The sequence below is a fragment of the Mustela putorius genome, unplaced genomic scaffold (assembly GCF_011764305.1).
Source record: "Mustela putorius furo isolate JIRA1106 unplaced genomic scaffold, ASM1176430v1.1 tig00000095_pilon_pilon_pilon, whole genome shotgun sequence".
Lineage (NCBI taxonomy): Eukaryota > Metazoa > Chordata > Mammalia > Carnivora > Mustelidae > Mustela > Mustela putorius.
In genome coordinates this window covers 6,622,728-6,694,816 of record NW_025421280.1, presented here as the reverse complement: position 1 = coordinate 6,694,816, position 72,089 = coordinate 6,622,728, and the positions used below count along the sequence as shown (strand labels likewise).

Here is a 72,089-nt window from a genome sequence, read left to right as displayed (position 1 = left end):
TCCATAACTCCGTAAGAGTTTTCTGTTTCAGTCAGATACTTATAGCCAGGCCAAATCCATTGTGCTGTGGGGTAAGAACAGGCACTACAGTATCTCAAGGAGTTTACCTGAAGTTGACATAGGAAAATGAGTTGAATGTTCCAAAGATGCCTTTAAAAAAAATCTATTATAAATGCAAGCTTGTGGGTAGAATGGTTAATTACAACAGTAAGTAATTGTGCCACTCGAAAATGATTGAAAAAATGCATTCAAAAGATAAGGATTTATATTGTGTTCTTAAGGCACAGACTTTCTAATTAAATATAAATATATAACAATAATCATCACAGCAATTATATAGACATAAACCCTTCTTTGCAAAGCTCAGAAGTCAAGGAAACAAACCTCCAGAGACTTGAATCTCTCTCTGTCTCTCTTTCTCTCTCTCTCTCTCTCTCACACCCTCAGGAGACCAAGAAACTCCAGTAAGGGGAAAATGGAAATTCAGGGGCTTTTCTGTATCTCTAAAAGGGAACAATGGCTATATTCTCGTTATTTCCCCCAAGGAAGTACTCAAGTACAGAACCTCATCTTTTCCCTGAAAATGCTCCTAAAACTGGGCATCTAAAACTGAAGGCCAAAGTTCAAAAACTGCCCTGGAGCTTCCTGACTTCATTTGTGTCCAGCCTCATACTTACTGTAAATAAAGGACCGATTTCTGAAAAGCCAGATGACAGACACCACAGGTAAAATTCTGCTCAAGGAGCCTACACTGATTCCAAGAAGCTCATATTCATCAAATATATCTGAAAGCCATCTCGGTTTAGCTTTATTTCTCCATGCACTGGAGTATATCAAAACCCATTTTCCGAAAGACCAAGATGTAGCCACATCTGGAAAGTCGTGAAAAACGCCTGGAGATGACAAACGTTTACTCTAACACAAAGAACACACCTTGCAAAAGACAACCAGATTCCTAGGGCGCAGAGAGAGACTGTGGGGAGCCTTCAAAGGAGCGTGACCTTGAACTCCAAACAGCGCTAGGTGGCAGAAGAGAGTCAGTGAGACTTATAGGCTCTCCAGACTCCCCTTGCTGGAGCGGCTCTCACCATCACCTTCCCTTTGCTTTCAAAGAGAAGACTTCAGGCCAACCTGAGCTCCAACAGCGGCCTCTTCATTAGGGGAAAACTGCTGTGAGCTGAATACAACGCTTTGGAACGTTCGCTGCAGCTTATGTGACTGGTGGGACGAAGCCCGCCTTGAAGGGACCTAACTGGAGAGCCGTGGTCTCCAGTCTAGCCCATGACCTGTCACGATGCAGCCCCACATCTGTGAGAGGGAGTGGGTAGGGAGCCGCTGGGGTCCCCTCTGCCCCGCAGGAAAAAGAAAAAAAGAAAAAACCTGAATTACTTACAAATGCCGAATCTTGAACCCAGAGAGGAAGTTCTGAGATGGTGCCTGCTTCCCGGCATGCTGCGGACTGAAATTGGTTGCAGCTGAAACGGCCCTGAAAGGCTTTATGGGAAGGTCCACGTGGGGGAGGCAGGCAGAACAGGCGTGTGTGGGCACGCAGTTGCTCTGATGGTCTTTTGGTGGTGTTCACCAAACTGGAAAAAGAAGTTCTAGGAATCATGCTTTGGTAGCCACCCAACCATCATTTTCTTAGTTTCAAAAGGAGAATGATTAACAGGACCTATTTAAAAGTTGTTGTGAGGAGTCAGGGAGATAGGTGGTCCCTGAAAAGTGCTCTGTAGGGTGCTTGATCAATCAATAAAGCCCTCAGTAAATGTTGCCTAGCTCTGTTACCACCATCAAACTAGACAGGCAACGGGAAGGGTGTGTAAGTCCAAGAACAGCCATCATCATCATCATCATCATCATCAATGTTACAGCTCTCCTTATGCCCTCTATGCTTCATCCAAACCAGGTGACTTGTATTACTGCAAGGACATCCCATAATTTGTCTTCTCTCTAGTATTCAGAGTATAATCTCCATGGCTTTTGTTCTGAAATCACCTAGAGGTGAGTCTGAAATCTGCCTCTGCCATTAGCCAGCCTTGTAACTTTGGGCAAAGGGTCTCATCTTTCTGAGCCTCAGTTTCACCACCGGAAAAACAAGGCTAGTAAATAGGATTTTCCTCCAGAGGTTATCTGTGAGAATGAGAGGCCGTGCTATCTGGTGCAGAGTGGGTATTTACCAGACGTTAGCTCCTTTTAGTAGTATTAATATTACTATTAACTTGGCTTGGCATAATCTCCGCATATAAAACTGAATTTCTTTACCACTCATTTTTAATATCTCCTCCATTCGTCCACATATTCTCTCATGTAACATATATTCTGTCTCTTTCATACTCTGGGGATTTAAGTAACAAATAGATTTAGCTCCTGGTATCAAGGCGGTTCTGGCATAGGAAACAAGTCAGGTGTATGATGTTCTTAGTGTAATGAAGAATGTTAAGTGGACAAAGAAGCCTTTATTTTAAAGACAGTGTTAATTTCATCTAGGAAGATTCTAGGAAAAGAGACTAAGTGTACCGCCGTGATTAGAAATTTGGAGCTTTGTGTGACGGTGATCTGGGCTTCAGTTTCAGTTCTGCCCTTTGTTAGCGAGGAAACTTTGGATAAGTTATAATATTGTCACTGAGCCTCAGTTTATTCTTCTGTAAAATAGGGATAATTTTAGGATCTATATAATTGAGGGTAAATGAAAATAAATGGAAATGCCCTTAAAATTCTACAGAAGTTTCAATAAATGTTAGTTCATGTTAGCAGTACTGGAATCAACATAGGTAATACCATCATCAAGCCTTGGTGATGGGGATACTAATCTTTTTTTTTTAAATTCAAAGTAGGATATGAATATAAGGCTGGGGAAAAGGTGATGAGGCAAGAAGAAAAAGTCAGAACTGAGAAAGAAGGGGACGTTTGGAAGAACCAGGAAGTGGTTCAACTTGGCCTCCTTAAGCACTAACTGTGTACTTAGGGTAATGGTCTGTTCTGGTTTGCCTGGGGCTGATGGGCTCTCTGAGAAAGCAGCACTTTCAGTACTAAAACCAGTTAAGTTCTGGGAAAATCAGGGTAAGTTTATCACACTACACCCTGAGGATTGCAGCCCAGCAAACAAGGTCTTGACATGTCAAGGACTTTTTAGGCTGTATTTGTAGGAAATAGGGAGCTTTTGAAAGTTCTTGAGTAAGGGAGTAACTAATCAGATGTCTATCTCAGGGAGTCTCCAGAAGGAAGATCTTACCTCTCTTTCCTGCCGAATCAGTGTGCTTTTTCCTACTCTTCTCACAGGCCTTTATTGGTCTGTCCTCTGGCATTTATCCCATGGTATCTTTGTTACAGATTTGTGTGTGTCTTCATAATTTTACACTGTAACCTATTTGCTATCAGGACTGGGTCTTTACTATTTTCTCTTCATGTTATCTTACATATAATATAAGTTCTAATTAAGTTGATTACAACCTATGATTCTTTGTAATAGAGTATTAATTGACGTCGACTGTTCATCTCAGCTCAAACTCAAACATCAGTTTTCTGTCTCTTAGTCATTATTCTTCAGGGGACACCAAAGTCAATCTATTAAAATACTCACTGGTAAATATACACACAAAATAATTTTCTTTCTCTCCACTAAAATTTTACATTCATGACATTTTTCGTGTCCATTTTTCATTCCCTCAACCACCAAATGTAGCTTTAATAGTACAATGTGTGTGTTCCTATCCTGGAACCCAAGATATAGGTTAAAAAAAAAAAAAATTGAGGTCCCTCACCTTATTTGGTGGCCCAATTCCTGTAAGGCAGAGCACCAGAGTAGGGTTTCCATGCAAAGTTCAAGTTAAATCAAGGTCATTTTCAAATGCTTAACTACCCTAATCGAAAGGTATTTTAAGTACTATCAAATCAATAAATCAACTAAAAAGCATTTATTTCTATAAAAAAGTGACCTTGGAGAAAACTAAGAAATATTAGTAAGTGGGAAAATATGGCATGGTAGGGATTCTAGGGTTAGAAAGACCCTCAGCTGTGCATCTCACTTGCTTACCTGGACAAAATATTTACCACTCCTGCCCTCAGTCTCTTTATAGTCAAAATGGGAATAAAACCGTATCTGTCTCACAGGGTTGTTATAAGAATAAAATGAGACAATGCATGTGAGACACTTAGCATCATGAACACATTTTACACAAGGAATATGTTCCTGAAACCCTCAAATAATGTAAAACTGAGCCAGGCAAAGGATGGATTATGTTCACTGCATAAACAGGGACGTCTTTGTAACCAGGTCATTCATCCATTCATTTAGTCACATAGTTTATAATCATTTGCTGACCAAGCTTTGAAGTTATGTGATTCTTTTTTTTTTTTTCTACTATTTTATGTATCCATTAGAGAGAGCAAATGAGAGAGAGCAAAGGCGAGGGCCTAGGGTGGTAGAGGGAGAAGCAGGTCCCCACTGAACAGGGGAAGCCCAACTAGGGCCTCGATGCCAAGACTTGGGATCATGACCTGAACCAAAGGCAGACGTCCAAACAGCTGAGCCACTGAGGCACCCCAAATTATGTGATCCTTGACAAATTTTGGGTTCCTGTGTTGGTTTGGGTTGGGCTCAGTACCTACAGGAGAGGGCAAAGATGCAGGCCTAGCAAAGGTCCCAGTCAATCCCACAGGATGCTCCGTTAGGACATCCAACATTAGGGCTTTCCTATTCCTGTTTTAACCAGTCCTTGGAAGGAAGGCCTCTGGCCTTGAGCAGAGGCAGCTCTCTTCAGATGAGCCAGTCTCTTGAGAGACACTGACCTGAAGGCCTATCAGCCCATTTCACAGCTAGCAAATGGGTGAATAACTCCCACATAGGGAGGATCTCAGCAGTGGAGCACCCCATTCACTGTAGGAGTGATTGTCAAGATTGCAGATGTTGTGCATAAAGTGAAAGTTTATACTTTTCAGTGACAATTTCAAAATTATAGACATCGTTCCCTTACCGTATATGTTGCCTATTACTACCATTTTGTCACCTTTAGCTAATTCTTAATTTCTCCTTTACTTAATGATACCTATCTTGTAGCATTTTGGTGAAGATTAAAAATCATAGAGTGTATGTAAGGTACTCTGCAAACTTCCTGGCACACAGCAAATGTCTGGTGTGTGTTAGCTGTTTTTATTAAGAGAAAGTCTAGGAATACAGAAGGACTCAGTAATAAGTGAAAAAAAAGGAAACTATGTCAGAATTCTAAAACTTACAGACTGACTTAAAGCACTGAGTCGGTCACTGGCAAAGTTTACATTATGGTATTTGACTAGTGGGTGTCTCAGTCTAGTTTTATGTCAACATTAAATAAAGGTTTGGGTTTTGGCACCTAGTGGGAAGTCTCAGCTAGACTGTTAGTGTTCTTCTGTCCTTCTTATGGGAAGGTAATTTGAGAATGTTAGAATTACACTCTGTCCATTTGGGAAATGAACATGTAAACAATGATGACAAGAGAGGAATAGAGCCAAGATATAATAAAGGATCTGAGTTCAAAATATAGGGTATGTATATCCCAACTAGGTCATTATACCAAGATATTCTTTAGTATTTATAATCTCCCTTGAATCCTTAGAACATGAGTTCTCTTAGGCAGAGATTAAATTTCTGTAATTGCCTTTTAACTTACTGAATGTAGTATCAGCACTAATGGACAGATGAGAATGTTCCTTTTGACTGACTTAGTAAGGGGAATGGTACTTTTTTTTAAAGTATAACTCATGTACCTGTTTATAAAGAGAGATTCAAAACAAAGTCTTCCTACTGTTAACCTACTCCTTTTCCTGCCCCTAAAATTGGGTTCAAATGCTCATTTGGGGATCAGGAATCATGTCTTATTCTAATTTTTTAAAAAAAGATTTTATTTATTTATTTGACAGAGAGAGAGATCACTGTAGGCAGAGAGGCAGGCAGAGAGAGAGGGGGAAGAAGGAAGAAGGCTCCCTGCTGAGCAGAGAGCCTGATGTGAGGCTTGATCCCAGGACCCCGAGATCATGACCTGAGCCAAAAGCAGAGGCTTAACCCACTGAGCCACCCAGGCGCCCCTCCTACTCTCATTTTATTGTTTTGTTTTTGCCTCCAAAGACATCTTGTGGAATACAGTGAGTGCTCAAATAAAATTTGTTGAATGACAGGCACTTGGCTGGCTCAGTCAGTGGAAAATGTGACTTTGATCTCAAGGTTGTGAGTTCAGGCCCCATGTTGGGTATAAAGCCTATTTAAAAAAAAAAAAAAAGTGTTGATTGAATGGATGAATTTCAGAGTTGGAAATGACTAATATTAGAGATAATGTACTCCTCATTTTAGAATAATGTTCAGATAGTCAGAGGCATATGCAGGAGGGTGCAGAGCTGTCTGAGTTAGAGCAAGGACATAGGGCTAAGAAAACCCCAAGCAAGGCTCTTACCATCACAACACACTTTCTGCCTTCTCTACTCTAAAGACCCTTGTAAATCTGCTCAGATCATTGCTTGTCAGCCATTCTTATCCAGGGCATTCATTTCTTGAGATATTTTCTTCTCCAAAGCTAGAAATAAAACAGAACATGCTTTCCTCATTTATTGAGTAATATTAACATGTCCCAGGTAACTTCATACTTTTTTTCCTTCATATCTTTGTGAAATTTCCTTTTATTTGTAGGATGTGTCAGATGCTTTCTTTAGTCAATCCCCATAATTCTAAGGTTCCTTTTATCTAATTCTGCAAATTCAGAATAGGTCAGAAATGAAGATGGGAGCATGTTTTAAAGGCATAAATTTTTAACAGGTATATTATAAAAAATATATATAGTCATCAAAACAGAAAAATATTTTTTGAAAATTATCTATGATCTCACCACCCTAACAACAATGATAATAGCATTTTGGTGAATTTCTTAGCCATATTTTCTCATAGTTATAGTCAGAGCATGCTGATAACTGTAAATTCTACTCTTTCACTCAAAATTATATCGTTAGGGTTTCCATATTTTAACACAGCCTTCATGACTATAATTTTCATTGATTGTACAATGTTCCCTAGAATGCATACCTTACAATTGTTGGGGAGGAATAATTTCCTATATCCCTTAAGGTCCTTCTAGCTAGACTTAGAATCACATTCACGTGAGAAAGATTAACAGGAGAAAATCAAATTTAATAGTGTATGTATGGGAAATCCACATGGACAAGGAAATTCCAAAGACAGTGAGGCAACATAAGGCATGTATGACCAAAGAGAGGGCTATGCATCCTAGGATACAAAAGAGAGAAGGAACATTAGCAGAAATGTGAGAGGAAGTGTTTAGAAAATAAAGGTTGTCCTCTTACAGGGATAAGTTTATTAGGTAAAGAGGAATCTCTGTTAATGGCTCTCTTCTTGGTACAAGCAGGCAGTTGAGTGGGAGGTAAAGAGCTTTTTCTAAATCTGCTGGGTTTTGATTGCTTTCCTTTCAAAACAATGTTCATGCCAAAGTGGCTCATCTTGGGGTGACCTGCCCTTGGCCTCTACACAATGGATTTAACTATTTCCCTAAAGGTGGACCTAAATGCTTTATCTAATCACTTGACATTATACATCAAGTAGGAAAGAATATTTTGGGTCACATAGCTTTTTCCATGTTTTGGATTGTTTCCTTAGGACATGTTCCCAAAGTAGAATTACTGAGTCAAAGAGAATGGACATCTTTATGGCTGTTAAAGCACATATTGCCAAATTCCTGGATGGAGGGATGGAAGTCTGAGTTTAATTAAATTAGGTAAGGGGGCAGCAATGAGGGTTTCCTGTGATCAGTGTTGCCAGGCAACCAACTGAGTCCAATAGTTTGAACAGAGAGTTGTTTTGAGCAAGAGTCAACCTTTTCAGACAGCCTATGGAGACTCATCGAACTGTAGTGCATGAGATAGTTATTAGAAATCTGCATTTGAAATTATAGCTGAACTGTACTGCAGTATTGACTTTTCCTAGTCCTGTTTTTAATCTGTGACAATTATCTAATAAGCATATGGGGGGGGGAAGCTTTTTAGATAAACACATTTTATGTCATTCCTTCTAATGAGGTTAAGCAGATTCCAAAGCTGAGATTTTGAGATGGAATATTATGGCTCTGAGGATTTCTGGACCATTCTGGACCATTCTTCTGGTCAGAAGCCACTGTGGCTTAGGCAGAGGCCCGTGGTCAGGAGGGGTCCTCAGGGGCCCCTGTTTACCATTCAGTGCACATAGCAGTGAGACCGAGCGTTTGTTCTCTGCCCTCAGGTGGTCAGGCTGAGGTGGGACACTTAGAAACACATCTCATTAGTCAGGCAAACACATCTAGACGTCTGAATTAGTGGAAAGGAACCCCCACCTATTCTTCAACTATACACCTAATGACTGAGTAAATAGGGACTTTCTTCCCTGCATGTTTATTCCTCAAGGCAAAGAAGACTTTATGATGTCCCAAAGGGTGACTACAAGTAGAAGAAGAATTAATAACATGTGTAACATTTGTGCATGTTTCATAGTTTTACAAGTGTTTTCACATACTTTATCTTCACAAGAACCTTGAAAGTTTAATGCTTTTATTCTCCTTATTTTACAGATGAAACAGTGACGGCTCCAAAGCATCCGTGATTTTCCTTCAACCACTAGGTCAGCCAAAGGCTGGATCTAAAATTCTAGTCTCTGAGTCTCAATCCTGTATGTGCACTGCCTCCATCACCACAGAGTACCAATCACAGAAATATATTAAAACTTTTCAAAAATCCTGGAGCTATTTTAGAGAAAACTTCTGAACATGGAAAATTACAATGATGGAAGGTGCAAAGAAATCATTAAAATTGGGGTCAGAACATTCACAGAGCCTAAGGCAACAGAGAACTGGGGGAAGAGAATAAACAACTTCCAAATCACAGGTGTAGCAATCACTGAGGCCAAAGGGGACACCATGCTCTGAACGGTCATGCCTTAAAATGCCCATTCCTTTTCCATTCAAACAGTTTTCCCCTGTGCTCAATTTCTAATCATTTAGATGACTGAGATTATACACTTGATCTCACAGCCAAGATTTCATAATTGCATACAATTTGTGCTGTCTTTAAATCATCCATGTGTCCTTTGGAATGTTCTTACTATTTTAAGAGATCTCTAGGGATGATCTGAGCCAGCCCTCATTCTGCCAACAAAACTGGATTATTACCCACCGTTAGGAAACTGAGGTCTGGAAGGTTGTGACTTGCTCAAGATCCCATATTCAGTCAAGGCAGAAGAGAGGAAAGGAGTGGGCTCCCTACAGGTAAGGGGGTTTCTCCACCATAATTGAGGGGAACCAACCTTTTCCTCTTTCTACAGTCCTTTCCAGACAATAAAATAGAAATTCCATGTAATTGGAAAGGTTGAAATTATCCCCTTTTCAACACTTCTCATGAGAAGAGAAATGAATTAATGAGATGATAAAAACTCTGTCATCCATGCATGGTCTGTATTTTTCTGCTAAGAGACACTGATGAGTTCAACCTTGCTCTGTTTCTGTGGTTTCATTCTCTCCATCTCCCTGGACTCCCTGTGCTAATAAGATACAGATCTCTCTTCCTCCAGATTTGAAGGGAAGCATTCAGAATTCCCTTTTTGTATTTGTCCTCCAATCAGGCGTGGCCACATAGAAAGCTAGTACCCTGATCCCTGAGCTTTCTATACCAAATCTCAGTGTGCTTAGAATCCAGAGGGAGGTAAAGTTATGAACTGACTGTCTTCCTTAGGAACTTTAACAATTTCCAAATATTTACTTCCTATATATTTTGACCAACTTAATTCTTACGTACATATCATAGAAGCTCTCTTAGCAACCCTCCCACTTAGCAGCTTGCCAGATAAACTAATGCTCTGTAATCCAGGGTTGCTCAACCTCAGCACAATTGACACTTGGAGCCAGATAATTCTTTGTTATGAAAGGCTATCCTGAGCATGGTAGGATGTTAAACAGCATCCCTGGCCTCCACCAGTTAGATGCTGTACTGCTCTCTTAGTTGGGATAACCAAACATATTTCCAGACATTGTCAAATATCCCCTGAAGGGCAAAAATCACCTCTTGTCAAGAAGCACTGCTTTAAACCATCAGCAATAGAGAATTCTTGATAATCAGGGCCCACTGAAACTTCCAGGTTAGAAGATTCCCCTTCAAGATGCCCATGTCCTCCCTAACCTATTAGTTGAGCTGTAGACTTACCAAGTGTCAGTTATATATTTCAAATATGTTTATGGCAGTTGTACTCCTGTGATTTGTATGTCACATAAATAACACAAAATTCAATAAAATATGAGAGCAAAATAGAGAACTACTATTCCTATCCTAAGTTGATTATAAAAGACTCCATAAGATGGAAACAAATGATATTTCTTTACCGCATCTCTTTTCTCCAGGATATACAAACAAACAAAAACTACCATTTCCAGCCTCCCCTGAAGTTAGGGAGAATCAATATGATTGAGTTTGGGTAAGTAGAATGTTGGCAACAAAACATGAACACATTTCTTTGTCTGACACTTAAAACTCCCCTTGCTCTTTCTTGTTGCACTTGCAAAGAATCCAGAAGAGGTGTCTGATGACCTAAGGTGGAGGCTAGCAAAGTTTTTCTGTAGAGGGCCAGATTGTAAACATTTTCAGGTTCTTATATTCTTTTCTTTTTCTAAACAACAACAACAACACCCATACCCACTCCTTTAAAATTGTAGAAACTGTTCTTAGCTTATAGACAGTACAAAAGAAAACTGTGCACTGGATTTGGCTTACAAGCAGTAATTGGTCAGCTCCTGCTTTAGGACATAATGATGCAACATTTCTATCTATAAAGACACTTAAAAAAAAATCCTGTCAATTAGGTATGCTAAAACAACCCCAAAATATTACAGGGAACCGTAAAAGCCTAGAATAATTCTGCATATAGTTTTTTCAAATCTCTTTAAATTCTCATTCTACTTTAAAGAAATTAAAAATGGAAACCATAGGGGCATCTGGGTGGCTCAGTCGGTTAAGTGTCTGCCTTCGGCTCGGCTCATGGTCCCAGGGTCCTGGGATCAAGCCCCACATTTGGCTTCCCTATTCAGTGGTGAGCCTGCTTGTCCCTCCTGCTCTGTCCCTTGCCCTACTTGTGCTCACGCTCTCTCTCTCAAATAAATAAATAAAATAAAAAAATAAAAATAAAAATGGAAACCATAGACTTCACATTACAGATACTGTGTATGGAAGAAAAATAGTGCAGACTCCAAATGACAGGTTCAGTCCAAGATGAGACTCTGGTTTCACACTAAAAGACTGGTAAAAAGAATGTTTAAGCTTTGAATTCAAATTAAAAGTTTAAACTCTGTATCATGTTTGTATGACTCTCTATTTTAATAGACTTTTATTCAAGTTAGAAGGCTTCTATTTTAACTCTCTTTTGTGTGAAAACCGATTGAGAGGAGATGACAGGAAAGCCTTAAAAGAAATAGGACAGTACCACAATACTGAGTCCTCTGTTCTGGGTCTTGGCTTGGACATCAGCTCTCCCAGGAATTTATGGTAATACAATTGTGGCAATGTTCTACATGCAGAAGTGTTAGAAGCTCTAAGTGTTTGCTATACAAAGGTGTACAGAAAGAGCAGTTAATACAGTTTCTTTAATATAAAGGGACATGGACCAGGAATAAGAATAGGCCAAAGAATGTTAGAAAAAACAACTCAGTCATCATTCATATGACTGTGTCTACCTCGTCTAATATACCTTAAGTTAAAATAGAGCCATTCACCATGTGGAAACCTTATGCAGACTAGCTTTAGTAAACGTTTACAAAATACTAGCTATATAGCTTACAGTATCCTTTTTTTTCTGAAATTCCTATCAATTCTCATAACAAAATGTTTTCAATTATCAGCGTGGGCTGCCATAATGAAAGACCATGAACTGCGTGGCTTGAACAACAGAAATTTATTTTCTTTCAGTTCTGGAGGCTGGTAAGTCCAAGACCAAGGGGGAAAGTATGGATAGTTTTCTTGTGAGAGCTTTCTTCCTGTCTTAGACATAAGGAAACTATCCAAAATGGAAAAACAGAATTATATGAAGGAAAAAAGTATCAAAGAATATGATAAATATGTGGAAATGTAAGCAAACTTTGACCATATAAAGCAATAATAGTAATGTGGGGTTTAAATTATGCCAAATGAAATTCCTGCAATCATGCCATTGATATCAATAAGGAGATACATGGAATTAAAATATTTTTAAGGACCTTACATTTTCTGGAAAAAGGAAACAAGTAAAGATTAACAGTAGGCCTTTATAAGTCAACAATGTATCTTATATGCATTATAATGACTAAGATTATTACTAAAGAAAAAGAAGAGTGTTTATAACTCCAAACAAACGAAAGAAAATGGAATGATTAAAAAAAAAAACAAAAACTTTATCAGGGATGACTGGGTGACTGAGTTGGTTAAACATCTGCCTTTGGCTCAGGTTGTGAACCCCGGGTCCTGGGATAGAGTCCTGCATTGGGCTCCTTGCTCACTGGGGAACCTGCCTTTCCCTACCCCTCCGTCTGCTCATGTGTTTTCTCTCTCTCACTCATTCTGTCTCTCAAATAAATAAATAAAATCTTTAAAAAAATACTTTATCAATTAAAAAAAGAATAGAATCAATAAGGTGGGAAAAAATCTGATGCACATACAGTGATGCTAGTATTTAAATTAAATACACAGTAATCACATTCAATCTAGAAATGATCATTCTATTTCAAAATTTTCATATTTGATTATAAAATATGTGCTATTTATATTAAAAGTACATGCCAACTTAAATGCAAGGATACAGTAAAGTTGAACGTAAAAGGAAAAAAGTTAGACCACATAAGCAGCAATTTAAAAAACTGTTGTGGTTATTATTTTTTTTTAAAGATTTTATTTATTTATTTGACAGAGAGAGATCACAAGTAGGCAGAAAGGCAGGCAGTGAGTGAGGGGGAAGCAGGCTCCCTGCTGAGGAGAGAGCCTGATGTGGGGCTCGATCCCAGGACCCTGAGATCATGACCTGAGCTGAAGGCAGAGGCTTTATCCCACTGAGCCACCCAGGTGCCCCTGTTGTGGTTATATTAATATCAGAAAAAAAAGACTTCAAGATGAAAGGCATTACTAAAATGAGGAGTGTTACTTTTTGATAAAAAACGTAGAATTTTCTAGAAAGAGAAAATAATTCTTAATTAGTATATAACCCAAAATCTGGCCAAAATACATATAAAATTTATTTAAAATGTATTTAAGTCATAAATCTACTAAAGCTTTCATATACATAATATATGCTCACATATGCCATTTATCCATATAACTAACGTATGTGTATTTCTATAGGGCAAAATATGGACAGTATTTGGTGACAAAGTAGGCTAAAATAGGAGAGGATATTTGGTGTTTTATCTCTTTGCTTTAATCTATGACTTAACCTACTGAATCTATTGGATTAGTTTGTGTGGCAAGTAAGAATGTAATAGAAGTTTTATTTTATTTCTTTCCTTAATTTATCCAACCACTCCAGACCATTATTTACTATGTTGGGTCAGAGACAAGCTCAAGACAGCTTCAGAGATGTAAGGAAGGTTGAAATTGGGTTGGAAGCATAGAGGGGAAGGGTAGGCTGCCCCAAGGTGGGTCAGTCTGGCATGCAGATTATGCCAAGCTGAAAACAATCAAGGCCCAAAAGACTCGGGCAGAAACATTGAGCTCCATTCCCTACAACAACTGCTTAAAAGAATTTAGATAGAGGACCTGGTCCAGAAGAAACCCACTGCCATAGATAACTGCATTATAATATAAACTAGGTATGACAGACAGGGAGAAACTCAGCAAGGCTTTTATTATCAAAGTTCTCTCTATGCCCCATTTTCCTGAGTGGCTCTGCAAACACTTGTTTTCCAAACATTTACTCTTTTTGATTTTCTTGTGACTTGCATTCCTTCCCTTTGAAGTCCCAGAACTCTACCCTTTTCTCCTTAGCTCAAGATGCTTATATTTTCTTGACTGTCTGCAATTTCAAGTCTGTGTGGATTCCCAGTGTGTACAAAATTAAATTTGATTTTCTCCTGTTAATCTGTCTCATGTAAAAAATGTGATTCAAATGCCAGCTAGAACAATCTTAAAGGGTAAAGGTAAAAGTTTTCCTCCCCAACAGAAGCTACATTAGTATGTTACATTGTTTAGTGTGATATAAAACACAACATGAAACACACTGGAATCATAAATCGAGAATCTTATAGTTAAGATAATTTACTAAGAAATCATTTAGTTTTACCTGTTATTTTTGAGAAATATTTATTACTATTTCTTTTATACACCACCCCCCACCACCCCAGAACAAGAAATAGGCATCAACTTGGCAATTCTTAAAATAACATGAAGAAATTGAGATTATGAGATTAGCATATGATATTATTCTTTCTATATAACCAGACTGTGTTGTTTTTCTAGAGTAAAGATGTTAAAACATACTGTGGTTTGATGTTAGTTTATATTGTAATTTCATTTATCACTACTCAACTCAATAATACGCAAAAGATTTAAAAGATAAAGCTGTTTCCACCTTCCTATAGTTCATGTACAAAAATATGTGTATATGTGTAAAATTCTATGCAAGTACCTCATTCCAATTAATATGACAGTTTTAACTTTATTATTGGAGCCTATAGAACATTAATTCACACTGGCAACATATATTTGAATAATTATAGCTTTATGTTATTCCTTATACTTTAATAAAAAAATGTATTTGGTTTCTCACTGTGTCTTCACATGGCCAGGAGAGAGAGAGCACGTAAACTCTCTGGGTCTCTACTTAAAGGGTTCCAAGCCCATCATGGGAACCCCCCTACTCAGGACCTCTCCTAAAACTAATTACCTTCCAAAGGCTCTGTCTCCAAATACTTTCATAGTTGGGGGTGTTAAAAAACAGACACTAGGGAGCACCTGGGTGGTTCAGTCCATTAAGCATCTGACTCTTGATTTCAGCTCAGGTCATGATCTCAGGGTTGTGAGATGGAGGCTTGCATCAGGCTCTACACTTAACATGAAGTTTGCTTGTTTCTCTCCTTCCCCCTCTGAGCTTTTTCTTGCTCATACTCTCTCTCTCAAATTAATTAATTAATTAGGTCTTTAAAAAAAAAGAGAGAGATACAACAAGGTGGCACCCAAATGGCTTAGTCAGTAGAGCATGTGACTCTTGATCTCCATGTCAGGAGTTCAAGCCTTACATTGAGGGTAGAGTTTACTTAAAAAAAAAAAGAGGCGGGGGGGAGGACAGGATCAAAATGGAAACACTTATGCATGTCCATGTCTGCAAACTGAAACCATACTTAACCTACTTGTACATTCAACCTTATCCAGGAATATAATCTTTAAAGAAAAAAAGATTTTATTTATTTATTTGACTTGGAGGGAGAGGGAAAGAGAGAGAGCCCAAGAAGGGAGAGCAAGGGGCAGAGGGAGAGGGAGAAGCAGGTTCCTGTTGAGCAGGGAGGGAGACATGGGGCTTGATCCCAGGACACTGGGATCATGACCTGAGCCAAAGGCAGGTGCTTAACCAGCAAAGCTACCCAGGCAGCCCCAGGAATATAATCTCAACTGGTCAATCTGGAATTTCCTGGTTATTGTGAGGAAGGTCATCTCTTGATAGATTCCTTTTGTCTCCCAAAGGAAAGGTGACCTTGTCTGAAATCATCTTTTTATTGTTGTTTATGAGTTTCTTGGTTTTTTTTTTTTAAGATTTTATTTATTTAGTTGACAGAGAGATAGAGAGAGCACAGTAGGAAGAGGGGCAGGCAGAGGGAGAAGGAGAAGCAGATTCTCTGCTGAGAAAGGAATCCGATGCAAGGCTCAATCTCAGAACCCTGGAATCATGACCTGAGCCAAAGGCAGCACTTAAGGACTGAGCCACCTAGTGCCACTATAAGTTCCTTGTCTTGAACACTCTCTGCCTTTAAAAACCTTCTCTTCAAAACAAAACCAACCAACCAACCAACAAAAAACTCTTTTCTCTAGCTCTTTGGAGATCCTTTCTATTTGCTAGATGGGATGCTGATACGTGAATCATCCATTAAAGCCAATTAGATTTAAAATTTACTCAGTTGAATTTTTGTTATTTAACAGGGGTTAGGATTTCAAAATATGAATTTTGGAGGGACACAATTCAGTCCACAGCATCACTCAACAAGGAGGTTGATGAGGTACAAACCACTACAATAAATTGTTAGGTCTTGCAAGCACTGAGTGCCAATTAAGCCCTTTTTCTCTCAACACCATCTGTGGCTAGCTAGCCACGCAGCCCAGAGCCCGGTGCTGATGAGTCAAAGTCATCAGCATCAAAGGATGATGAGTCATCCTTTAAAAAAAAAAAAAAGTGTACCTTTATTTTCATCCTCCTGAATATGCCTTTTTGTTGGTAAGGAAAGGAACAAGTTGACATTGTGTGGCTAAATCTGGAATCACCCACTATCGCTGTTGAAAGCACACCATGGCCGGAGAAACATCATCAGTGTCATTTAACAAAGATTTGAATACTGTGTTCCATCATATCCAAATACTCTTATTTCTTTTTCTTTAATATTTTTAAAAGATTTTATTTATTTATTTATTTATTTATTTATTTATTTATTTCACAGAGAGAGAGAGAGAGAGCGAGAGAGAACACAAGCAGGGGGAGTGGGAGAGGGAGAAGCAGGCCTCCCACTGAGCAGGGAGCCTGATGCAGGACCCTAAGATCATGACCTGAGCCGAAGGCAGACACTTAACAACTGAGCCATCCAGGCGCCTCAAATACTCTTATTTCTACCAAATTTTCTTTAAGGAAGAATTAAGACAATTTTAAATATTTTCCATTTTAAGAGTTTGAGCTTAGATCACAGAACCACCTTCTTTCCACTATCTCAGGAATCTGGGTTGTTTGGTCATTGACTTTTACTTTTTTTATTTGGAAATTTTAAACCTGAAGGATAACATTTTGCCACTTTTGCTATATTCCTGTATCTGTGTATACTTTTATACTTACTATTTGTACCAAATTGTATGAAAATAAGTTGCAGGAATTATGACCCTCACTCCAAAGACCTGAACCTATATTCTCTTTGAACAAAGACATTTACTTAATAAACAGAACCCAGAGAATAAAGAAAAGAAAAAACTTGGTATTCACCAAGGACAGGTGTGAAAGGGGCCATTTCTTTAATGAAGAATTTGCCTAGCAATTAAATTTCCCTTGTGACTGAGGGAACCTAATAAATAAAAGAATTCCAAACTGGGTTTAGGCATGCTCCCTTGACCTGTTGTAGTCTGAGTAATTAAGGAAGTGTTTGGATTGTATTTGCACTACAAGCTTCAACCCCCTGAGGAGCCAGTGAGCTAACACAGGTGGAAAAATTAGCAATTTATTGATTTGGTACATTCCAAACATAGTTTGGAGACCCCAAACTGGGTACATTCTTGTAAATGATTATACTGCCTTCCTCTCAGCCATCAAGATTAACATAGTGCTGGGCCAGAGTTTGCCCTTTTCTTCACAGATTAACAACCCTCAAATATCCCCCTCAAATATCCAGGCATCACATCGTCCCTCTGGAGCCAGTCATTCTGCAAGCCTCAGGCTTGAGGTTCAGACCAGGAAACAAAACTTTCTGTCTGGGAGCTAACTTTAAACCCAAATTCAAACACAAGTTGACGTTGGAAGTTCAAAATTCTCTTGATGTAGTTTACTTACAGCTCCCCCAATCTTCAAGTATAAAGAGTTCATTTCACATGCCTCTCTTGCTTTTGCATTCATTTGTATCTATAAAAAGTTGTCTCACAAATTCGTTTCGAACCCCAGAGCTTTAACACACCCACTTCCCTTGGTCACTGGCGGTCCATCATTTTCTGCCTACTCCTCTCATGGTGGACTGTTCTTAGAGAAAGGTGACCCTGTCAAGATTTTGCCATAGCCCTGATATAAGGCTTATTTTCCATGGTCAGCATCTAATTATCTCATGCCACTTGCTTTTTTTTTTTTTTTTTTTTCCCCCATTGGGACTAAACCCTGTTTCATTAAGTTGGCAGATATATTTATGGTGCTGTTTTGAAAAGCAATGCTTTACATTTGAATTTCAAAGTCTTTTTGAAAAAAGAATTGAAAATGTAGTCAACTCTCTCATGTGGATTTCAAAACAGATGCACCAGATGTGCACTTTTGAATAAAAGCACCATGTTTGAACATGAAATGTGTGATGGTAGAGCACACTTGCGTTTCTGGGCACTGGTGTATATAATCTCGACTACACACATCTGAAAAGCATGATTTTCATTTCAGTGGATTTAGGAGTGTGTATGAGAAAGTTTGAAAATTACATAACCCAGAGTTCTTCAACTTCAGCACTATCTGTATTTGGGGCCAGATAATTCTTTTTGGGGGGAGTTGTGCTATGAATTGTAGGATATTTAACAAACTCCCTGGCTTCTATGCTACACTCTAAAATGTGACAACCAAAAATATCCTCTGGGGCACAAATTCACCCTGGTGGTGAACCCCTATGATAGATGGCTTTGGTTCCATGTGATGGGAGAAAGTAATCTTAGAAACTGCTTGTTTTGAAGTCCTCTGTGTGTACACTACAGATTCCCTTCTTAACTGCCAGGTTCCTGAGAGTGGGTACTAGGCATTATTCATTCTTGTGTCACTAAAATGGTCTAACACAGTTCTTGCATGGTATGTTCTTCATTGATGCTGGTTTCTGGCTTTCTCCTTGTAGAATGGTATAAACTGGACTTCCTATTCTATTTGTAGGAGCAGTTAAGGTGGCCACATAATTTTTTTGTCCAATGAAATGGGAAGGCAAGTGATGCATGTCTTTTCAGATGAAAACTTTAAAACCCAGGGCACAGTTAACCACATGCTCTTGTTAAGGAGAAAGAATTTCCTCTCCCCTTCAAGGTCCTTCTAGCAGGACTAAGAATCAAATTGACATGAAACAGATAACGAGGAGAACATCAAATTTAAGAGCATAAGTATGGAGAATCCACACAGATAGGAAATTCCAAAGATAGTGAGGCAACAGGATACTGATAAGAGCTAAGAGAGGGGTAGATGTTTGAGAATACAAAGGAGACAAAGACCATTAGCAGGAAAAAGAGAGAGAAGGTGTTCGGAAAACAGTTTTCCCTGTTACATTTTCTTTTGGTAAAGAGGAATCTTTGTTAATAATTCCCTTTGTCAATAGCAGGCAATTGGGTGGGAAATAAACAGCTTTTCCTGAATCTGTTGGGTTTCAATTTCTTTTAACTCAAAATAATATCCATACAAGAGTGCCCATTCTTGGGGCACCCTGCTCTTGGCACCTTCATTTTTCTTGCTGGTGTAGTGACCAAGAACTTTTCCATGATGGGTGCTCCATCATTCTGGGTCTCTGAGTGATTGCAATGAACAGAATCCCTGCTTGCCTATGTTGAACATTAGCAAGAGTGAAAAATGGAGTTTTGGTGATTTAAGCGACTTGAAGTATGAGGTTGTTTTTATCACTCCCATACTTTAGTCTACCCTTACATATACATGCTGGTTTTAAAGTCACAGACATTTGCATTCTGTGGGAATCAAACCACTGTGAGAGTGGTTTGATTCCTCTTCTCTGACTGTTAGCAAGGCTGAAGATTACTGACGATGAGTCTATGCCACAATCTTGAAGTGGGAAAATAGCTGTATCCCAGGTTCTGGCTCAGGTTTAACTATGAATAGCCTGCAAATAGGTTAGTAAGTCATGAAAAAAAATTAATTGCAGTTGTTATCTGCAATCATTAAATATATCAATAATATATTAATATATATTTAATGATATATAGTATATATAACACATATAACATTATATATGTTATATTTATATATGATATATAAGATTATATATTAATAATATATTAATAATTATTAATTAATAATATATAATATATCATATAATCATTAAATATACATTACTATATTATCAATATATTTATTCTTTATTATTAATATAGAATATATATTCTGTTCTTATAAAATTTAATTAGAACATTAAATTAAGTGAAATAATATAGGTAACACATAACATGTGTTACCTTTTCTTTGTTCAAGCCCTGAATTAAGCCCTAACGATGTTAAAGTTTGAACAAATTAATGCTTTATCTTGTAGATCAAGACAAGATAGAGCAAATGGGTATATATATATATATATATATATATATATATATATAATGATATAAATGGTATTAATATAAATACATTAATAATATATTTATATATATATACATATGTATGTATGTATATATATTTAACCATTTTATTTAATGATTTAGTGGTTCTCAGCTTGGGACAATTTTCCCTATAGGGGACATTTGAGAATTTGGGGGGATATTTTTGGTTGTCACATCTTTGTGGGAGGTGCTACCGGCATCTGGTGGGTCCAGATTAGGGATGCTGCTAAGTACCTGATGATACACAGGATAGACCCCCTCCCCCAACAAAGAGTAATCTGGCAGCAAATGTCAGTATTGCTGAGATTCAGAAACCCTATGGTACAACAGCCAAAAATAAAAATTAAATATCCCTGCCATTACTGCGGTACACCAACAAATTTGCTTTATAAATATTTGATTATTTTGGGGGATTAAAGTACAATTAACTCCTCATCCTTTGTGCTTTCCCTGCTGTGTTTAATGTACTGCTTTCCTATTTCTGATGCCTAGTCTGCAAGAACTTCATTTCCCGTGTCTACATGTTGAAGCCTACTGCCCACTGATATTCTTTCCCATTAGGCTTTTTAGTGATTCCATGAACTTAAAAAAAAAAAAAAAAAAAAATTCAGATCATGATTCAGGTTAGAGATAATCAACAATCATTCTTTAATTCCATTAATTCAATTTGGATTATAAGCTAATCTTCAAACAGGGAAGGGTGTTGATGTCTCACATTTGACAGTGGCCTTGGCTCTCACAGTGATTCTAAGCTTAAATATTGTCAAATAACTAGACTAAGGGGTGTGTGTGTGTTATAATAGAGTAATTCCATTCAGTCTCTAGTCTTGTACAATAATTCAGTCTTGCTGTAGAATAGTGAAGCATTGTCAACTTAATAAATATTAGTGATTAATCACATATATGTATATATTTAACCATTTTATTTAATTATGTAGTGGAAAGATAAAAATACTACATTACTATACCTCTAAATCTATCAGTTCGGTCTGACAAAGTCAAATTACCTTAACAGTGTGACTATTCCCCTCTGACTTAAATTTTTTTTTTTTTCTCATTTCTTGGGGTATGAAAGTATCTCACACCTATACCAGTAGTATTTCCATTCATGGTAAATACTAGCAGACAATAATTGACCATGGTTTGACACAGAATCAGACCTGTTTAGTGGGGAAAAAAAATTCTACATCTTATTTTCAATCCTCTGTCTTATACCTAGGGACATTTATATATTGTAATCAACAGAGAATTGCTTTTGGAGTCAAAGATCTCTATATGACTGTGGACACGTAATTTAAATTCTTTAGGATTTAGACTTCATTTGTAAAACTGTTCTTATAAAATTTAATTAGAACATGAAATTAAGTGAAATAATGTAGGTAACACATAGTCATGTGTTAGTCATGTGTTACCTTTTCTTTGTTCAAGCCCTGAATTAAGCCCTATCGATGTTAAAGTATGAATGAATTAATGTTTTATCTTGTAGATCAAGACAAGATACAGCAAATGGGTAAGAATATACACTATTCTTTTTGTGAATATTTCTGTGGTGAACCCTCCATTGATGCCCAGCTGAAATCCCACATCAGGTGGACAAAATCTCATATCCCTTCTGAAATCCTTAATTTTTATTTTGTGAAATACTCATTTTATTCAAACTAGAGGCTGCCCTCTGTCCTCATTTTTTAGTTGATTTTTCATGTAAAAATTGATTTTCATGTAAAAATGTGAATTTTCATGTTTTATTTCAACGGATAAATCATAAGGTCTTTGAGGTTAAGAATCATACACATATGATTCCTTTATATATTACACACACACACACACACACACACACCCCTTAGTCTAGTCAGGCTGCTATACAGAATCTGTAGATTAGTTGGCTTACAAGCAATAGAAATTTCTCACCATTCTGGAGTCTGGAAAATTGAAGATCAAGGCTCTGGCCGATTTTGTTTCTAGTGAGGTTCCTATTCTGTTTCACAAATAGCTGTCTTCTCTCTGTGTCCTCACGTGGTGGAGACTCTCTGGGTCTCTTTTGTAAGGGCACTTAACCCATTTATGAAGGCTCTGCCCTCATAACCTAATCACCTCCCAAAGGCTCTTCCATCAAATACCATCCCACTGGGGATCAGGTTTCAACATCAATTTTGAAGGAACATAAACATTTAGTCTTTATCTCTCTTTCTCCATATAATTGATAACTTGTTTTTGATTTCAGGAACATTGTACAGTGTCTGCCCAAAATGCAGATTGGGAGATGGTAATGAATATTTTTGAGGAATTGAATATCCCTGCCACTAGTTTGACAATCTTTTGTTTTTCATATATATGCTAAATTTCAAACACTTAAAAGGCAAATTAATGTGTTTTAATAACCCTTAGTATGATCAACCTCAGTGATTTACAAAAGGCCGTCTTCTAGTTCCTACCACGTTGAAGCCTCACACAACCTCAAGGAAATTAAAATGAACATTCCTGGGACACCTGGCTGGCCCAGGTGAGCATGTGACTTTTGATCTTTTTTTGATTTTGGGGTCATAAGTCTGAGCCCCACATTGGGGGTAGATATTACTTAAAAATAAATTTTCAAAAATTAAAATACAAAGAGACCAGTAATATACAATCAATAAACCCGATGTTACTATCTATTCATTATAGATAGATAGATATAGTTCTGCCATCTACTATCTATTATTTCTTTTAAATACAAAACCCTACAAAATCTTATGAAATATATCAGGTTCTAAACATTACAAAAAGCCCACTTTTTGAGTATGTGATATTATATGAAATTTATAATCAAATAACTTGTTACTTCATTTTAAAGCACTAACTCAGTCAACATAAAAGTCTTTAGAAAGGAAAAATATCACATTTTGCTGTAGCTATAGCCTGAGAAAGAAAAATATAGAAGGATGTCAGTTATTAAAAGGTAACAGTTACAGGTATTCTCTCTTTACTTTCATTTTCTATTGTTCTGGTCAATTTCCCAGATTCAACTGGTACTGAACAGGGAAAATTAGAAATCGATTTGCAGAGTGATGTCCTATTTCATTTATACCTTCCTCATCAGGGTTGCTATCATTTTTGTGTTGTGTGTTATTATTATCAACAGTAGCCTGGGCATAGCTGATAATTGCTAAAATTCATTCTCTTAAAGTGGAAGCATAAAAGAAAGAAAGAAAGAAAGAAACAAGGTGACTATGCGATTTTTTCATTCTCCAAATTTGCTGTTTTCACAATTCTTCATCTCTGCTAGAATTTTAACATAAAGACTTTTCTACTCTCAACCACAAGTATAACAAACTTCTTTCCTTTTGGTTCCTAGGTAATAAATATTAAAATAATAAACCTCCAAGTGTCTAATTTGAACTAAATACAGGTCGTTCAAATATCTGGTTTGCTTTTTCAATTTTCATCCTTATCAAATTTTACTTTAAATTCTAAATATATAAGAAATTGCTTCATAGGACAATATAGTACTTAATGCATTAAGAAAACTGGTTTACTTTTGCTGCTGCCTTTCTAGATTGGCAGTAGGTTTTTATAAAATTACAATTTAGAGCTATTTGAAAACAAAGCTGTAGTCTTTGGCTATTTAGTATCAACCCTGTAACAAAATCTCTTTTGTATTCTTAAAGATCATTGAGAATGAATAGTGTGGGACTATTGGCTCAATTTTTACATCCTCCTCCTTATTCTTTTTTTTAAAATGCATTTCTAATGATGATGAAATCTTTACTATGTAATGCCATCTGCCCAGTAGAATGGAGTCTATTTACAGTGTCATATAAATGGCAACCTTGTAATTATGAATGTTCACTATTTTCCCTATTTATATTTAGATTGGCCTTTGTCCTTTGTATCCTGCCACCCCCAAATTCAGAAATTTTTGTGAGTCAAAGAATCAGAAAACTTCCTTTTAATCAATTAAGCAATATTGTCAAGTCTGTTTGTTCCTTAGATGAGAATTAAATGAAAAAGGAAACTGGCCAAATTTCTTAGGGCTTAGATACATCGTGAGGACAAAAACAAAATGCAAACCAGAAAATCTATATTGTAACAGGTTTGCAAAGGTTGCCAGATAAAATACAGAACACCCAAATATATTTGAATTTTAGATAACAAATATTTTACTTTAATTATGTCCTAAATATTGCAAGTCCTGTATTTTTATTTGCTAAATCCCTAATAATTGATGTCCTTTTTATCAAGATGTTGACATGTTGAAGATGTTAATCTTCAACATGGTGAGTGAAGAAACCTCTACCATTTTCATAACTTAGAAAACAATAACATTGAGATCATAAAAATGGTAATTTAAGGTTCTGAGTAACAGAGGTTAAATCAATTTTATCCATGCAGAGCTGTGCAGACACGGTTTACAGATCGACACAGTGTATATCAATGCTTATATATCCCAAGCCCAAGGAAACACCAATTCGTGTTAACTGGAATGGAATTATAGTGTTCTGAGCTCTAAAGTTTTCAGTGGAGCTAGGAGAGCTGGATTGTTTTTCATTATTCTCTATCTTTTTTTTCAATCACAACTTAAATTCCAATCCTTTATCCAGAAGCTCACCTGTTTGATCTTTTCAGTGTTAGAAAAGCTATGCGTCGAGACTAACTATATCTTTACTAAAAATTCCTTCCCATTCACTGATAATACTTCCATTTCAAAGGTCTGCAAATAGCATTCCCAATGTTAGCTCCTCTGTGCCTTCCATTAATTTTTTAAAATATTAAGTATCTCTAATGTGCCAGACACCCTGTTACATGCTCGAGATACAAAACAAGGAAATCAAAACCTGCCCACAGTAAAAATTTCTGCTTTCCTTCCAAAAGCTGGCAGCCTATGAGGCCGATGGGACAGTGATTCTTATTCACAGGGTCCAGGTGAAGGACCTCAGTGCTCAAGCATGAAAAGGTCTTATCTAAGTTCACATTTTGATGAAGGAAAAACACCCGGGCTTCAGTAACGATGCCTGGCTCGGGCTCAGGGCACCCTCGAATAAGTCTTCCCAAGGAATCTCAGACTTAATTATCTTAGCTCCTCGAATTCCCAGGCGCAAAAAGGAAAGCATCCTGACTCTCCCTACGCTGTTCAAGCGCTCTTAAAAGTGGAACAGGTGTTCTCCGGGTGTTCGGGGAGAAGCAAGGCACGAGTGGGAGTGGAAGATCCGGAGCCGCCGTTGCAACCAGACCCAATTCATCTGCAGAAGCCAGAGCACTCGGCCAAGGCGCTGCAATTTCAACTGGGTGTCACAGGTGACTCATCAGAGATGGCTAGCCTTTGAGCCTCCTGATATTTTACTTCAGGGTGGAGCGTCAGATTTCCTTCGCATTTTTGGACAACAGCCCTCTTGTCCATTTCCAAATTTTTCTGGTTCCAACAGCCCTCACGCAGAGTCCGCTTTCCTACCGGAAGCTAGTCCCTGGCGAGAGGTTTAGGGAGTGAAGAACAAGGTAAAAAATAAATAAATAAATAAATAAATAAATAAATAAATAAATAAATAAAAAAAAATAAATAAAGAGCCGCGTCCCTGGAGAGAGGCCTAAAATGGGGAAATTCGCACTTCAAGAGCTTTCCCTACCCCAGCCCCTCAGAATGACAGCTCTCCTCGGCCAGAAGACTACCTCTCCCGGCAGGCACTGCGCGCCCCACGGACACAGGCTGGCGAATTCCCAGCTCTCCACCTTCGCCATAACCAGCCAATAAGAATCACCGGCGTGGGCCTCCGCCCTACTCGGACCACGCGGGAGCGGGGGCAATAAAACTACATTTCCCGAAACGCTTTGCGCACCTCATGGCCAATCGGAACACGGAACTCGGAGGCTAGGGGCGGAGCCGGATGCAGAGGCCACCCCATTGGCCAGGTGAAGCTTAGAAGAGCCGGAACCCGGGAGCCAGAGAAGCGAAATGACATTTCCTCTTTAAATAGCTGGAGCCGGGGCCCCGTCGAGAAATGGCCGCGTCGGCAGGTGGGTGTAGTGGTGGCTGGGGAGGTGTGTTGCGGGAGAGGTGGGCCGAGGTCCAGGCTCAGGCTGCGAGCTGAGGAGGTGGCGATGAAGAGCCGGAGAGAAGGATGGGGAGGTGGAGAGGGATGAGGGGAGGGAGGATGGATGGCGTGGAGGGCGGTGGGCGGTCCGGCCGGGCAGCGATGGGGAGGCCGGGTACCCGCCACCACTTCGACCAGTGCAGGAGGCGGTTGAGGGGGCACTGGCGGGCCGCCATCCGTGGAGCTTCCCTCGTGCGGCTTCTGCCCTCGCTCTCGGCTGGGACGTTCTGGCTCCCGGCGGAGTCGCCGCAGACACCGCGCCGGCTCTGCCTGCACAGTCCCTCCGCGAGCACGGGATACGGGTTCGCCGGGCTCCCGGAGGAGCAGGCTGGTGTTTGAACTTGCAGCGCAGCCCTCGCTCTCGCCCCAGATCTCAGCCCGCCGTCCCATTTGGTCGTGTATATGTACAAAGATGTATTTTTGTAGGCGGGGGGCTGGGGGCGGGGGGGAGCGTGAACGCCGTAACGGGCTCCGAACTTCTTGTGGCTGTACGTTTTTCTCCTAGATTTAAGTAAGTCTTCCCCAACACCGAATGGGATTCCATCTTCAGACACAGCCCACGATGCCATGGACCCCTTCCATGCGTGCAGTATTCTTAAGCAACTTAAAACAATGTACGATGAAGGACAGTTGACAGACATTGTAGTGGAAGTGGATCACGGGAAAACATTTTCCTGTCATAGAAACGTTCTTGCTGCGATCAGCCCCTACTTCAGGTATGGTGATGGTAGAAACTTCTGTTTGATGTCCTCACCGGGTTCCCTTTATTCCTCAGTGTTGCCCACTTAATTACAAAACGCAGGTGAGACAATTAAATGAAACCAATGAGTTTGTTTCCTGAAAATAAATAGCAGGCCCTATTTTACTGAGCCCTTGTTTTTGACTTGACAGATTCTTCTAGAATTCGGGTCTTTGGTTTTTAAGTTAGTGAGTATGTTTTTGTTTGTCTCAGGTGCATAATTACAAAATCTAGACTTGCGCTCCTCCTTGTTTTAAATTAAATAGAATTTAAAATTCAGTTTCTTGGGCAAAGTAACCATATTCCAAGTGCTCAGTAGCCACATGTAGGTAGTGGCTGACAATCGCAACACCGAGATGTAGAGTATTTCCATCACTGGAAGTTTTAGTGGATGGTGCTGATTTAGAATTTGTTCCAAAAACTTATCCTTGGGGCGTAGTGCTCTGGTGTATGTAACTCTTGGAATTTAAAACATAATAGGGCATTCTTTTGAAAACAAATTACCATTTAGTAGATTGTTTTAATGCTATGGGGGGTCAAAGCAATGAAATAAAAATGAATGAATATCTTAGGCTCCAGACTAAAGATTATTTCCATGATTTCCAGAAGTGTTTTTAAGTTTTCCTTTTCATTCCATTCTTCTTTGTGTATCAAAACGTTAGAACTGTAAAATTTCAAAACTGGGGTTTAACAAAGATTTTCATACTTTGAGAAGAGATCACTGATAAAAAAAAAAAAAGACAATTTCTGCTTGAGTTTAACTTTTGTTTTTAAAGTGCTCACTTTTTTTAAGCATTTCACTGTTCAGAAATGGTGCCTGAATGGCAGTGAGATAATCTCAACTATGCTCTAAAGGTATTTTTGTTTTATTTTGTTTTTCCCTTTGAAGGTGCTTACCTTTATAGGGCATATATCAGTGTAATGTTCCAGACAGTAGTTTCTGGTTCCTCTTTCTCAGAATACTGGGTTAAATATAGTCCCTTCAGTCTGATGCTTATGATGTAACCATTTAGACTTGCCTAGGGATAGGTCATTGGACTGTTAAGTATTAACCATCAGAAGGGAGTGAGGTGGAAGGAAAAAAAGAAGAAACTCCTATACACAGAAGGTATGAAGTTTGGCCTGGTAATGGAAGCTACTGGTGGGATTCGATTATCCAGACTACCCATTAGATATGGTTAGTTCAGCTGTGCATTTAAATATATGTAATAACTACTACTACCAACTTCTGGGCTAAGCTTACTTTACATATATTGCTTTATATATCTTTACCATCCTGTCTCTGCACAGTTATTCCGATTTCACATGTGAAAAACTGAGGTTTGGGGAAGTTAAATGACCTGCCTAAATCATCTAACTACTTCCTAAGTGGTAGAGGCTGGGTTTGATTCCAGAGTCAGGCTTCTTAGTCACTATTATGACTTTTAATGAACAAGAGTAGGTCCCCTCTAAAGTTGCCTTTGAGAAATTTCTATTGTATATTAGATTTGAATAGTTTTTAAAAAATTGAAACTTGAAAGTGAAAATGTCTGTATCTTACTGAAGTTTTATATTCTAGCTTGTAATTAAAATTAGTTTGAAGACTTAGACAAATCACTTTAAAAGAAGTATGCTACAGTAGATTTTCTTAATTACAAGAAATTAAGGAAAATGCTTGGAAAACTTTCTAAGCATAAGATGCATGAATTCAGATGAAGGTATTTGGCTAGAAAACTCAAGGCTTAGGTTCTTATCTCTTGCTAGAGAAGTTTCTTGGCTCTGGTGCTGCTCCTTATGTGAGATCTAGGAAGACATACTTAATAGTTTCGAAGTCTTGCATCACTGGTGGAAAAAAAATAAAAATAGCTTGAAATCTGGCATGGCTGCTTCATGATCCCAGTGACTTGTCAGAATTAAAATCTGCATGATTATTGGATACTTTCTGCTGCTCAGGATTTTGTGTGAGGAAGGGTTCCATCTTTACGTAACATTTACAGATAGATCCTGTTAGAACAGAGAACCATCAAGTGTCACAGTGCTCCTGTGTGTGAGGCCAGCCTATTCAAGTCAGTAGAGTTCCCATGATAAAGGGGTAGGTGGTAATGTTCTCCTTTGGGAGTTAATCTTTTCCTAATGAAGGGCTTTATTTTTCTTTTTAATTGGTAGCTGTATAGCTAAGTTTTTCAGCACCTGAAATGGAAAACCAGCTTATACATTGGGAGATCTAGTTTTCAATCATGAAAAAAAGCCTATGTGATATTAAGCTTAAAATTTATGTTGTAGAAGATAAAGTAGGCCTCAAAGATGGTTCATCCAGGCAAACAAGCTTTATCATTGTACCCATGTATATCCCCAGTGTTTCTTATTGTATTTTAAAATTAACAGTATATCCCCAGTGTTTCTCATTGTATTTTAAAATTAACAGTTTAAGGATTTTTTTTTTTTTTAAATAATCTAACACTTGAAAATGAGAGGGGTCTGTCTGCGTAAACAACTTTATCACCAATGTTAGGTCAGTTTCTTCAATAGACATGTACTAAGCACCCTAGGGGCAAACAACCCTTTTCCCCAAAGGCTTTTTAAAAGAATTTTGAGTTGATTTTTGTATTTAATTTTAAGAGCAGCCTAGAAAGAAGCCTTAAAGGAGGAAGGGGAAAGACAAATGATGTATGTAAATGACTAATACTAAAATATAGAGCCAGGCTTTTGGCTACTTAATGTTTGGCCAAGAAAAGTCCCCAAAATGCACAGATATTTTAAATTAGAGATAAATAAATAAATAAATAAATAAACAAACAAATTTGCTTTCAAAGGCAAAAGCTTGGGATTTTTCAAAACCATTGTATCCAAAGCATCAGTTAATTCTTAAATTCTTTTTAGAAGTATGCATTCTGTTAACCTGGTATAATCTTTACCTATATTCAGATATACATAGGTAAAATATGGTAGCTTTGAGAAAACTGAGTATATTTCATTAAGCAAAGGTTTTCAAAATGTCTAAGAGAAAGTGAAGTAAAGTTCTTTATATTCCTTATAACGATTACGGAAGCATTCAGAAGATAATAGTTTTAAAAGGAAGGATAGTTTCAAAGGGAATATAGTTTTATTTTAAAGGGAATATAGTTTAAAGGGAAAATAGTTTTAAAAGGAAGTAGAGAACAAGAACTTCTGAAGAACATTTTGTTTTTCTGAGATGAGATTTTTAAAGATAGATTTCAGGGACGAGTTGCCTTGTACACTTCCATTGGGACATGAAGAGTTCAATCAGACAGTCTGTAATGCTAATATATCATTTTGACACCTTATAGGTATTGTTAAATTTTCTGATTGGTCTGGTGAGTTAATATCTCAAGTCCTTAAGGCAACTTGACCAGACTCCTGGATAGGGGCTCCAAGGAAAATAAGGTGTCCTGCCTATAGAACTCTGTGTCTGAAACTAATGATGTACTATCTGTTGGCTAATTGAATTTAAACAAACAAACAAACAAAAAAAAAAAAAAAGAAAAGAAAAGAAAGGAAAAAGAAAAAAAAAAGTGGACTGGCCCTGAGAATAGAATTTTTGAGATTAGTCAGATTAAATCCTTACTCTAGATTATCAGCTTTTACCCCCATTCAGAATATCAGGAAACACACTAAAATATTTTCAGTCTCCAAGGTTATCTTTGTGGTAAGGTAACTGTATACTTTGAAAAATTTGTCACAATAATTTTTATTTGGAGTGCATATATACTATTAACCATTCTTTTGTTCCTAGATCCATGTTCACTAGCGGCCTTACAGAAAGTACTCAAAAAGAAGTTCGAATAGTTGGTGTTGAAGCTGAATCAATGGATTTAGTGTTGAACTATGCCTACACCTCCAGAGTGGTTCTGACAGAGGCCAATGTTCAAGCCTTGTTCACTGCAGCTAGCATCTTCCAGATTCCTTCCATCCAAGACCAATGTGCTAAGTACATGATCAGTCATTTGGACCCACAGAATTCTATTGGGGTCTTCATCTTTGCTGATCATTATGGTCATCAGGAACTCGGAGATCGATCAAAAGAATACATTCGTAAAAAGTTTCTGTGTGTTACCAAAGAACAAGAGTTTCTCCAGTTGACAAAAGACCAACTGATAAGTATCCTAGACAGTGATGATTTAAACGTAGACCGAGAAGAGCATGTTTATGAAAGCATCGTAAGGTGGTTTGAACATGAACAGAATGAAAGAGAAGTGCACCTTCCAGAAATTTTTGCCAAATGCATACGATTTCCTCTGATGGAAGAGGCCTTTATAGAGAAAATTCCACCTCAGTTTGCACAGGCTATAGCCAAAAGCTATGTAGAAAAGGGCCCATCCAATACTAATGGCTGCACACAGAGACTTGGAATGACTGCATCCGAAATGATCATTTGCTTTGATGCTGCCCACAAACACTCAGGAAAGAAGCAAACAGTGCCTTGTCTAGATATAGTCACAGGAAGAGTGTTTAAACTATGCAAACCACCAAATGATCTAAGAGAAGTTGGGATTCTTGTATCACCAGATAATGATATTTACATTGCAGGAGGGTACCGGCCCAGCAGCAGCGAGGTCTCCATCGACCATAAGGCAGAAAATGATTTCTGGATGTATGACCATTCCACCAATAGGTGGCTTTCCAAACCCCCCTTGCTGCGAGCCAGAATAGGCTGCAAACTGGTGTATTGCTGTGGTAAGATGTATGCAATAGGAGGTCGTGTTTATGAAGGTGACGGGAGAAACTCACTAAAATCCGTGGAGTGCTACGACAGCAGAGAGAATTGCTGGACGAGCGTTTGCGCAATGCCTGTTGCAATGGAGTTTCATAACGCTGTGGAGTACAAAGAGAAGATCTATGTTTTACAGGGTAGGTGCCTACTGGTTTATTCTCCAGGAGAGGGGAGTAGGTCAAATGTCCTTTACGTACTTACGCTAAAACAGATGTTTGTTCTTAACTGAGGACTCCTCCTGCTTTCTTATCCTAAACTGTTTGTTGTGAGTATTTTCTTTTCTTTCTTTTTTTTTTTTTTTTTGCAAGTCTGTTCTTTAAAGGAATTATAAAGGCAGTGAACTTTGGAATCAAAAAAGGGATCTCTAAGATACTAAAATGATTCTGTGAGTTTTTTATGTTCTTACTGTGTTTTGACATCATGGGGGATAAGTATTTTGAAAACATAATTTAGTGAATACCTGTTCAGCATTTTGGAGAGACTTTCAGAGCCATTTTTGACTCTAAGCTTGATTCAGGACTGTTTTACTCTTTAATAATACATAATCAAGAGATGTTGTAGCAGCTACTTCTTATGGAACTTGATTAGTTTAAAAGAGAAAAAGAACGAAGAATTTTGTGATAAGCCTTATGATTTCAAAGGTTAGGGAACTTAATTATAAAGAGTTTGAAATTATAGTCTTTTTTTTTTTTTAAGATTTTATTTATTTATTTGACAGACAGAGATCACAAGTAGGCAGAGAGAGAGGGAAGCAGGCTCCCTGCTGAGCAGAGAGCCTGATGTGGGGCTCGATCCCAGGACCCTGGGATCATGACCTGAGCTGAAGGCATAATGCTGAGCCACCCAGGTGCCCTTGAAATGATAGTCTTTAGATTTTAATTTCACTGCAGCGTATGATGCCTTCCATAATATGTTTTCAAGTTTTTTCACTGAAAAGCTTTGAGGTATTACCTTTTTCTTTACATTTGCTTTATAAGAGGGACTATCTAATATACTTAGCTTTATTATTTTATTTTTTTTAAAGGTTTTATTTATTTATTTGACAGAGACAGAGACAAGCAGGGGGAGTGGGAGAGGGAGAAGCAGGCTTCCCATTGAGCAGGGAGCCTGATGCAGGGCTCAATCCCAGGACCCCAGGATCATGACCTGAGCCGAAGGCAGAGGCTTAACCCACTGAGCCACCCGGGCGCCCCTAATATACTTAGTTTTAAGAAAATTGTTTTGTTTAAACTATTGAAGGCTAGTATTCTGGCGAAGATCATGTAGTAGGAGTAGAAAGAAGGACTAAGTAAGTATAAATAAGATATTTGATCCAAGGTTCTAATTAGTGATAGCAAATTTTTCTTTTAAAGATTTTATTTATTTACTTGACAGAAGGAGAGAGAGAGAGAGCAAGAGAGAGAATAAAACCAAGAAGAGAGCGAGAGGGAGAAACAGGCACGATCCCAGGACCCTGGGATCATGACCTGAGCTGAAGGCAGAGGCTTAACGACTGAGCCACCCAGGCACCCCTCTCATCTGGGTTTCTTAATTGCTTATATATGTTTTCCTCACACTATTACTTTAATAAAACAAGAAAAAAAGGGGTGACTCCTGCAGAAATAACGATTTTTTAGCTTTTATACCATTTAAAAGAATATGTTCTTCGCTCTCATCTTTTATTTGACTAGAAATGCCTGAACACATTTGTTTAAATTTCAATATCAAGTTAATTCTCCAAAAGGAGTATCACTATCTAGTACCTTATTTTTGTTAAATAGAAGAATGGACATGATTAGGTTTGTTGGTCTTGCCGAATAATGGAATATAAGCCTGGATGTATAACCTGTCCGATATGGTTGGATAAGTTATATCATTCCATATGATGATGCTTTGCTATATATATTTTGTTCTTGCTGGCTGACCATTTAATAGAATTAATTAAAAGACTTTCAGTTGGAAGGTAAAGGTTATGTATTAATGTGAATACTAAAACAAAGTAACAAGGAATTAACAGAATCTCAGGACTGGAAATAAATATTGCTTAATCCGAGGTTATATTTTATATAAGAGGAATCTGAGGCTCTGAAAGTTTTCTTAATGACCTATCTGGTTTAAGTTATTAAGGGGACTGTAGATTTTAAAAATTAACTTTTTTTGTGAGTCATCTTTTTATAAGAAATTCATTGAGAGGTAGTACCTGTTAGAAACTTTTATTTTCTATTGCCTTTTTAAGAATCCTGTTAAAAGTCAATGAGGGGGGACACCTGGGTGGCTCAGTTGATAGGGCATCTGCCTCAGGGTCCTGGGATCGAGTCCCACATCGAGCCCCACACTGGGCTTCCTGCTTGGTGGGGAGCCTGCTTCTCCCTCTCCTTCCCTCTCGTTCTCTCTCTTTCTCTATCTCTGTCTCTTTCTCTCTCTCAGATAAATACATAAAATGTTAAAAAAAAAAAAGTAAATGAGGGAAGGTGATGTGCAACTAAAAGCTGGCGGTTTAACAAGCTCTTCTTCTAAGAAGAATTCAAATTACAATGTCACTATTACTAAGTAGGCAGTTCAATTTGTAGTTAAGGGTAAATCTAGTTCAAAACAATTTTGAAGGGGAAGCTCAGTTTAGAAGTAGGTATTTCTAATCTAAACAAAGCCTCTTTATATAAATAAAGTTGATGTAAATAGTTAGAGGCTTATACTGTACTGTATGTGGCTACTGGAGTATCGATCGAGATTTTTAAATGAAGGATTTTATACAATGTTATAACTAGCAAAATTCTTGTAAATCTTCACTGGTTTAATTCTTTTGGACATTTTTATATTGGCAGTCTGACTCAGCACCCCCTTTTATCATCAAAATAGAGTTGAAAGTGACCCGAAGTCAACTCCATGAACTGTGTGTTTTCTATCATATTAAAGCCACCTTTTCTCCTCTTACATTTGTCTTTGCATTATAGCAGCACCAAAGTAAACATATTAATGGCCCATAGAAGTCAATCTGAACAATTCCATGTGCTATCTTCTAACTAAATAATTAGCACATAAATGTGGAGTGGCTTATTCATGATGAAGCTGTGTACATACTCTGGTCTTACTGGCTAACCATTAGTGATAATGCTTTTTTAGAGCTGGCTTAAAATATATTTTCTAAAATAGACACATGTATAGGATAAATGAAGCCAAGCTCTCAACTATTATTTTGCCTTAAAGCTAAGGTAACTCCTTGTATCTACCTCTTACAAATCCCCCAATTCAGGCTAACTATAATACTTTGTGTTATGTTCTGCCATGGAATGAAGACATTTTAAGCTATTATACTATAGAATGTATCTTTGGAGATTATACAAGAAATAGTTTAGAAATTGAAGTATTTGGAAAATTACACTTTTCAACATAAAACCAAAAACAGACATGTAAATATATATATTCTTTTTTTTCTTTTTCTTTTCTTCCTTTTTTTTTAGGAGAATTTTTCCTCTTCTATGAGCCTCAAAAAGACTACTGGGGTTTTTTAACCCCCATGACTGTGCCTAGAATCCAGGGCTTAGCAGCTGTATACAAGGACTCTATCTACTACATAGCTGGAACCTGTGGAAATCATCAACGTATGTTTACTGTAGAAGCCTATGATATTGAACTAAATAAATGGACTCGGAAGAAGGACTTTCCATGTGATGAGTCCATAAATCCATACCTTAAACTGGTACTTTTTCAGAATAAACTACATTTATTTGTTCGAGCTACTCAAGTGACCGTTGAAGAACATGTCTTCAGAACCAGCAGGAAAAATTCCCTTTACCAATATGATGACATCACTGACCAATGGATGAAAGTGTACGAGACTCCAGACAGGCTCTGGGACCTTGGCCGGCATTTTGAATGTGCTGTTGCTAAACTCTATCCTCAGTGTCTTCAGAAAGTACTTTAATGAGTAGCAGGCCTTAGTGAGCTCACTGGCATCTTGTGCTTGGGGAAACTTCATCTTTTAATGATACAAGAAGTGCTGTCAGTATTTAAGAAGCTGAGAGAGTTTGAACATGGCAGTGGGTGCTCTTAAAGATTATGGCATAGGGAGGGATTTCTTTTCATCCTTGTGATGTTTTCATTTCATTAAGCAAAAGGTAACAAAGTGCAATTATCAGCATTTTTTTTTTCTGGTATAAAAGTAATCATTTTCATTCTAAAATTTTGTGATAGTTCATCACTGAGATACCAGATGAATCAACAACTATGCACTCTTAGAAGAGCAGTTAGGATATTATGGTTAGAGACACCCGAACTAGTTTGATGTGACTTTTTATTTTAAATACGGGTAAAAATTTGAGGCAATATCACTAGGACTTTAGCTGTGACCTCTCCAACACAGAGAAGCACTAACTTAGATCCTCATTCTATATATATATATATATATATATATATATATATATACACATATATGTATATATATGTATATGTATACATACAGATCTACATATGTGTGTATATATATATATATTTGTGTACTGTTTTCAAGTGTACTGAGATTTAAGTGTGTTTTTAGTGTAGGTTGAAGGAAAACAAATCTGTCTGAGAAAGAGCTTTTAGTCCGATTGTTTCATATTTCCCATGTAACTTTAAGTTAAGCTAAAGTTTTAAAGTCGCAGTTTTTTTTTTTTTTCTGTTGATAACTTTTTCAAGTGCTCACACTGACTCATTATTTACAAATCCCGAAAAGGGCTTAAATTCATAGGTGGCTGGTGCTAGTCTAAGTGAATTCATGTGTCTAGCTAGATAAGTTTAAATTGTCTGAGCCTGTGCTTACCTTTTCAAGTTGGTATGCTGGTTTCGTGGCATAGTACTTTACCTGTTGAACTCCTGTGACTTCACAAGATTCTCCGCTTAAATGACAGCAAGATCTCGAACTGGACTCGGTTTTAGAATAATGAGAACATGACACTCAGTTTGCACTAACACGGGCCTTTTTGTTGCCCTGCCTCCTTCCCATCCTCCCCCCACCCCTTCATTATCGGTACAGTGAAAGGGAACTTATTTCTCTTCTGCACAGAGCATAATGTGAAGTTTTATACCTGCTTTTACAATTTTGTTTTCTAAAAACCTAAAACTCCTGCAGTGGTCTAATTTAATGGCTTTTAAGTTACATATGACCATTAAAACCTCATTTTTTTTGTTTGTTTTTTTTTTCATTTTTGCACTTAACAGATTGTATATTTTTACGTTGAAAACCTTGTTCTAGCTGAAGGTGATTGAGAGGGAAAGAGCGAGTGAGTAGAACCATAGCATTGTAGGTAGTAAATCACTTTTCATACTGAATGGATGAATTTCTAACAATCAGTTAGTAATAGTAACATAAAGGACAAACCAACTCATTTGTAATACCCAAGGCAGATATTTGCATTAGTAACTTGTTTTTTACTATGCCTAGAATAATTGATAAAGGATATGGGGATAGCCCAGAGTCTGTCCTCAAGTAGAACATTTTGATTCTGTTAAAGAAAACAAACTGGCATGGTTTGTATTAAAAACTCTTGCACAAATTGTAATGTGATACTGTGAAACAAATTTAAAACATTGCCTCTTTGCATCACATACCTCGTTTTTCAGAAACTTTCCAAACTGCTTGTCCTTGACCTCTACAAGTAAGGAACGTTTTCTGAAGCAGAATTTAAAGTGGACAGCATTTATAGAATTAACATTTTAAAATCTAGTCTTAGGAAGTTGGACATGTGGTTTCTTATTGGCCTTGATAGTATGTCTATAATCTCTTTCTAAACTTTGTCAACCACCTTTATTCTCTCTAGTTTTTCTTTATCTACATGCTGTTGTGGGCTTTTGCTGTGAGTGCTTTGAAGCATCTTTCCAGTGTTGCATTGCTAAGGGGAGGAGAAAACTAACTAACTTTTGCAAGAGATGTTCATGTAATTTACTTTTGAAAGCTTTGTTGAATATCTGAGATTTCCTGCCGCTTTTTGACAATCTTCTGTATTTATTTAGAAAAATGTGTTACTTGAAAACATGACATAGAACAATGAGTTAACAATTTACATGTGCCGTGTGATCTATAGGAATACAATATACTGTGGCTAATTCTGCAGATTTTTTTCTGTTCATCTGCACAACAGTTGATCCTTTGCTATATAATCATTTATATTGGGGGTGTGATCTAAGTATAGCGTGTCAAAACCAATGTTTAGAATTTGCTATGGGAGTAGAGTATATATTGAATTTTGTACAAAGAAATATTTGTTTAAATTATATAACTGGGATATTTTGCCACTTTTAAAATGATTTCAGAAGAGGTCCTAGAGAGCTAAGATTAGTAATTTGTGTGGGTATATATGTTTAGATATTTAAGGTACGTTTGCATAGTATGATGAGAATATAAGTAAAAGGCACAATGGGGACTACAGAATTAAAATATAGGCTAACATATGCCAGTCCCACTTGAACTTTGTTTTTGCATTTGAAGAATGTATGTAGCACTTTCCTATATATTTTTTACACATTGAAAACTGGACTTGTTATAACTACGTTATAGGAAAGTAGAAACTGTATTCTTTATTTCCCATCCTCATTTTCTGTTAACCTACAAAGTTGATGCTTACGCATCAGCCTGATTTCACTGGTGCATGAGGAGAAGTGGGTGCGCTCTGCAAGGAATCAGATTCCCTATGTGAAGCAGTTTCAAATGGCATTTAATGTTCAGTGCTCAGGTATGGAGTAAGTACTGTAGTCCTTTGGGGGCAAATGTGTAGATGTTTTTAAACATTTTGCCATAATTGCACAATTTTTTGCATTTTTACCTGATGGCATTGTTTCTTATAATAAAATCTTTTCTCATTAAAAACTTCCACTGTTGTAACATGACCTTTGACTAGTGAGTTCCACAGAATTAAAAACTGGTGAAAAACGTGAAATACCTTCTGTCTTAGTGGAATGGAATGAGATTTTAATCTGTCAAATATTTGGCCTGTGGTACAAAATGATTATAGTTATATAATCATTAACTATATAATGGTTAATATCACCTTACATAATGCTCTTTAAGTTCTAAAGCAAGCTTGCTTATATCAGTAATTCCTTTGTTCACTTTGCTTTGGTCTAAACTTTTGTTACTCCACTCCTCGCTTTCAGATCACATCCAGTCTGTCCGAAATTCCTCTCCCCTCTTCCTTCAAAACATACCTAGACTCGGACCACATACCACTGTGCACCAATATCACCACAGTCTAAAGTAGCCTGCCTTGACTGGTCCTAATTTATTCTGTTCTCCACTCAGTAGCCAGAATGATCTTGTTAAAACACAAGTTAGATGACATCCTTCTTCTGCTCAAACCCCTCTGGGAGATGACTTCTCATCTCCTCTGGTATGAGATCCAGATGCCTTCCTTACACGACCTACACCTCACAACCCCACCTCTTGGACCTTGCCTACCATTCTGCCAGCTCACTCTGTGCCAGCTGCACGGACTGCTGTTCCTGAAGCATGCAAACCCTTCCAACATCACTGCTTTTGTCTTTGGTCTGTCTTTTGCCAAGGAAGTCCTAGTAGCTCACTTACTTTACTGGAGCCTTGATTAAAATTCCAGAGAGGACTTCCCTGCTCACCTTATGGAAAACAGAACACTCCCCTTCCAACTCCACTCTTACACACACCACCTATTTTTCACCTATCTTCCCCTATTGGAATGTAAGCTCCCACAAGGCAAGGGATTTGCTGTATTCATTATGCACCCCGGATCCGAGCCTAGCATACACTAGGCACTCAATAAATGTTCGTAAAAAAGAAATGAATTTTCTCTTGAATCTTACGAAACCCTGAGAGGTGGTAGGACCTGTAGAATCAACTGTTTTATCAGATAGGAAACAAAGATGAAGTCCATTGCTGAAGGTCATCTAACTAATAAGGGGCTCATCTGGGATTAGAACAAAGATTTCCACTCTCACCATAGTCTAGTTCCTACATGCGCCATTATTTCCAAACAAAACCGATAGAAAAAGGTAAGATGCTTTTCTAAGGCAACACAACTACTCCCCAACAGTATTACCTAAATTGGAAATTTTACTGTGATTGATTCTCAGCAAGGGAAGAGATGAGGTAGGAAAATACCTTTCCTTTGTCACCCCACCTGGATACCCCGTCTTTATATCCTTCTGCTAGCATACTACTGTTATGATTTCTGTCCCTCAAATACGGTGAAGAAAAAACAAGAAGAAAAGACTTGTGAAATACTGATTTAGAGTACTGTGATTTGGGTTCTTAAAATGACTTGCCATTTTAAAATTTTGGTTGTATGCCTCTGTTTTTTATTGAAAAATGATTTGGAAATACAGAATTTAAAAGTGAACTTGTGTCTCTAACTCTTCAGAGCAATGCTGTAAATAACATCTGCTAAGTCTTTTTGCAGTGGAATTTGGCATTTTATTTAATGGATTTAAGTGAGGAGAAGAGTGTATCTTCCCCTCATTTTGTGCTTCTAAGATATACTAAAACTTCTTGACTTAGAAGTTCAGGTGGTTTTCAATAGTAAATGTGAAGAGGTGCCATTAACCACTAACAGTTCTAGTAAGTATCAAGTTGATGAGTCTTTAATGCTTGTTCTTCACACTTCATTTTGACTACCTGCATCTCTCTGATAGAAGATCCCAGAACCTAGAAAGTTGGGTACCTGGCACAAGGATCTGCTGGTCTTCCTTTCTCTTTTGGTAACTGGCTTTAACCCACAAACCGTGTGAATACATAAGGAAGCTACTCTACATGTTGGGACAGGTGAATCAATATGGCTGTCATTTCAAAGAAAGGGAAAATTACAGTCAGAGAGTAAACATTTAGAGGTTTAAACTGCTATGCCATAAAGGCAAAATCTTAATCCATTAGAGTGTGAAGTGTATTATGTCTGCTGAGGAGAGCACAGTCCAGTATGACTAGGTAACCATGACACAATATTTACTTTCACTTCTTTTAAACTGTATATATATATATATGAACTGTATATATATATTTTTTAAAGATTTTACTTTTGAGAGACAAAGCAGTGGAGGGGCTAGGCTGATGATAGGGAAGATCAGAGGGAGAGGGACAAGGAGATTCCACGCTGAGTGCTAAATCTGATGGAGGGCTTGATCCCCCGACCCTGAGATCATGACCTGAGCCAAAACCAAGAGTTGGACCCTCAACCGACTGAGCCACCCAGGCATCCCACAATCATATATTTTAAAACCTTAAAATGGCACAAAATATGCAATAAACATCTCACTAGCCACCCCCCTTTATTATTCAGACTTTCTTGCTCAAGAACCCTGCTACCAGGTTTTTGGGATCATTGAGATGCTAATCCATGGTTCCCACTACTTTTTCCACTATGCATCAGCCTCTAGTGGGGAACTTTCCTGAACGTAGCCCAGATCAATTCCATGATTCATTCGGAATACTGTTATTTTACTTTTCCTCAGTTACCTCGCCCTTCTTTACTATAACCATACTTCCCTGACAAACCCCAACCCTGAATGATCCCAGCTATGAGCCTTCTCTCTGCCTGGCCCTGAGTGGCAGAAATACCCCATGGTCAAGTGGAGAGACTATAAAATGATATATACCTCCCATGGGTTCTCAACATGGTGTGGCAATTGTTGCCTTTTCTCCAACTGCTGTATTTTTTTTTTTAAATCCCTCTCTGTTCTTAGGTCTTTTAAGTTTCTTCATGATATTTCGAAAAGACAGAAGTCATTATATAGGCTCTCCCCGATCTCCCCGCCATCTACTGAATTTTCTCTGCTCTTTCCCTGAACAGAGGAGGAAGGGTACTGTTTTACCTGTGGTTGCTTGCGCTCCAGCTCCCACACACTCAGCCCTCAAGGCCTAGGTTCCTTTATCATTCCCTCTCCCGAATCATCTAACATTCCCTCTTGCTTGGCTCAATTTATTAGTACAAAATTAAATTCCACAAATGAGTGAAATCATACGGTATTTGCTTTCTCTGACTGACTTATTTCACTAAGCATAATACCCTCTAGTTCCATCCATGTTGTTGCAAATAGCAACATGGTTGATGGCTCAGTAATCTGTATGTGTGTGTGTATATATATATATATATCACATCTTCTTTATCCATTCTTTAGTCAAATGACATTTGGGCTTTTTCCATTGTTTCGCTATTGTTGACAATGCTCCATAAACATAAACATTGGGGAGCCGGTATCCCTTTGAATCTGCATTTTTGTATCCTTGGAGTAAATACCTGGTAGTGCAATTGCTGGGTCATAGGGTAGTACAATTTTTTTTTTTTCTAACATTTTGAAGAACCTCCATACTGTTCTACACAGTGGCTGCATAAGTTTGCATTCTCACCAAGAGCACAAGATGGTTCCCCTTTCTCTGCATTCCCACCAACACCTGTTGTATCTTGTGTTATTAATTTTAGTAATTCTGACAGGTGTGTGGTGGTATCTCACAGTGGTTTTGATTTGTATTTCCCTGATGAGGAATGATGTTGAGCATCTTTTCACGTGTCTGTTAGCCATCTGTATTTGGGCACCGTGTTTTGAAAATTCTTTCACTGGCCTCTTATTTATCCTGCTTTACTGGTTCCTTCACTCCCTGGGTCCTCTTCTCCTTTCTCTTTCTATTTTGTCTCTTCTAAATCTCATGTATTTCTAGGTATTAAATGCCATTTGCATACTGATGACTTCCAAATTTGTATTTTCAAACAATACTTCTATTCTTGGTTCTAGATTCACATCGGACTGCCTACTAGATAGCTCTTCTTGGGTTGGTAGAGACATCTCATTTCTGTCATTCCCTGCATCCACTCAAGCCATCAAACAGGTCCGGAAAGCTCTACCCACAAAATGCAATTTATATCTGTCTGCTCCTCTCCATTTTCACTACTTTCACCTATATTAAAGCCAGTCTTCCTCTGCAGCAACAGTACCACAACAATTCCTACTTGAACTTATATTCACATTCTCAGTAATACATCCCTAGTACGAGAGCCAGAGTGATCTTAACAGATGGTATTATGTTTTCTGCCAACTGTAGAACATAGCAATTGCTTTCCATCAGATGCTACATAAATGGCTCCTTGCTTGCTTCTCCAACCTTACCCAGTATCACTGGCCCCCTTCCCTTGCTACCCATTCTGTAGCTGTGGCAGACCTTGTAGGTGGTCCTCCCATATACCCTTGCATATTGACCTTTATGGCTTCCAATTGCAACTACTTGCAATTCTTGCTAGCTCCTGGACCTCGCTTGGTCCACTATCATGCAGGCTGGAAGTGCCAGAGAGTTAACACCCCTGAGGACTAGACTTCAGCCAATTCCTGATGAGACTTACTTGATAAAATCCTAGCTTCTTTCTACAGGCGGGATAAGTGAGGCATGTTCTACACTGTCCCTCAGTGTTCCCCAGTATAAATGAATCCTAGCAGCCCATAATAGTAACCTGCATGATAACCACTCCTTCCCTGATTTCCTTTCCTACCCTCCTCCCAATGGCTCTTGGGACATCCCACCTCCCCTCAATGAATTTCTGGCACTCAAATCCTTGTATCAACACTCAAATCTTTGCTCAGGATTGGTTTCTGCAAAAGCCGAACCTGAGACTTTTTCAATTCCTCAGAGGTCCTCCCTACATAATGAACTTTGTTCATGCTGTTTCCTGTACTTAGAAATTTCTTCTCTTCACCTGTTCTTTGTATGACCATTTCATTCTCATCTTTCAGGTCTCAACGAAATCTTCCCTGATAATCCTAGCAAAAATAAATGGCTGATCATGCTTGCTCACACCAGCCAAAGTGGTTTCCTTCCCTTAACTTCTTGTTTCTGTGTCCTCACTAAGCAGTCAGTTCCATGAGGCCATGGACCAGGTCTATTTGCTATGCAATGGGTCCCCAGTACCTGGAAATGTGTTGAGCACATAATGGACTTTTTAAAAAAATAACTGTTTAATTTCAAAATAATTTTAATTTATAGAAAATTTGCAAAGATGGTGCAACGAGTTCCTTTATTCCTCACACCCAGGTTCTTCTATCATTCACATCTTTCTTAATGAGCCAATGTTGGTTCCTTATTATTAACTAAATGCTATACTTTCAGAAATCTTTAGTTTTTATGTAATGTCCTATTTATGTCTCAAGATCCCACCCAAAATGCATTTAGTTGTCATTCTCCATAGGCTCCTCTTTGCTCTGACAGTATCTCACACTTCCTTGTTTTTGACGACTTTGACTGTTTTGACACGTGCTCACTGGTCAGATGTTTCATAGAATGTCCCTCAGTTGGCATTTGTTTGATGTTTTTCTTATTTTTAGACAGCAGTTTTGTATTTTGGGGAGGAATTTTCCACAGGGGGAAAAAAATACCATTCTATCATCATCTTTTTTTTTTTTAATATTTTATTTATTTATTTGACAGAAAGAGATCAGAAGCAGGCAGAGAGGTAGGCAGAGAGAGAGAGAGAAGGAAGCAGGCTCCCGGCTGAGCAGAGAGCCCGACGCAGGGCTGGATCGCAGGACCCTGAGATCACGACCCGAGCCAAAGGCAGCTGCTTCACCCACTGAGCCACCCAGGTGCCCCCCATTCTATCATCATCTTAAAGGTATATACTCTCAATCTGATTTAGTGCTGTTGATATCAACCTCCATCACCTGGCTGGGATAGTGTTTGTCCGGTTTCTCCACTGTGGAGTGGAGACCATTCCACACTATACCCTTTGGAAGGAAGTCACTATGTGTAACCCACACTTAAGGAGTGAAGTGTCACACCCCAATGCATAGGGGTAGGCATCTACATAAATTATTTAGGACTTTTCTGCACAGATTTGTTTCTTATCCCTAATCTATTTATCCAATGACTTCTATCAGTATGGACTCGTGAATATTTATTTTATACTTTGGATTATAATCCACTACTTCTTTATTTTATGGCTCAAACTGTTCAACTTTGGCCACTGAGCACTCTTTAACAGGTGCCTGTGTGCACCTCTGACATATTCCCATCAATGTGAATAGTTCTTTTTTTTTCTTTTTTCTTTAATTGGGAGGACAGTTTTCACATCTGACCCTACAAGACGCTCCAGGCTCACCTGGTATATTTCCTTCCCCAGCCCTAAAATCAGCCATTTTCCCAAGAATCTCTAGTTGTTCTTATTAGATATCTGCACATTGGGTGGGCTTACTGGTACTGGGATGTCATTGTTTCTAGAACTTCTCAGCTGACTAGATAAGGAAGTAAGTATATGTAAGTACTTTAACCTGGCTTCCATCACCCACCATCCATTTACTTACTTGTTCAATTCTACTATACACATATAGTGCTGTCAGAATTGTTAACCTGCCCTCCTGTGGGGAGTCACTTTATCGATTACAATACAGTGCTAATGTACAAGCCCTTTGCCTTTAAACTTACAGACTCCACTCATTTCCCGAGTTATTCAGGTCAGTACCTTGCATCTAGTTTAGCAAGGTGGTTTTATACATTTTAAATAATTTATATGATAATATTTTTCTTCTTTAGCCTGTGAAATGGTGGATTATATTAATTGATTTTCAAATGCTGAACTAGCTTTATATACCTGGAATAAATCCCACTTGACTATGATGCATTTTTTATACATTGTTGGATTTGATTTGCTTATATTTTATTGAGAATTTTTGCATTTATGCTAATGAGAAATATCAGTCAGTAGTTTTCCTTTCTTATAATGTCTTTATGTTGGTTTAAGATTAGGGTAATGCTGGTGTCTTAGTAAGAATTAGGCAGTTTTTCCTTTTATTCCATTTTCTGGAAGAGGTCATGAAAATTTTAGTATCATTTCTACCTTAAATGTATGGCAGAATTTATAGGTACAACCATCTGGACTTGATGCTTCATTTTTGTAAAAAAGGTATTAATTACTAACTCAATTTCTTTAATAGCTATAGAGCTCTTACCTATTAGAGTTATTTTAAATTCTCACTCAGATAATTCCAAAATCTCTGACATATCTAAGTTTTGTTCTGATGCATGATTTTTCTCTTTAGAAGTTACCTTTTTCTTTTCTTTTTTTTGCATTTTAGCACATCATAATTATTCACTGAAAGTGAGACATGATGAATCAGGTAATAAGAACAAAGATAAAAGAACTTTAGTGTGAGGATTTATGTTTATTTGGCTAGGAGCTGGGCTTTGTTAAGTGATTGCTCTACTTGTGGGGTCAGAGACATCAAATTGTTCTAGCACCCTTGTTTCTCTCCCCTCTTAACTTTGGTCTTCTCTAAGTACTTCCACTCAGAGAGTCTGTATCTGGCAGCTCTTTCAGCTCTAATGAATCCACTCTTTTTATACGGAAGCTTGTTGGTGTAGTTGTATGCTATGGGAGAAGGAGAGTGATATAAAGTCTTCCATTTAAATCTGGGTCTTCGAGTGGGCTTGTGTCACAGTGCTGTGACCTTCACGGGTGTTTTTCCTATAGTACAGCTTTTTATTTTGCCTTGCACCATCCACCCATCCCCATTGTAGCATTCCCCCCATCTGTTTCCTTAAAGCTCTGCCCCCCACTGACTGTGTAGATTCCTTTTTCCCTTAGGTGAGACAGGAATGCCAACTCTTCCTCCAGCTTTTATCAAGCTCTGTCAAAGTAGGCCTTTGCGATGGAAAAGGCTCTGGGTCTGGTTCACAGTATATACCCCTCCTTTCTTGCTGGAGCCATTAGAGGATCTTTCTCAAATCTCTGCCAAGAGACTTTGGTGGGAAGATTATAGGTAAAGCCCACAGAAGTGTAGGGGCCCCCCTGAGACGACAGTTCTGACTTCTTCGCTTTCATGCTAGTCCACTCACAGCCTCCAGTAATTCATCAGAATTACCATTTAAGTGTTCTTAATAATGTATGGCTCTTGGGACTTTTGGGCAGGTAAGCAAATGTTGATTTGCTGTCTGGATTCAGCTGTACTCCAGATCTCAGGGTGACTGTTTGCCCTGCAAACAATTTCTCTGGTGGGTCCAACAAATCACCGATTCTCAGTTTGAACAGCTTTATCTTGTAAGGTTTGTAGTGACAGCTTCCGAGCTCTGGACATTCTAGTGCTGAATCTGCAGTCAAATGCTCTACCACTGAGCTATACCCCCTCTAGTGCTGAATCTGGAAGTCCTTATTATAAGCTTCTAATATCTACCTGTTGACTGAATGTGTTATTCTTCCTACATCAATATTTTATGCCATCTTTTATATGTATGATATATTTCACAATAAAAGATAAGTGAAAAAGTTACTCTCACTTGGTAAAACCTGGTCATACACTTAATCCTATTTAGGTATCTTTTGTTTATTATTTACATTATAAACAGGGAATTATTTAACATATAGTTCCAGGAATGATGACTCTAGAGTACCTAATAACCCAGTTTTCTACGACCAAGTTAAAATGATGTGATATAATTCAATTAAAATCATCAATCTATTTTGAGATTTTTAAAATCAAATACAATGAAAACTAATTCAACATTGCAATGTAATCATTTTAAATTATCCTTATCGTGTTTATAGAGAACATTTTCTATTGATTAGTTCGCTACAAATAAATAAGATTTAATAGATCCTTTTCTTCCTTTTTTTCCTTCTCCACAGATACATGCCCAACTGTATGATTTGGTGGAAAACAAACTACACATAGATATGTACAAATAGAAAATGTTAATATGTTTCCTAAGTATTTTTTATTGCTCTAGTGAACAGGAATTATAGCGTTCTTGGTGAATATGAGCAGATTTCTTAACCTCTCAGAGTTTCAGTTTTCCTATATATAAACTAGGGTTAATAATATAATCCACCTTATAGACCTTTTGTGAGGATCGAGTAAGCATGGAGAACACTTACCACAGTGCCTGGCACATAATGAATGCTCTATAAATATTTGCTGTTGTTAGTATTAGTAATAATTCTAGTCTTTTGGATATACTTAAAACATGGCCTCAGTAGAACAAGATTTTCTTAACAGCTAATAGGACAGATATGCTAAATAGAGGGGAAGCCATTTGCACTCTTGTTAATGACATTGTACCCATAATCCCCATGTGAAAGCAATTGTCACAGTTTTCTGGTCACACAGTTCTCACTTTCCTTTCTGTACCGTGCATTTCCGAAGGATTGAAATAATCTTTAAAGCAAGCTTGTAACCTCTCTCTGCAAAATAAAAATAAGGTTTTTTTGTTGTTGTTTTTTGTTTTTAAGACCTGTCCTTTGGGTTTATCTTGTCCTCTGTTGTCACTTAGAGATAAGGATCTAATAGAGTTTGGGTCACACCGTTCAGTGTTTGAAACCTGTGATTCCAAAGATCCTTTAAGGATAAAGAGATAAGGTCAAAACACCTCAAATCAACATTTAGATTAGGATGTTTAATACCTACCTATCCATAAATCAGGCGGCCAAAGTGAAGTTTTAAAAATCACACACTAGTAGGAACCTGCACAAATACAAGACAGGATTTCCGTATAGTCAGGGAGCATCTGAGATGGGGTTCAAAATCCGTGGATCCTCTCTGGCAGTTGGTCCCAGCTCAGGAATTAGGTCAACGTGAGCAATGGAAATTAAGATTCTAGCATCTATAGTGCTGGTTTTAGTTGCCTATGAGTGAACTGGTGCATTAGCTCAAGCAGACAATGAAGAATGAGAAGGAAAAGTAGCTAAGAACAGAATCTGAGAAATTCCGTTGGAGAGGCAGAAGAAAGGGAACCTGTAAAGGAAGAGTCCTGTAGGAGAGAACATCGAGAACGAGATCCAGAGAGAGTAAGGGAAATGCAGGTTGAAAAGGGGCTCCTGGATCTGCCAGTGCAAACCCTGAAAATGACACACCAGATTCAGCAAGGTGCTAGGGACAGAAATCACACTGCTGTGTCCTGAGGTGCAGGTTAAAGGGGTGTGTGTGTGTGTGTGTGTGTGTGTGTGAGTGGACAAGGGTGGGGGCACTCAATCCAGAAATCCAGAAATTCTGAGATGGGCCGGTTCTGGAGCCCCCAGGTTAAAAAAAAATAAAAATCAGAGCACTCAGTACCTTTCCAATAATAATAGGATCTGAGAGATACCTGTGGAACCTATGCCATGTCTAGACTATGCCCAGTTGAGGGTTCTGCCGTACCCCGACTCTCCTTAAAGTAATGAAAGTAAGGGACATGCAGAAACCTACGGGTAGCGTCTGGAATGATGAAAAAACAAATCCCTAGAAACAGAAGCAGAGTGAAAGGCAACAAAGAGAAAACAAAGACATCCTTTTTGTGGCCTCTCACATTTATGCAAGAGTATAATGTGAAATGGGATGGTTTTGTCACTTCTTGCGACTTTGCCCCCACGGGTCGGATGCAATTCGAATTGGGAGAGCCAAATCTGGTTCCTACTCCTGACCAGAACATCTGGTTTGTGATAAGTGCTCGAAGATCCTGTATTTTCTGAAGTATGCAGTGGGTGTGGTGATGGCAGGGGTCACTGGACGCAGAATGGATGAGCTAATCAGAGTATGCCATAACGTGAAGGTGGGGAGGACGTGAGTCCTTGCACGGACGGAGTAGTGTCAGAGCAGTGAGGCTAGGGAGACGGCGCCCATCACCTACACCCGGCCCCCAAGCCTGCACGGATTCATGGCTTTCATTCATTGTTTCTGGATGCCAACACCAGGTTGTCCAGCAAGTGCCTGGGGCTTTAGTCCTGGGACAACTATGTAGTCCACAGCTTATAAAGCCACACTATTTAGCCGGGGGGCAGGAAAAGAGGAAGGCAATTCGGCATGTGGTTATATACTTTTATGGTCATACATAAATGTGATCTACAGCAAGCTATATACATCTATCTGTGTATGTCTCTCTCGAAGGTTTCTAAGAGAGATGATTTTCTCTTAAACCCACATTTCACTGTTTCAAAAATAAAAAAACTACCTACATTTTATTGGGTACTGAGCTGTACAAGTTTGATTTGCTGTTCAGCATGACATTCTCTGTATTTTAAGCCCGCATATCCTATTTATCATACTTGTATATGACAATAGCCTCCCATGTGGAAAATATTTTAATGTTTATGAGCCACCAGCTAACATCTTATTCTTGTACAATACTTTCTATTTTTCAAAAATGCTTTTACATGTTATCTTTTTGGATCCCACTCCGGGTACGGCAGCCGTCTGTCACCGCCTCTGTTTTTACTGTTGAAGAAACAAACACGCTGAAAGGGAATTGTTACATTTGTGGGATCCAAGGTTGCTGTCCCGGAGGGCAGACACAGCAAGTTCTTCCCAGTCCCCAGGGAATGGGGACCCAGGAAGATGGCCCGCATGGTTACATTCACGAACAGAATGCTGGAGGTGTTAAGACTGCAGACAGTTGGAAAGGAAGCAGGCGTGGGATGTGAGGAGGGTGAGCTCACTTTTGGATGAGCCATGGTGCAAGTGACCGTGGGATAACTATGTATAGATCACTGTGCAGACAAGCAGCCAGGATGGGCGTGGAGGCAGGAAACAGAATGAAGGTGAGAGGTCAAGCGAAGATGTGGGTTTGGCAGCTGTCCAAACCCTGATCAGCTCGGGCTCCTGGACGCAGCCTGGGCTGAGAGAGGGGTGCGCGGGGTGGGGGGGGGGAACCCAAGCCTCAGAGGCCCCGCGTGAGGCACGGGAAAGGGAACAGAGGCATTCTAAGCAGCCAAGAACAGGGAGGTCCCAAGAAACCCGGGAAGGAAAGGGGCCGTGTGGTGGAGTGAGAGCCGGGTGTTCAGAGTGACAAGACACTCCTGAAAGGAAACCCTGGTAAAAAAAAAAAAAAAAAAAAAAAAAAAAACAAAAAACAAAACTCTTGTTCCTGAGCTCTTGGCTAGGTGTTAAGTTATAAAGGCAGACTCTGAAAACTTGTTTATTCATATGGAAGAGCCAGACGATTTAATGAATCTGGACACCTCATCCCCTAACCAGCATGGCTCGGAGGAATTTGGCTCCGTTTTTTTAATGACTGCCTGATTGTCTCCTTACACCCCTGTGCCTTCCCCTGGCACTCCAGTCCTCCTCCGTCCCCGCCTGCGTCTGCAGCTCCGGTCCTGGGGCCCGGGCCCTGTGTGTTTAATCTTGAGTGTACACTGAGCACAGAGCCAGGAGCCCGCTACTGGGGGTCCCCTCAGCTATGTGATGAACGCAGGTGACTGTCCCTCTTCTCCCCACCACGGGTTTATTTCTCCTCTCTGGGAATTTCCCACTCCACATTTCCCTAGTGTTTGGAAAGATACATTTTTCAGGCTTAGGGGTGATTGGCAAAGATTTTTATATGGGGCTTGGCATTTAAACATCCGGAAAAGTTGTGAAATCAATTTTCTGCGGATAAAGATGGACAGATGGAAATATCTGGTGCTTTTCCTTACACATGTGCAATATACATAATGAGATCATTGCTTGTTGTGCTACACTTGAACTCTGTTTTACCAGATTTTAGGAAGAGTATTGTCTTTTGTTTTGGAGCATGAGCGCCCGGCTGGAAATACTGCCTCCTGACTGAAAAGAGAGCTGGGTGTGGAATATTTATTGGTGTCGAGTTTTCATATGCTTTCCCCAAATGCTTACCAAATCTCTTTGGAGAATTTAGATGTCCTTTTTGTTCAAACTATGGACAGTCGCACCGAGCCTATCTATTTTAGCCCCTTGTATGTGGTGAAGGAGGGGGAAGAAAAAATAAAAAACAGAGATGGGAAAGGAGAAGGGAACTACTACGTTTTTAATCACATGTGGGAGCCCATCTTGGAAACTAAAGGACCTTTGAGCATCATGAAGCATCATAAAGCAAACTGCAAAACTGTAATATTGTAACTCAGAGGGTGCCTGGGTGGCTCAGTGGGTTCAGTGTCTGCCTTCAACTCAGGTCATGATCCTAGGGTCCTGAGATCAAGTCCAGCATTGGGCTCCCGGTCATCAGGGAGCCTGTTTCTCCCTTTGCCCTGACCCCCGGCTTGTGCTCTCTCTTGCTCACTCTCTCTCTCCAATAAATAAATAAATAAAATCTTTTAAGAAATATTGTAACTGAGATAAATGGGGAATAATACTGTCATTATTTTGGATATACCCACCGAGGCCATCTTTCTGGGTCCCCACTCACTGGAGAGTGGGAAGAAATTAATAATATGTCCACTTTCATTTACAGTGAAGTGAGATCCAGTAAGGGTAATAATTCCTTTACAGGAGACCTCAGTGTCTCAGATAAAGACGTCCTGTGTTATCCCCGCCTGACCGAGCTGTTCTACCAAAACAGTGGGAGGAGCCCAGGGGGCGTGGGGGGAGTGTGGGGGGAGCCCAGGGGGTGGTCTTGTCCAGAGTTCTAAATTAGGATGAGTCAGGAGCTCTGCCCTTGCTGTTGCTACCGCATCTGTCTCGTCCCCCCTTCTCTGCGTGAGGGAAGGACACAATCATCCTGACCATCAGCTCTTGTCCTTCTGTGCACGCCTCAGAGCTTTCTCTCTCTGTCCCTAGAGTCCTTCCTGTCTTACAGAAACCTCCGTATGCCAGTGAAAAAGCCTGGTACTTGGAAATGTGCGCGCGGATGGTACAGGAATGCGGGACTCTGCCTCAAAGGAGAAGCTGGGTTTACAAGATTATTTTCTTGCCTCATAATCCTATTTTGCATGCCTTGGGCTGAGTATTGCTTTATTCTTTGTCTCTGCTGTCTTTCTCTAAAAAATCCCAACCACACATAGGAGACAGTTAAACATTAGGGGCCGGGAAAACACGCTTGAATGGCAAAAGGAAAATTATTACTCCAATTCAAATACACATTCTTATTTTTTTTCCTAAATGCCATTCAGATCACTTTTCCCCCACTCCCACCCCCCCTTTTCCTGGAGCCTTCAACCCACTACCATAGTGTTCTCCACACATCGGCCCCCAGAGCCCACTTCACATTGTCATTTTATAACACTTTTCCTACTCTGCTGTGTTGGATTTTCTTTTTCTTCTTTCTTGACCTCTACTTAGTTTTATATAAATCCATTCTCTAGTAGTTTCTAAGAAAGAACATTTGGCTCCATTTTTTAAATGACTGCCTGATTGTCCTCTTACACCCCTGCATCTTCCCTTGGCAGGCGCCTTCACTTTTACTAAATCCTTGTTTATCAGGGGCACCTGAGTGGCTTAGTCCATTAAGCATCTGCCTTTGGCTCAGGTCATGATCCCAGGGTCCTGGGATCAAGCCCCACATCAGACTCCCTGCTCCATGGAGAGGCCCCTTGTCCCTCTCTCACACCTCCTGCTTGTGCTCTCTTTCTCCCTCCCTCCCTCCCTCTGCCAACTAAATAAATAAAAATCTTTTAAAAAAATAAATAAACCCTTATCAGCAGATGTCTTCATTTTACTTGATGTTTGATGGATACATTTTGAGGACAAAATTCTAGATCGAAAATAATTTCCCCCACTATATGGAAACCATTCAGTCCCATCATTGGTAAGTCATAAGTCCCATGTCTTATGTTCCCTATCTCATTTTCTTGGTTCTGGTGTGTTTGTGGCATGTATGAGTGGTATTATATTATGTATGTTCATGGGTGGTATACTTTTTGAGTCTGTGTATATCGGAAAAGGTTTTTATGTTTTGTGTTTTTATTTTACCTCAAGCCCTGATTGAAAAATTCACAGTCCTTTACTCTTAGACCTTTATAGGTTTTTCTCCATTATCGTCTAGCATTTAGCGTCATGGAGAAAAAAGCCTGATGCTTGTTTAATTCCTAGTCCTTTGTAAATCATCAATTTTTGTTTCATTCTAACACAGGTCAGGTTTTAACTTTATTCTGGAAATTTAAAACATCAGGAAAGGCTACCAGGGAGCTAGTAGCTGTGGGAAAGATACCAGGTCCCCGTTACCCCAGCATGAATCAGAAGTAGTGTCAGGGGCAGAGGAATGAGCTGTCACCATGCACTGGAGAACATGTTTTCCTGGGTCTCATCTTCCCAGAAAAGGTGAGGCCAAAGGAGGGATTATTAGTGTGTTAACTTCAGGACATAGCTGCACAGAAAAATACATAGAAAAAAGTTAATCCACCTAACAAAGAACTGCTATCTGTCATTCTAATCCAGCTTCCTACCAAAATGGTCTGCTGACCCTCAGATTTGAGGAGCTTGCTGGTAGGGGTTATAAACAGGATCCAATCTAACAGAGCTGACACTTAAAGGAAGGGATTCAACACATTCAAAGAGAAAATAGAGTATCTAAAATTGCTGACTGTGGACGTGCATAACCCAGGACACTTAGAAGTTGTATGACTGAATAGACGTGACATACCATTGATATCCAGCCTTTGTCTCAGATTTAAAGGGCAAGCTTCAAGTGGTTTCCAAGTAAAAGTGGAAATGTGGAATCAAAGTAATACCTCATGCTAAAATTAGCTGGATATATCTTTATTTTTTTCCTAAATAAAGTGAAAATAGCCTGAAAGATCCTCTAAATGAATGGTGATTTTCTTATGGATAGGCCAAAAACCTAGCTATGGGGACGTCACTGCGGAGCAGAATGGGAGGAAGGGAAGGAGGAGGAAATGCATGGCTTTGCCATCTATACTTACTCTGAACCAAATGCCTAAAAACACAAGAGGGTAAGTGGGAGGAAAGAGAAGCAGTGATCAACTTTGCATGTGCCAACCAAGTCAGTTGCAGAAAGAAAGAAAGAAAGAAAGGAAGAAAGAAAAAGGAAGACTGACTCATTGGAGGATATGTGACACAGGAAGCCATCCTAACCTTCTGTTGACCCCAATTTGAAGAATGCTATAAAGTGGGGAATGGTGCTGCCACTATGGCAGAAGACACAACTGATCTGATGAGAAAGTATTTAAAAACAAGATATCCAAATTAAAGCTACTTGCAGACAACAGCTTCCCCAAACCATCCCTATTCTGCTCTTGATAGAAGACATTAATAAACTGTCCATGTTCAAAGAAAAGTAACATGAAGAAAGGAACAATCTTGGGATCAATACATTGATACTATAAAGGCAGAGAGAGGGAGAGAAGAGGAAGAAGGAGGAAGAGGAGGAGGAGGAGGAGGAGAAGAAGGGGGAGGGGGAGGAGAAGTTGTAGTAGTGGAGGAGGGGGAGAAGGAAGAGGAAGAGGAAGGAGAAGGAGAAAGAGAAGGGGAGGAGGAGGAGGAGAAGGGGAAAGAAGAAGAAGAGGGAGAAGGGGGGAGGGGAGGGGGAAGAAAAAGAGAAGGAGGAAAGAGAAGAAAACAAGAAAACATAACAAACAACTTGGAGATAATGAGAACATGACAGAAGAATTACTCCAGGAAACAAAAGAAAATTTCAGACACATACTAATCTATATTTTCCTACCAGTTGAAGAAAACCTACTATATAGAAAAAAGGGGTCGAAGAGATGATAAGAAGGAAAAGAAAAGAAAAGAAAAGTATGCTAGGAGAACTTAAAGAAATGGGAACTAGTCAAATCATTGCAGAGAGGAGATGAAACATAAAGTAGAAAAGACTGCTGCCAGGGGTCTGGGGAAAGATTTGAAAATCACACAGAGAAAAGCTATACTCTCACACCGATATATGTAAAATTCAATACCTATAGTGAATAAAAATACTCAATAAGCTAGAAATAGAAATAAATTTGCTTTGGTTGGTATAGAATACCTTAGTAGAAACTCACATGAAAACATTTGTGTTGGAGTAACTGTACAGGTATTCCTACTGAAGTCAGAAGAAGAGATGCTGTTATTTATCTCTGTCCTAGCACTGTAAAATTAGAAAAGGCAGCAACAATACAGTTTATGGGCAAAACACAGACAAGATTAATTACCTGTGAATGATTGGTTTGCCAACCTCGAAATTCAAAAGTATCAGAATGAAAAGGGTAGATCTAATTACACAGTTCAGTGAGAGGTGCAGGGATTGTAGATTATTAATATAGGAATCAAAACAGTGGAACATGCAAACATAAGACTTCTTCAAAATAATGATTTTAAATGATGACTTGATTTTAATGTTACATTCAAGGTGGTAATTAATAAAATAATATCCCTTTTGGAAAACAATTTATCATGATCTGCTAATATTTCCCCAAACATATAATTGATCCAAGAAATCTTACTGCTAGGAATTTGTTCCAGAGAAATTCAACACACATAAAAATATTTATATGAATAAGTATATTAATTGGTGTATTATTGGTAGTAGTACATAGAAAGATATTTTAAAGACATAGAAACATTTATTTTAGATATTAAGAGAAAAATTATATACATTGTATAAATGTATTCAATTTTTGTAAAAGTGCCTCCTGTACACACATGTTTAAGTCTGAATGTTTCTATATATGTAACCCTCAACATCTTTACTTTCCAAGACCGAGAAAGAGAAGTGTTCCTATTATTTCATCTTATATACTTCTTAGTAGTTTTTTGTCTAAGTTATTTTTGTTTATTTTAAACAAAGAGAATGTATTATTTTCTATGCAAACTAAACAAAGCTAACACTAAAACTTCCTGGATTTGAACCTTAGCTCTACCAGTCACTGGCTTGCATGATCTTTGGTAAACTTCTTGAGTTTTCAGAGTTTCATTTTTCTTATTTTTAATATGGGGACAATAATATACCTACCTCACAGACTTGTTAGGGGACAGATAAGTTAATATATGATGGGACATTCTCCAGAATAGATCCCACAGTAGGTCACAAATTAGGTCTCAAGAGTACAAAAAGACTGAAGTCATACTATGCATATTTTCTGACCACAATGCTATGAAATTTGAAACTGACCACAAGAAAAAATTTGGAAAGACCAAAAATACATGGAGGTGAAACATGTTACTAAATAATGAATGGGTCAGCCTGGAACTAAAAGAAATAAAAAAAAAATATGGGGCATCTGGGTAGTTCAGTTGGCAGAGAATCCAACTTGATTTCAGCTCCAATCACGACCTCTGAGTTGTGGGACTGAGCCCCACATTTGGCTCCAAGTTTAGTGGGGAGTCTGCTTGTCCCCTGTTCACTCTCTTCTCTGTCCACCTCCCTCACCCCCACCTTGAATAAATAAAATATTTTTTAAAAATACGTGGAAACAAATTAACATGAAAACACGATATTCCCAAATGTTTGTGATACAGCAAAAGTGGTCCTAAGAGAGAATTATATAGCAATACAGGCCTACCTTAAGAAGCAAAAAAAGAGTCTCAAATAAACAACTTAACTTTACCCCTAAAGGAGTTAGAAAAAGAACAACAAAGTCTAAAGCCAACAGAAGAAGGGAAAAGATAAAGGTTAGAACAGAAATAAATGATATAAAAACAAAGCAAAACAAAAAAACAATAGAACGGATCAATGAAACCAAGAGCTGGTTCATTGAAAAACTTAATAAAACTAATAATCCCCTCACCAGACTTACCAAAAAGAAAAGATAAAAGACCAAAATAAATAAAATCACAAACAAGAGAGGAGAAAAAACAACCAATACCACAGAAATGCAAACAACTATAAGTGAATATTATGAAAAATTATATGCCAACAAATTAAGTAACCTGGAAGAAATGGATAAATTCATAGAAACATAAAAACTACCAAAAATGAAACAGGAAGAAATAGAAAACTTGAACAGACTGATAGCCAACAAAGAAATTGAATCAGTAATGAAAAATCTCCCAACGAACACAAGTCCGGGGCCAGATGCTTCACAGGTGAATTTTACCAAACACTTTAACACAACTTAGTACCTATTCTCCTCAAACTATTCCAAAAAAATAGAAAATGAAGGAAAACTTCCAAATTCATTTTATGAGGCCAGCATTACCCTGATACCAAAGCCAGAAAAAGACTCCACTAAAAAAGAGAACTACAGGCCAATATCCCTGATGAATATGGATGCAAAAATTCTCAACAAAATGCTAGCAAACCAGTTCCAATAGTACATTAAAAGAATCATTCACCATAATCAAGTGGGATTTGCTCCTGGGGTGCAAGGATGGTTTAATATTTGCAAATCAATCCATGTGATGAACCACATTAATAAAAGAAAGAATAAGAACCATATATGATCCTCTCAATAGACAGGAAAAACATGTGAAAAAATACAACATCCCTCCATGATAAAAACCCTCAACAAAGTAGGGTTAGAGGGAACATACCTCAACATAATAATGAAAAGACCATATATGAAAAATCCACAGCTAACATCATCCTCAGTGTGGAAAAACTGAGAGCTTTTCCTCTATGGTCTAGAACAAGACAGGGATGTCCACTCTCACTCCTGTTATTAACATAATATTGGAATCCTAGCCACAGTAGCCAGATAGTAAAAATAAATAAAAGGCATCCAAATCAGCAAGGAGGAGTCTAACTTTCACTATTTGCAGATGACATGAAACTCTCCATAGAAAACCCTAAAGATTCCACCAAAAAGTTGCTAGAACTGACACACAAATTCAGCAAAGTTATAGGAGACAAAATTAGTGTAGAGGAATCTGTTGCACTTCTGCATACCAATAATGAAGCAGAACAAGGAGAAATCAAAGAATTGATCCCATTTACAACTGCACCAAAAACCATAAGATATCTAGGAATTAGCCAAAGAAGTGAAAGATTATATTCTGAAAACTATAAAACAGCTGATGGAAGAAACTGAATATAACACAAAGAAATGGAAAAACATTCCATGCTCATGGGTTGGCATAAGAAATATAGTTAAAATGTCTGTATTACACAAAGCAATGTACACAAGATTTTACTTATTTGGGAGAGAGAGAGAGGGAGAAGCAGCCTCCCCCACTGATGGGGAGCCTGATGTGTGGCCCAATCCCAGGATCCTGAAATCACAACCTGAGTTGAAGTCAGATGCCCAACTGATTTGAGCCACTCAGGAACCCAAGATATCTATACATTTAATGCAATCCTTATTTTGAAAAAAAAACAGCAGCATTTTTCATAGAGCTAGAACAATCTTCAAATTCATATGGAACCACAAAAGGCCTGAATAGCCAAAACAACCTTGAAAAAAGGCATAAACTTGGAAGCATCACAATTCCAGACTTCCAAGTTATATTACCAAGCTGTAGTGATCAAGACAGTATGGTACCGGCACAAAAATAGACACACATGGTCATTTAATCTTCAATAAATCAGGAAAGAATATCTAATGGGAAAAAAAGACTATCTCTTCAATAAATGATGCCAGGAAAACTGGACAGCAACATGCAAAAGAATGAAATGGGCTATTTCCTTACACCATACACACACACACACACACAAAAATCAAAATGGATTGAAGGCCTAAATGTGAGACCTGAGGCCATAAAAATCCTGGAAGAGAACATAAGCAGTACCTTCTCTGACACTGGCCATAGTGACATTTTTCTAGATATGTCTCCTGAGACAAGAGAAACAAAATAAAAAATAAACTATTGGGACTACATCAAAATAAAAAGTTTCTGCACAGTGAAAGAAATAATCAACAAAACTAAAAGGCAACCAGGGAATGGGAAAAGATATTTGCAGAGATATTTCCCATTAGATATTTGCAAATCACATATCTGATAAAGGGTTAGTATCCAAAATACATACAGAACTTTTAAAACTCAACAACCAAAAAACAAATAATCCAATTAAGACATGGGCAGAAGATGTGAATAAACATTTTCCCAAAGAAGACGTAAAGATGGCATTCAGACTCATTAAAAGATATTCATCATTACCCATTGGCAGGGAAATACAAATCAAAACTAGAATGAGATCACCTCACACCTGTTAGAATGGCTAAAATCAGCAATACAAGAAGCAGCAAGTGTTGGCAAAAATGTGGAGAAAGGGGGACCCTCTTACACTGTTGCTGGAAATGCAAACTGCTGCAGCCACTCTGGAAAACATATGGAGGTTCCTCAAAAAGTTAAAAATGGAACTATATGATAATCCAGCAATTGCACTACTAGGTATTTATCCAAAGAATATAAAAATACAGATTCAAAGGGATACATTCACCCTGATGCTCATAGCACCATTATCTATAATAGCCAAGATGTGGAAGCAGCCCAAGTGTCCTTTGAGTGAGGAATGGATAAAGAAAGAAGATGTGGTACACACATGCGTGCGTGCACACACACACACACACACACACACACACACACACACAATGGACTATTACTCAGTCATAAAAAAGAATGAGATCATGTCATTTGCAATGAAATGGACGGAGCTAGAGGATATTATGCCAAGTAAAGTAAGGCAGAGAAAGACAAATACCATATGATGTGGAATTTAAGAAGCAAAACAAATAATCATATGAGGGAAAAAGAGGGAAACCAAAAAACAGATTCTTAACTATAGAGAACAAAGTGGTGGAGGGAGGTGAGTGGGGGGATGGGTGAAATAGGTGCTGGGGATTACAGGGTGCACTTGTGATGAGCATAAGATATTTTATGTAAGCGTTCAATCACTAAATTGTACACCTGAAACTAATATTACTTTGTGTATTAGCTAACTGGAATTTAAATAAAAACTGTAAAAGATAAGTTAATATAGGCAAAACATTTAGAAAGTTCCTGGCATATATGAAGCACTCTGTGTTAGCTATTAATTATGCGTATTTGTTTAATGGTGAATTATTGGCCCTAATTCACTTTTTTTATTGCCAGTTTATTTTTATAAAAAGCATATTAAATAAAAATCCAATATATATTTTTATAAATGTGTACCAATTTATGTGTTTTATAAAATCATATTTTTCTACTACTCAAGTAAATAGATTTGATAACAATTTTCTTATGTTCCTTTTTCTTCAATTTCACACTATCAATATTTTTCTTCAAATTGAATACTATTTTATACTACTCTCTTGATATATCAATGTTTTCTTTTTTTTATTAAATTTTTAAATTTTTTAATAAACATATAAGGTATTATTAGCCCCAGGGGTACAGGTCTGTGAATCGCCAGGTTTACACACTTCACAGCACTCACCATATCAAATATCCTCTCAAATGTCCATAACCCCACTACCCTCTCCCTACACCCCTCCCTTTAGCAATCCTCAGTTTGTTTTGTGACATTAAGGGTCTCTTGGTTTTTCTCCTTCCCGATCCCATCTTGTTTCATTTATTCTTTTCCTACCCCCCCACCCCGTTGCATCTCCACTTCCCCATATCAGGGAGATCATATGATAGTTGTCTTTCTCCACCAATCTGTTTTCTTAAATAAATGTGATGTAGAATTTTACCTCACTTAAAAGTTTTCTATCTCTATTATTTAAACCCCCCACCCCAAATTTCATCATTCTTTAACTTTATGCAATGACTCCCACATCTAGAAGGCTGCAAAATTTAGACTAATCTTTTCAGGAGCTCATTGTGAGAGAACATTTATCTTTTGTTTAAAAAAAAAGTACTCTTAACTTCTTAATGCATATAATCTTATGCACACATCTAAGTAGAGAAGGTAATAAGTATTTTGTGGTTACATTTTTATTCCTATGTTAACTACTAGTGTTGAAAAACTAAACAGGCTTCCCATCTCCAGTCTGAATTAAGGACCATCACTTTATGGTCCCAGAGAGCACCCTTGGAATGCTCCATTTTACCACTTTTTGGTTTAGGGGACCATTTCTGTGACCTCTTTGAGGACAATGATGAAGATGTCTTTGTGGGCAGTGAATGTGACCCACTCATATCTCTACTCCCAACCACTACCACAGTACCTAGTTAAACAGTTGACAGTTTTAAAAATATTCATGGAAAGAAATTAGACTTTTAAAACATGTTACAGCTATTCTTTGCACTCCATATTAATTTGATGTCTTTTACAAATTATACATCCTGATTTCTTTCACTCAGGAATGTTTAAGAAATAACGTGAAATATTTATTGAACACTATATATGTCAGGGACTTTTCTAAGACCTCAAGATATTAATTCAGCTAAGCTTTACAGCAATACTAAGGGGTAGGTACTAGTATTATTCTCATTACAGATAAGGGTACAGACCCATAGGAAGATTAAGATTCTTGCTGAAGATCACACAATTGGGAATATAGTCAATGGTATAATAATGTTGTAGGGTGACAGAAGGTAGCTACACTTTTGGTGAGCATAGCATAACATATAGACTCATCAAATCACTATGTTGTATACGTGAAACTAATCCAACATTTTGTGTCAACTATACATCAATTAAAAAATGAGCAAAAAAATTACACATTTGGTGAGCAAAGTGGGAAAATTTGAACCAAGAGAGTATCTCCACCTTATACCATACTGCCTCTCTCCTATGACACCAGGGCCATTAAATTTTTATTTATTGAGAGTGGGTGGGTGGGACAGAGGCAGAGGGAGGAAGCAGACTCTCCACTGAGCAGGGAGCCTGATATGGGACTCCGTCCCAGGACATAGGATCATGACCTGAACTGAAGGTGGGTGCTTAACTGATTGAGCCACCCAGGCACTCCCACTATGGTCATTTTAAATACAGTTCATTTCATGTTAGTTCTATGATCAGCATCTTTTGAATGATGTGCCAGCCATGTCTTAGGCACTGACACACAGTGATCCTGCCCAAGGGAATCAATAATCTAGAGAGGGGAATAACAGTGTAATCAAAATACTGTGTGATAAGTGCAAAATATTTGAATATGCTAGAGAAGTGATAGAAATTATCTCTTGCTAACAAATTACCCAGCAGCTTGAAATAATAAACATTTATTATCTCCCAATTTCTCTGGGTCAGAAATCTGGCATGGCTTAGCTGAGTGCCTCTGTTTCAAGCTCCCTCACAAGCTACAATGTTGTTTAGGGCTGTGGTCTCTTCTGAAGGCTCAATTGGAGGAGGATCATGTGGTCATAGCTGGGATTCAATTTCTCATAGTTTGGTAGATTGAGGACCTCAGTTCCCTACTAACTATTGGTTCAAAGCCTCCCTCAGGGGGAGCCTGGGTGGCTCAGTGGGTTAAAGCCTCTGCCTTAGGCTCAGCTCATGATCTCAGGACCCTGGGATCGAGCCCCACATCTGGCTGTCTGCTCCGCAGGGAGCCTGCTTCCTCCTCTCTCTCTCTCTCTGCCTGCCTTTCTGCTTACTTGTGATCTCTGTCAAATAAATAAATAAAATATTAAAAAAAAAAAAGCCTCCCTCAGTTCTTCGCTATCTAGGCCTTTCTATAGGATCCTAACAGTGTTTGAGAGATCCAGTTTCTCTGTGTGCTCACCAGCATTTGGTATGATCATGATTTTTAATTTTATCCCCACTTGGATGCTTGTATGATACAGTTTTTATTGGGGTTTTACTTCAGTCTCATTTCTTACATGTAGCTGTTGTGTTTTTACTGACTGCTGTGAGTATTCAGTGATTTTGTCCAACATGGCAGAAGGTAACTCACATAATTCTCAGCTTTGTATGGGGTCTAGAAACTGTTCATCAAACACTTCCCATAATTATTTATCCATTCCTTTGGGTTTTACCCTATACATACATACACTAGTAATCAGCCAAAGACTCAAAGAGACTCCATGCAGATTTCTGGAGTCTCCAACTTTGGAGACCTTAACATGTACACTGTGAATTTTTATGACTTCTAGTTTCTCAGAATGCCTGGGGGAGGTTCAGTTGGTTAAGTCTCCAACTCTTGATTTTGGCTCAGATCATGATCTCAGGGTCATGAGATTGAGCCCAATGTCAGGCTCCATGCTTGGTGTGGAGCCTGCTTAGGATTGTCTCTCTCTGTCTCTCACTCCCCCTTTGCATGTCCCACATGCACACACACTCTCTCTCAAAAAAATAAAAATAAAGAAATAAAATGAATAGAACCTTCTGATTTCTCACATCTTTCATTTTTCCAAATGTAGCAGTCACCACCTTTACCGTACTCAGCTTCTCTTGGTTAAAATAGACCCTTCCATCTTCTTATCTCATCTTCTAGACCTCCTTCAAGACTCAGCAGGGATCCTGTGGTAGATTCAGCAATGGTGTCCCAAAGATGTCTATACCTTAATCCCCAGAGCCTGTGAAAGTATCTTCTTTCATGGTAAATGGGCTTTGCAGATGTGACTGAATGGAGGATCTTGAGCTGGAGGGATTATCCTAGATTACATAGATGGGTGCTACATAATAGCACTATCATGAAAAAGACAAAGGAGACACAGAATGAAAAGAGAAGATAGAAACAGAGATCAGAGGCAAAAACAATACTACGCTGCTAACTTTGTGGATGGATGGAGGAAGGGGCCACAAGTGAAGGAATGCAGGTGGCCTTTAGAAACTTTAAATGTCAAGGAAGGAGATTCTTACCGGGAGCCTCCTTAAGGAATATAGGCCAAATGAGACCTTGATTTTAGCCCACTGAAACAGATTACAGACTTCCCACCTCCAGAAATGGAAGAGACTAAATTTGTGTTTTTTCAGCTACCAAGTTTATAGTAACTTGTTACAACAGATAAGACTGTCTTTTGTCTGTGCTTTCAGTCTTCCTCCTTTGCTTGGTTCCTCCCCCTCCCCCTGGAAATGCTCTCGAGCTTCTCTGAAGTCAGCTCCTGGATTCTCTAGGACAGTCCTTCACCATCCTCCTCCTTATTGCTCCTGTGCCCTATCACCACTTCGTTCTCTAGAAACTGAAGTAAGTCCCTGCCTGCCACATACCAGAATCTCTTCCTGGAATTTTAACTAGAGGCTCATCCTTTGACTTCCTTCTCAGTGTCTCTGCGGCATTTGATAAAATGGATTGCTCAATGTACAATCGCTACCCCCTTAAGAAAAGACTTTATTTTTACAACTGTTTTACAATGACAGGAAATGGAGAAAGTCGTACAGTGGGTTCCCGTAAATACCCTTAGCCAGTTCCCCTATTGTTAACATTTGTGTGGTATATTTGTTACAACTTATGAATTATTAATGTATTATTTATTGTTAACTACATTCTATATGATATGTAGATTTCCTTAGTTCTTGTCTACTTTTTTTTTTTTTTTTCTGTTCCAGGATCCCATCCAGACTATCATAAAAAACATTTACTTGTCATTTCTCCTCAGGCTACTCTTATCTGCAATGGCTTCTCACACTTGGGTTTTGTTGTTGTTGTTGTTGTTTGTTTGTTTTTAGATGACTCACAATTTTGAGGAGTACTGGTCAGATATTTTGTAGAATGTTCCTCAGTTTGAGTTTGTATGATGATGTCCTCATGATTAGACTGGGATTATGAGTTTTGTGGAAGAACAAAACAGAGGTGAAGTGCCGTTTTCATAATGTCAGGTAAGGGTACATGCTCTCTACATGATTTATGGATGTTAAGGTTAACGATCACTTGGCTGAGGCAGGGCTTGCCAGGGCTCTCCACTGTAAAGTTCCTCCTTTTTCCCCTTTTCATACTCTCCTCTGTGGAATAAGGCACTATGTGCAGCACATACTTAAGGAGTGAGGACTTATGGTTCCCCTACCTTTTCTTCTAAATCTCCTACCTTGAATTTTCCCACAGAGCACAATCTTGGTTTGTTCCCTCTTTATCACGTTGATATTCTAAACCTAAGTCTAACCAAGTGTCCTGTGTCAGTGGTGTCTCCTTTTCTCTCCTCAATAATACTCTCCTATCCACTGCACTGCTCTATCTTCTCCTGCCTGCAAGAGACTTCCAAAGGTGTAACCTTAGCACTGGCCCCTCTCCTGAGCTCAAAAGCCAGATATTTCCACAATATTCATCTGCAAGCAGGTGTCAGTTCAATCTTTCAACACTGACCTCTTTGTTTCTTCATTTCTACTAAGGGTTTGTCTAATTGCTGTGTTTGTCCAGTCATGAAACCTTAGAGCAACATCAAGTTCTTCTTGCTTACACCTAATTCAGCCACATTATCAGTTCCTGAAATCATTAAATCATTCATATGAAATATCTCTCTCCTCAATCTCTTCTTTTTTATCCATGGTCACCCAGAGTCAGGCCCTCACCTTCTCTCATCTAGGTAGTTTCAGTGGTGTCCATCCATATACCCCTTTCTTCACAGTCTATTCTATGCCCTTGGTCAGATGGTTCATTCAATACAGCTAAAGTTACAGTATTTTGAGGTAAACATCTCTAGTGGCTCCCTGTTAGTAAATATCTCCTTCCCTTCCTTCATACACCCACTCTACCATCACCGTCGCCAACACCACCAATTACTGAATGACAAGCATTTTACTCAGTGCTAGTGGGCTAGAGACAAATTGTTGAAATGTGGCTCCTGACAACCAAGGAGAGGATACATTCTTCACAGTGACATGTGAGGCACAAAATATTCTAGTCTCTACCTCCAAATACATCCTCTGTTCACCTACTCAAAGGTCTAATATAAATGCTGCTTAAGACATATTATTTAATCAATCTAGAACATCCTGGATTCCGAGACAACCCCATTACAAACATACACAGACACACAAACACACAGAGTGAAGTTGTCTGTCTTGTCTTGAAATTCATACAGCATTCTGTTTATCTTTAACGCATGGGACTTTCTCCCCTACACTCATTATCATCCTCTGTGTACATGCCTTTTATCCCTCCCAAGACTGGTAGTTCCTCCAAGTCACTGCTGTGCTTAAGATATGTCTTATCTCCTCTAGTGCTTGCAGAAAGTGGACCCCCAGTAAATCATTTTGACAGGTTACCTTGCTTTGTGTTATAGAGAAGTCCTTGAAGTGAGAAACAGGGCCTAGATAATTACTGTCAACCTTGCCCTGTGTATTGTACAACACTCTCAGAAATGGGCCACAGTTTGTATCCAGTTTGGTACACATCAAATCATTATCTGTCTGCCATATTAGTATGGTTAGAATTTAGTTTAGTTTTAGTTAGAATCAGTAGGAAAAACTTTATCAATAAGAAACAAAGTGAAAAACAAAGCTCAGGGTATCTGTACCTACTTAAATAGCTTTTACTTAGCAGCTTCCTAAATCCCTTGCCAGACAAGATATTTTAAGCATCTTGCCACTCTTTAATTGTGTAAAATAACCATGGTTTTAGGGCTGAACTTCACTCTTTAATTGTGCAAAATAACCATGGTTTTAGAGTTGAACTTCTAAGTGATTTTTCTCTTTTGTGTACTTTCCAGAATTCATTTCAGACATAGTTTTCAATTTTGAATAGTAATATTTCAAATCAACCCCAAGGTAAAAGTTGTAGGACAACATAAAAAATGAAGTCACTTTTCATGTGTTTCCCATTGGCAAATTACTGTGTTTTTTCTGCCACCAGGCTTCATCTAATGATGTGACCTTTACCGTGCTAATAGACAGCAAACAAAAATCTGCCAAACTGTGATAAAATATAGGTTTTAAATATAAAATGAATTAAGCTAAGAAGATTTATAAAGGTCAAAAGCATGGAAAGAATTAAGTTGAAACAGTGATTTGTGTTTGACACATGTTGTACCAGATTTTCTCCAAGGTTATTTTTTGAAATCTTAATGTGTAATAGCTATACAAGAGACTGTACTTTTTTTTTTTAAAGTAACACTACAGTAGTGTTGACTAATGTTTGTTTAAGCTCAGATATTAGCTTATTCAACTATTACATACCGAATATGCACCAAGTAATAGGACACACTCAATAAACTCAGTAACAATCCTTAACATCTTACAAAATACAATTTAATAGGCGTGAGAGATAAGCAAATTTTAACTATTTCAGGAGAAATGCTGGTGGAAGCTGTATCTCCCTCACAAAGACTTCTAAGAGGATGGAGTCTGCCGGGCATACAGAAGGAGAAAGAGACTGCACACATAAAGCACAGAGAAAATACATACATAGAAATACATATGTACATAGAAATACATACATACATAGAAATACATAGAAAGTACAGAGGAGAAAAACAGTGCACTTTTGAAACTGAGAGAACCGAAAGAAAAGTCACTTATGGTGTGAGTCAAGCTTGAGAGTGTAAAAGATTAAAAATTGGTGATTCTCAGCCAGAGATGAGTTTGGCCCCAGGGACATTTGTCAATGTCTGGAGATACTTCTGGTTACCATCACTGAGAGTGTATAGAGGCTTGCTGGCATCTAGTGAGTAGAGGTGAGTAGATGCTACTACCCAGACTTGAGTGCACAGGACAGCCCCTACCACAAAGAACACTCTCCTCATCAGTAGTGCCTAGGCTAATGCTGTTACAAATAAACCTGTAGACTTACATTAGGGTTAGGTGACAAAATTAACTGAAGGAGTTTGGGATTTGTGCTGGGAGTCATGGGGTACCAGTGAGGGACTTAATCACATGGTTTGGGTTTTTTTTTTGTGTGTTTTTTTTTGTCATTCCAAGAGACACTCTATTATCATGGCTGTAATTAGGTATTTGTTTATGGTAACTCTCACTCATGGGATTGGAAAATAGTGCTTACTATGAATTACATCCACCAGTCATACAAAAGTTGAAAGAGCACCATTGTGGAAAGTTTGCTAGAAGTTTAAAAGCCAACAGGAAAGATGCCTTAATTCTTTGGTCCTTGCCAAATGACCATATGCCATATGGTCCTTGCCGTATTATGTCGCAATATAATCTTTAAAATCTGTATATTTATTTTATGGGAGTCTCTCCTGCCACAGAGTCAAGCCAGGCACCCACTCACATGAATCTGGAGCTCTCCTGGAGCTCAACAGAAGATCACAATGAACCACTGTTCAGTTTCAAAAAGAAAAACAGAAAAATCTCTTATGTCCAGTGCAAAAAGGAATCATCCAAAGTTTCAGAACAGGCTTTCTTAATTTTCTTTTTCTTCTCTTTTCTTCTTCTTTTAAAAATTTTTTTTAGTCCAGTGCCTTTTGAACATCTGGACAATTATGACCTCTCTTTTTAGAAATATGCACTTATCCTCCCAAATACTGCTTCTAATTTCAGGGGTTCATGGACCATATAGAGAGATACAGTGATTTCTCACATGATGCTGATGTTCCCCAAAATATCTAAAGGCTAGATTTATAGCAACAAAAATTTGCCAAAGGAAATACAGCACAATTTAGAATCATCCAGAGAAAGCTTTGCATTTTTTAATCAATGAAAAGCTCTTTCCAAAAAAGCTAAGATACCACTTGTGTCATCTTGCAGAATATAAGTAATATTGCATCACAGCAAAAAGAAAGTCAATGGAAATGAGCAATTTTTCTTATGATCTATAATGAGGACAATATGTTGCTCTGGTTACAATAACCTCTGTGATGAACAATTCTGTAAACCATGAGCTTTCTGCTGATTCCTGTTCATGTAATCATTACTTTCTCTAAAAATAGTGATTGATTACAGTCTCAGTGTCTTATAAATGGGAAAAAAGGGTGAATTGATTTTGCTTGCATTCATTATTGCTCTTCTCTTCTACAATCTAGCACTGAACTGTCAATTCCCTTTACCTTCCTGCACCACAGATGTCCCAATTGACTTAGTCAGGAGAGAACGGCCCCCAGAATACCCACACAGTGATAAACACACACATGCATACACACATACACACATCTCATCAGGTCTTTGGAGGAGATAATACATGCTTATTTAATGGTTTCTATGTCTAGTGACATGAAGACCATTAACCCACTGTATTTTCTCCTTCTTGTCTGTCAATAGACCCTTCATTTGTCTCACTTGTTAGTTTCTACAAAGACTCCGAGCATCTGCTTTATCTCCACTTCTCTCTGGGATTTCTAGTAATTTTTTCACTTAAGCCAAATTCCCCATAACAATCTGAATGTCCCCCAGCACCCTTTAGATTGGGTTTTTGTGTACTTTATGAATCTGAGGCGAAATTAAAATCTAGTCAGAATCAAGGTGTCAGCTGGGATGCAGGGTCTTCTTACAAGCTCATTGGTTGTTTGCAAAACTCATTTCCTTCCCATGCTTTTCACACCTCTGGTTCCATCTTTAAGCAGTAAAGGTGGCTAGAGTCCTTCTCATACTTCCTGTCTCTCTCTTCACTTTCTGCCACATTTCTTTGACTCTAGTGGGAGAAAGTTCTCTGCTTTTAAGGGCTCATGGGATTAGATTGAGTTTACCTGGGTAACATAGGGTTTTCTCTATCTTAAGGTTTCTAACCTTAATTACTTCTAATAGTCTCTTTGCCATGTAACATAACATACTTGTATGTTCCACTGATTAGGGTTTAGATATCTTTGGGGATCATTATGCTACCACAGACACCTAGAGATAAAAAGTGTCATGGACATTCAGAGGAGGGCTGGGGTAATCAGTTCTAATTAGAACTGATATGGGAGGCCCTTGCCAGGGGCTGGGCTGAGTAACCCGCTCAGGTTCGCTTTCGGGAGCTTTTGTTCCCTGAGCACTTTCTGTAGAGTTCCAGAAGAGGGGAATGAAAATGGCGGCCGCCCAGTCTCTGGCCTGGAGGTGCCGAGAGCCCGGGGCCCCACTCTGCAGTGTGCCCTCAGAGAAAAGTGCTCAATCATTCTCACCTCCCTGGTCTCCAGCCGCGCTCCCAGCTCACCGAGCCTGCGACCGGTTTAAGACTGGATGTGTAAATACCACTGAAGTGGACATCAAGAAGTCATCCAGAATGAGAAACCCACACAAAACACACAAGTCTGTCTATGGTTTACAAAATGACATCAGAAGTCACAGCCCTACCCACACCCCCACACCAGAAACTAAACCTCCAACAGAAGATGAGCTACAGCAACAGATTAAATACTGGCAAATACAGTTAGATAGACATCGGTTAAAAATGTCAAAAGTTGATGATAGTCTGTTAAGTTACACGGAACAATACTTAGAATATGACCCATTTCTTGTGCCACCTGACACTTCGAACCCATGGCTATCTGATGATACTACTTTCTGGGAACTCGAAGCAAGCAAAGAACCAAGCCAGCAGGGGGTAAAGCGATGGGGTTTTGGCATGGATGAAGCATTGAAAGACCCCATTGGGAGAGAACAGTTCCTTAAATTTCTAGAGTCGGAATTCAGTTCAGAAAATTTAAGATTCTGGCTAGCCATGGAGGACCTGAAGAAAAGGCCTATTCGAGAAGTCCCTTCCCGAGTGTAGGAAATATGGCAAGAATTTCTGGCTCCCAGAGCCCCCAGCACCATTAACTTGGATTCTAAGAGCTATGACAAAACCACACAGAATGTGAAGGAGCCCGGGTGGTACACGTTCGAGGACTCTCAGGAGCACATTTACAAACTGATGAAAAGTGATTCATATCCACGTTTTATAAGATCCAGTGCCTACCAAGAGTTTCTACAGGCAAAGAAAAAGGGGAAATCTCTCACGTCAAAGAGGTTAACAAGCCTCGTTCAGTCTTACTAAAAGGATCACCTTGTAGCATGGAAGAGACTGGAGTCACTGCATATACTTTGTAGCTCTTTGTTATTACCTGGAGCAGAGGACATTAGACCAAGATGTTGCATGAGTAAAGGACCTGAATTGTTCTCTCTTTGTGTACATTAAGGCGTTGCCATTTCAAGTGACTCTACCATCTCGATGCCTCCATTTCAAAATGCTGTCTGCTTACTTTCTCCTTGTACTACGCTGGATCTGTGTCTTTTCCTTTTTAACAAGTTTAAGTGAAGTAAACCCTTTTTCCCCCTTTCTCTTTCTCTTAAAGCTTCTGCTAGACACATGGTTCACTGAAAATTCACTCAAACACTGGAAGAATTGTAAAAAAAAAATATATATATATATCAATAAGTATACATATGGATTCACATTTATTAAACAATAAATTAGCAAGGAAAGTTTCATTTCACCAATATGTTCACAGTCAGAAACAAGCTCCTGTCTTTGTTGTCTGTACTTTCTCGGTTAATGTTTCTTGCATTTATTTTTATACCATACTTAAATAAGAAACACCTTTTAATCCAAATGTATTAAAGTTGATCCCTTCTCTGTAAATTTGTTATGTTTATATTGTTGTTTTATCTTTCATTAAAAGATGCAGAATCTCAAACAAACAAAAAAAAAGAACTAATATGGGAGATCAAAACCACAAGGAGATATCACCTCACACCTACTGAAGGGCTGTCATCAAAAGACAAGAGATAACATGTGTTGGCAATAATGACAAGAGAAAGGAACCCCTGTGCATGGTTTGGGGAATGAAAATTGCTGCAGCCACTATGAAAAACATGTATGTATGGAGATTCTTTAAAAAATTTAAAATAGAACTATCATGTGGTCCAGCAATCCCACTTCTGTACATATATTCAAAGGAAATGAAATCAGGATCTTGAACAGATATCTGCACTCCCATGTTCACTGCAGCATTATTTGCAAGAGCCAAGACATGGGAACAACCTAAGGGTCCATCAGTGAATGAATGGATGAAGGAGATGTGGTATGTATTATAATGGAGAGAAAGAAGGAAAGCCACGAGAAAGAAGGAAATCCTGCCATTTTGACAACACGGATGGACCATAAGAGCACTATGCTAAGTCAAGTAATTCAGAGAAAGACAAATAGTGTGTAACATCACTTAT

General features: G+C 38.5%; 2 protein-coding genes across 2 annotated transcripts; both read left to right on the top strand.

The window, feature by feature from the left end:
• The first annotated feature begins 26,095 nt into the window (after nt 1-26,095).
• On the top strand, nt 26,096-38,567 carry KBTBD8 (kelch repeat and BTB domain containing 8). The gene is made up of 4 exons (XM_004738324.3): nt 26,096-26,220; nt 26,803-27,013; nt 30,770-31,884; nt 35,185-38,567. Exons 1-4 carry the CDS (start codon nt 26,205-26,207, stop codon nt 35,646-35,648), a joined length of 1,806 nt encoding a protein of 601 aa, XP_004738381.1. The 5' UTR covers nt 26,096-26,204; the 3' UTR covers nt 35,649-38,567.
• Nucleotides 38,568-50,172: 11,605 nt separating this feature from the next.
• Nucleotides 50,173-70,920, top strand: LOC101678397 (regulator of G-protein signaling 7-like). Its single transcript, XM_045077467.1, is given in 3 exon segments — nt 50,173-50,202; nt 61,173-61,323; nt 70,082-70,920. Coding segments are annotated over 3 exon segments (1,020 nt in total).
• Nucleotides 70,921-72,089: the final 1,169 nt, after the last annotated feature.

Bases quoted from the DNA above. Each gene is read 5' to 3' on its own strand.
- KBTBD8 (XM_004738324.3), top strand. The intron at 27,014-30,769 runs GTATGGTGATGG...TTTTGTTCCTAG, and splicing joins GCGATCAGCCCCTACTTCAG to ATCCATGTTCACTAGCGGCC. The intron at 31,885-35,184 runs GTAGGTGCCTAC...CTTTTTTTTTAG, and splicing joins GAAGATCTATGTTTTACAGG to GAGAATTTTTCCTCTTCTAT.